Source organism: Glandiceps talaboti, chromosome 1 (genome assembly GCF_964340395.1).
Source record: "Glandiceps talaboti chromosome 1, keGlaTala1.1, whole genome shotgun sequence".
Lineage (NCBI taxonomy): Eukaryota > Metazoa > Hemichordata > Enteropneusta > Spengelidae > Glandiceps > Glandiceps talaboti.
The window spans coordinates 5,609,132-5,681,220 of record NC_135549.1 but is presented as its reverse complement, the minus strand read 5'-3'; the positions used below and the strand labels follow the sequence as shown (position 1 = coordinate 5,681,220).

The 72,089-nt window shown below is 35.3% G+C and overlaps 2 protein-coding genes across 2 annotated transcripts; one reads left to right on the top strand and one right to left on the bottom strand.

The window, feature by feature from the left end:
- The first annotated feature begins 29,788 nt into the window (after positions 1–29,788).
- LOC144433464 (kappa-type opioid receptor-like) lies at positions 29,789–30,817 on the top strand. The gene has a single exon (XM_078121815.1). It carries the CDS (start codon positions 29,789–29,791, stop codon positions 30,815–30,817), a length of 1,029 nt encoding a protein of 342 aa, XP_077977941.1.
- A 9,067-nt stretch (positions 30,818–39,884) lies between these two features.
- On the bottom strand, positions 39,885–68,553 carry LOC144436232 (plexin-B-like). Its single transcript, XM_078124974.1, has 32 exons — positions 68,501–68,553; positions 66,441–67,553; positions 65,473–65,652; positions 63,058–63,192; positions 62,225–62,325; positions 61,344–61,473; positions 60,949–61,108; positions 59,453–59,549; positions 58,629–58,749; positions 56,552–56,689; positions 56,121–56,219; positions 55,453–55,546; positions 55,074–55,267; positions 54,325–54,473; positions 53,488–53,596; positions 52,818–52,954; positions 52,139–52,315; positions 51,686–51,779; positions 50,781–51,026; positions 50,047–50,223; positions 49,099–49,342; positions 48,645–48,742; positions 48,052–48,173; positions 47,580–47,645; positions 46,074–46,148; positions 44,833–44,899; positions 44,021–44,126; positions 43,445–43,619; positions 42,558–42,702; positions 41,692–41,826; positions 41,312–41,383; positions 39,885–41,086 (listed from the first exon to the last, which is right to left on the bottom strand). The coding sequence occupies exons 2-32, from the start codon at positions 67,524–67,526 to the stop codon at positions 40,667–40,669; spliced, it is 5,349 nt and encodes a 1,782-aa protein (XP_077981100.1). The 5' UTR covers positions 67,527–67,553; positions 68,501–68,553; the 3' UTR covers positions 39,885–40,666.
- Positions 68,554–72,089: the final 3,536 nt, after the last annotated feature.

Genomic DNA, 72,089 nt, shown 5'->3' with positions numbered 1-72,089 from the left:
TATCGTGACAGGAACGACAGGAATAAAAAGCTTTGGATTAGCCACAAGATAAATGTACGTTATTATTGACCCGATTTACATTACCTCACAACAGTAGCTTCATAATGCCGTATATATTGTCACAACTTAGTAGCTAATAAATTACTTTATGATAGAGTTACAAAATTGATAGCCTGTAAAGCTGTAGTAATTATAGCCTAATTGCTTGAGTATGAAAGATGTAGAAAAACAAATACCTTAAGTGATTCACCGGTGGGCAAGCAAAGCGATTGTAACGTCAGTCATTTCGAAGACAACACTTCGATATAAAATGCATAGGGTGTTTTCAGAAGATATATACAGCACGAAAACGTCGTCAGAATGAAATGTTGAAGGTCGACCTTCTCTATTAACAAGATATCATCTAGGCTTGCGGGTGATTAATTTGAGTGATTATTCGCTTATTATCTGCTGTCAATGTATAACGAATCATTGCTACGGGTCATACGTGTGACATGTATAAAAGCTAAGATATGATGGTGTGCTAGTCTGTTGTTTTATCCATTTTTGCAACCAATTTAATTCCTTATCATCGATTAAATTGGTTTGGTTAACGTGGCAGGAAGAAACAAATGTCTAAGTTGGTATGTAACCACCAAAGTGGGTTATATCAAAACTTGCTCGTGTTAACCCCGTTTTTATTGATTAAGTAACCATTGCGATAAATATGCGTTAGCTTCTAATGCCTTCTAATCATAGAAATCTCTTGACCAGTAATTTTAAGTATTAAACTGCTATTGATCCTTTGGCAGAAATCTTTTCCAAGTCTTCGATAATAAAACTGCATTATTCATTGTCTGCTTAAGAATACTATTTGCCTTGCAGCATTCTAGATATCATCCGACTTAGATCAAAATATTAAAAACTCATCTTAAGAACTGTCGCCAACAAGCCTGATTTCCTGACCAATAAGACACTTACATCTCGTACATACCCACATAATGTGTGATACCTTGTGTTGCTCTTATGTTATGGGATATTATTCTAATTGTTCCTTGGAGGATAACGTTTAAAGATTTGTCATAACGATTTTTCGTATTTGACAACGGCCATCTAGTGTTTCAATAAATCCTACAAAACACAAGTTGCTTCTTTATTTTACACACGTATAGAGTAACATAACTTATATTAAATTTACATGTAACACTATCTACATTTATTCCTATTGTAGCGGACGTAGCGTAAACGTGCTGAATTATAGAAAGCCGATGGTATTATCCTCACAGGTAGTTAGCCCTTACAAAATTTGCATTTCCCAAACATGATATCTTTTGACTACGTGAGCAGAAATGTACATATATAATAATGTCATTGTTCCAAGTACCAAAACAAATCTTTCTCTTTTTTTGATAGTGAACTCTGCCATGCATTATTTACACAATAGTGACTTTATTTTTTTCTACTGTTTTTCTCGAGCCAGCGCCCTTGGCTAGGCAGTAGAATATACAGTTTGTACCTTATATTTGATTTTAAAGAATTCATATCTTAGATTAATATTTTGAATAATATAAACTGAGAGTGTTGAAATATTAACCAGGGACAGTTCAACAATTATTCTCACGCTATTCCCACATACTACTCTTACACCAGGCGCTTTAGTTCTAAAACGCAAGCTGCTAACGATCCTGCCTGATTGGCAATTTGTCTCCAGGGTTTATACAAATTCTGATAACGGACAATTGACGGCCATGTCTGTACGCTGGATGAATGATTTATATTCCATCATACTATCGAATCTTAATCTGGGAAAGAAATATATAGTTTGTGCGCGTACTTTACTTTGTCCCATACTGGGTTCATAGATTCTCGAAAGAATGCCTGTTTGGGCGCCTTTAAAAACAATTTTCTTCGGTAATATCATACGGATTTTCAGTTATTCGTAATCCATCATTAACAGAAGAAAAAACACCGTGTCAATTCTTAGTTTATCAATGGAAGCCAAAGTTATTGAGAAAGTCCATCCTTTATATAGCAGCTGATATGGTAAATCTTCGGTGCGTATTAATATAAAACTATTCACAACGGCATCATTAAATAGTATGGATTTTTGATAATCTATCAGTATAATATACATTAATGTAACAACGTTACTTAATGTAGAAAGCAAACAGATACCGGGTCAAATAGCTTTTACATTACCATATACAGGTACATGTAACTACATATTTGCCATAGTATCGCGGATTGAGGACATTATTAATGGCATGTTCCAATTTACCGGCTTTAAGATGAACTGGATGACAGGGCAAATGTGCGACTATATAACGAATTTAAATCCCCTATCTACAAAACTAATAGTGTTTGATGATCTGACATACGGCCCAGGTTATCATATCTTCAATCCTATGTAATCCATTTTAAGCAATATAGTAAACTACTATGACATCTATGTTCATCTTTATACTTGTTCTTCCATCTTATTGAATAAATACAATGTAACACACATTAATACTCGACATCACGCTGTTTGCACCAGAGATATAAATTATGCCTGCTTCATTTATAACCCACGCAAGATTGCTACCTACATATCTAATTATAACACCAACAGTAGGTTTTGTACATGGCACACAGTATGCCAGATTCGAAATTTGAACGGTGTATTTCGATATTGTTACAAATACTAAGCTTTTATGACAAGGATGGTGTTTCTCTCAAACAAGGATTGTGTCTCAAACACCCAAATGCTAAGCTGTTATGACAAAGTGTGAAATAACCTTGGAAAAGAAACTCACACCAATGTTATACCATTATCTTTTTTTAATCCATTTTATGAGTGAAGTTCATGTTTTAAAGCTATTTGTATCAAGACGATTCCGTGAACGTCGTCAGTAGTTTCATAGGCCACTGCCCAATCACGTTCCGCTCCACGTTTTTTTTGTTATACAACATCCGTTACTGTGTGGCTGTATGTAAGAGTTATAGTTACACTATTTCAATCAGTTACAGGCTTTGCAATAGAGACACCAATGTTTGAGATGACGCATTTAATTCACTATACAATTTACCGATTATCAATCGACCTTCAATATTAAAGCATCACGATCCTCATTTCCTGGTTTGATTACATGTATCAATTGGCTATACAATAGGAGTGTAATCTTTAAGGCATTTGACTCTCAAATAATCTTCAATAGAAAATTCTCTTCTGTTGTCTTTTTCTCTGTCACACACTTTACAGGCCCTTAAAGCTTTGCCTATACATCTGTGTCGCAATTGATATTTGGATGACTGGCAAGGATCTAACTTAGGAAATGAGTAGAATTTACATTCATAAAGGAGGAGATATCCGTATACAGCATTATGGTGATGGTGCTCCTCGTCAAGGTTGAAGGACATGACGGTACTAGCAAAGTATCTCTAATCATAGGGTACAGCTCAAACTTAATTGAGATGTCTCTCCCCATCTATTTGTAATGGAATCTGAAGACAATTGTCAGTTACTGTGATGTTAGTGTGTACCGTACAGCTCAAAAATCTCCGTGTGGAATAGCATGGTGGGGGGCTATCAAAATTCCCAAGATGATGGTTGATCTGGTTTTTAATTTTGATGAGAACATTTGCACAATTAATGGAATTTATAAATTAAGTAATAAAGCATGTATGGTAGCTCAGAATTTCAAAATCTGATATTACATGAAATCAATAATCGAAGGGCCGTATTGAAGATATTCTGTTTACATCTGGTTAAAGTGTATTTGACTTGTAGGAGGCTCCTTGGGGCGCAGCCATACGTTAGAAATTTCTACCTTTAACTAATTCGTAGATACATAAAATAGTTTCAAGCCGAGTATGCAATTTATAAATTCACACCATTTAAGATCATACTGACGCAGACCATTCATATAGATGAAATGTACAGTATTTTGGGGGAAATAGTTCACTTATGCTGTCAAACTATCAATATGCGTTCTCCGTAAAATTCTCTAACGTCATATATATAATATAACTTTATACAAAACAAATAGCTAATGTACTTCATTTTCATCAAATCCAGTTGTCGTATATGCCTATTTTATTAATTAAATGTGTTGTCCGTCGCTCACATTTCGCTGATTGTAGAATGATAACGTGTCTCTATTTGTCTTGGCTTAAACAACCGAAAAATCAACCTTCTAGTATTTCTAACGGTTCGTTAGCGACCTAGACTCAACTAAGGGTACAACATAATAAGCAACAATTTTAGGATCCGGAAGATACTGGATAAAAGTATATCTGAAACATTTTATGCAGATTGGTTATATTACCATAGTCCAGTAACATGTGTTACTTGTCTGTGATATAACAGGACCCTATGCATGACAAGTGATTGCAAGAGTGGCGTACTCGGGGTATTTGCACGAGTGCTTGCAGTGTTCACTGCGTCCGTACTTTCAAATTTCACGAGCGTAGTGAATGCAAATATCCCCGCGTACCCACACTGCAACTAACACACCAAGCTCTTATGACCATGATTCAGTGTGTCTCAAACAAGGATTGTGTGTGTCTCAAACAAGAATTGTGTGTGTCTCAAACAAAAAGTGTATTTTATTAAAAACAGAACTTAAACATGACTGTTCTATATTAATAGTTTGTTACCTCTTCGAATATCTCTGCTGTATAGGAAAACTGGTATTTTGTCATGAAAATAAATTGTATTATGTCCTGAATAAATTCCATACTTGTGGCCACATGATGTTATTTAAAAATATGATATATTGATTGAAATATCTCTTTTCGTATAAAGTCATGTAAACGTGATACAATGACGACTTTATCATGGGCTTACTGAAAATTAACAGATGATTGGTAGGTGCCATGTTTTTTTCCACTAACCAATGAATCGTATGTCAAATCAATTAATCAAGACTGGTCCCATACCATTACAGTCCCAATCCTACCGTTTGGGGCACCTTGTCACTTAGAGAGAGCATATTAAACTCAGTCTATATGCTCCTACGATCATCAACAGGCTGAGCATATTTCTTTAGCCAGTGACAAAATTTGTATCACAGTAAAAATACTTTTAGTAATTTGTTAGGTATTGAGAAAGAGGTTTTACACAGGCTGAATTTGTTTCACCTTTATTGAACTTTCTTCATTTCATTTGTTAAAAGTGACTGCTACTTTTATCAGCGTTTCATAATCATTTTGGAAATGGGCGTTAATCGTCGCAAAATAAATTTAGAATGAGATTCTCTGCAAACGTATGCATAGTTGCATTATGTTGTATCATTCATCTTTAAGGGGCAAACTTAGAAACCGAATTATTTTCCAAAGTGTTGCAGACTATAGAGCTAGAGATGAGAGGACAGATGTCGTTCCTAATTTGTAAGTGTTTCACATGTAGTAAAGTTGCCACCACACAAACCAGTCTGTACCGGCAATCTTTAAATTTGACACATGAGTTATGATAGAAAAAGTGCTGTCGTCTGGATTGAAGTGCTCAATCCGTTAAGTCCCCTGAGGAAGCATTTTCTAACTTCATAAATTAAACTGATTCCGCACTACACATTGGCATTTGACAACGAATGCGTCTTGAATAAGTAATGTAAAATATCGTTTGTCGACATAATATACAACAAAACATCTGTTCCAAACATCAGCCCTTCGTGATCGTTATTTCTAGATGTAATCTTAAGACTGAAAACATGTGCACTTATGCGTTTGACATGTTAATAACTCGCTTTACCGCAAAGAAAGACACTAACGCAAGCAAAAAATACGGTCCAACAGATTTCTAAAAGGTATTGAAGCAATTTGAAAGTTTGGTTGTCGGAAATTGAACGGCATTCTCTTTGATATGGTTTATAGACGCAACACTTTATGCCCCTGCCAGTAAGAATGTTTCGATTTTGTGAAAAGGATTTACCCTAACAATCTATTTGTATAATGTAGTTACAGAAGCAATTCCTGTTCAACACATTTTCTCATCTGCAGCACTTATATTTGCGCAAAGTGCAGTAGAATACAAAGACGATCCAGAAATTAATAGACTCTCTGAACACTACTCAAAATCCAGTTAAACGTATGACATTTCCTACTTCTAAATACTGTCGCCTAATTTGTCAGCTAGCGTGATTATTGACTGCTAAACCTTAGGTAGGTTCCCGATTGAAATTATCAAATGAAAAAATTCAAAAGCCATCATGAAAACCCCCACACTCTGACGGTACCATAATCATCTGCGTCTCCCTCATTGTCGAGCTTTTCTATGAATGTCTATTAAATTTTCCGAAGTTGAACTACATTCACCAGACCCACATCAATACAGATACACTGCTGTACATAGTACATATAATCTCCTCGTCAGATGGACACATCTGATTCCAGCTTTTGTGCCCATCACGCTTTACTGTATTCAATGCTTGTTGTCTAACTAGACGTTTTACTAAACACAGTATGCAATCTTCCGTTAGCCGTTATAAATTGCGTCAACTCTTTCTTAACCTTTCAATTAGCAATGTATGCATATGACAAAGTTTGTACAAATCCACCTAACTACTGTACACGTTCTTCTAATTGGAAGACATTTTAAATGAATATTGATATTACTTGTAATAAAATCCTGCTTTGCGAAAACAATATTTAGCTTGCTGAATGCATGATACAACAGCCAAATGCTTTCCATTGACAATAATGAATATCTACATAAAGAATGTCATAGACACATCAACATTCAAGGATTGTTTTACCTTCTATGTTAAGCATTCACAGTGCTTGTGTGTCCCAATCAATGGCTACAAACAGAAAACTTAGAGGAGTAGACCATTGTCTATATTTATGTAATATGCGTACACACTTTTGAACATTTTCAAATGACGACTTCCTTGGGATCTTTAGTCTCAAACCGACAGATAATACAGACGTAAGAAGCCGCCGAACGAAGACGATTTATCTTCAAAGTAAAGGGGCGTGTAAATGACGTAAAAGAAAACTGTTAGTGTGAAACATTTTCGATTTGCAAGTCGGCAGCTTGATTTTAACACTTTCACAAGGCTGATCCCTTTTAGTTTTAGATGTGTCGTTTGACAAGTTGTCAGAGAAAGATTCTATAATACGACATCTTTTGACAGATTTTCTTTGGCGGTATGCCTAAATCTTGTTTGCTGAGGAAAAACATGTATTTAATCTAAAGCTAGGCACCTACTGTGATGGTTATCAAAGCTCACTGTCATAATGTAAAGTGTCATTCGAGACGATTTGATATATAGCATACATAAATGATTGCGTTTTTCGTTCAAGCTTCAGTCGTTCCATTTCTGTTTGGACACTTACGTTTGTAACATGTGCGAGTTAATGAAGCTGTCATTTATTTGCAGGTTATGATATGGAATATGTAACCAACTGTAGTTGTCTCTTGGCAACATTATGTATCCAACTAATAAAGGGCACTGTATATCGATTTAAGGATGGTGAAGACTAGAGTCTTTGAGTGTGCTCTATGACACATCGAAAGATGCGTCAGTCAGAAGTAACTTTTCAAAGCATTCCACCTTGTACACTGATCATTACAACTTCGTGTGGTGTTCGAGACCACACAAACATATCGTCAGTCCACTCACTCTGTTTTGGGGTTACTTGTTGCATAACCTAGCAAATGCTAAGCATATACGACCATCAACAGATGTGGATATACATAGCAGTCTACGCAAAGGCCGTTTGGGTGACGAACATCTAGCGCCCTGGTAGTGTAATATCAGTGACGAACACCCAGAGCTCTAGTAGTGCATTTCAGCACAGACAAGGGAGAAACTTGTCTGTGATTTCAGTGACAAACATCCAGCACCTTCAGCTGGTAGTCCTGCTTGCACACGGTATAATACAGGACGCGATAATGACTATGTCTCTAAACAGAAGGCCTAGGGAGGAACAATTGTCAGAATCAAGTCCTGAATGACTCCGTCTGCAAGCAGGACTAGCATGGTGTATTTCAGTGACGAACATCCACCGTGATACGTGGATTTCAGTGACGAATGTCCAGCCAGATACGTGCACCTCTTGTGCCTATTATTTTCAACTCGATGTATAGCTTACTTTTATATTGGATTTGTATATTGGATGCAAGTATTATATAAACCCTGGCAGCCTACCTGTACACGTGAAAAACTAACGTTACTACACTATAATTCTGTGTTTATTTTTTATGTAATTTCGCTCTTCCTTTCTCGAGGAAGACGAGCGAAAATTCAAAATATCAAAGTGTTCGCATAGCGAAATAGAGTAGTAGCAGGAGTCCTTCACGTCTTCAGGTATAGGCTAGGCCGAGTTGTCAACCAGACCGAAAATTGGCAAGACAGGTGTATATGGAAAACGATATGATTAAGCGGTTGGACAAGATTTGGTGCAAGGAGTAGAAGAAAGTGGCAGAATTCGTGCGACTGCCACAGTGCCGTCAGCAATGTTTGATTGGCTCAAACGGATATGTAGGTCACATTCCTAAGAAAGAGTGGGTCATGGCTCCATATAACCAACCGAAATCAAGGGCTCTGATTGGCCAAGTCGGCTAGCCGTAGTATATAAAGAAGTGTTACCAGTCCGGCATGAGCAGTAAGTCCCACGAAAGGACGCATAGGACGTACGACGAAACTGCTCTATGGTCAATAAAAACATCAGTCGCGTACACTGACTGCTCTGTCCATCCACGTTGACGAAACTTTTTGATGTCTTCTGATTTAGAATAAATTGTTGTCAATCCTCAAATGCTCTTATGACCAGGATTCAGTGCGTCTCGAACACCTCTATTCTGGTCATAAGAACTTAGCATTTGGGGTTTTCTGCAACATTTTACTCTAAAACAGAAGACATCAAAGATTGCGTCAACGCCAGTTGATAGACCATAAGTTTGTGTGTTTACCAACATTGTTGCCTCAGACTGACGCATCTTTTGATGTGTCCTGTTTTAAAGTAAATTGTTGCATACAATCCTCAAATGCTTAGCTCTTATGACAAACACCCAAATGCTAATCTTTTATGACAAAGAGTGTAATAAATACTGATTTAAGGCAAGTTGAGAAAGTTGTAATTCTATTTTGCTGGCAGTCTTTTAATGTTGATGACTATTACAGCAGATCTTTTGTATTCTCACGCATGATTTGAAAGATGACGCACACGTCACAAGTTAAGGATGTTTGTTAAACCTGTATATATTGTATATATGAAATGAACGAAAGAAACGAGTTTCATGTTCGTTTTTTTGGATATAAACGAACATTTTAGAAACACATAACAAATTGAATGTGTAGACTGACCTTAGATTGGTTGTCTGACAGAGCATGAACTACACAAGACATATAGTAGTACACAACAGTAATCACGTTCACTGTTGCCCCCCCCCCCCCCACACACACACACAAACCTTATCATCTGACGCACGGTTACATATTGACGACTCAAGTGTAGGGGTGACGTCAGTAACTGCGACGGTTTTGATAGCTATTTATGATACATTACAGTTAAATGCTCGCTGTTAGTTATTGGAATAAGAAATTTAAACTTTATATAGCCTGAATTGTGGTTTTCATTAACATAGGCCTTAATAAGATTAGGAATGACACCAATGTATTATTTTGCCAATAATAAGTTAAAGTCTAATAATCCAAAGGGTTATTTTATCATATTACGTGAAACATAAAGTTCCCGTCAGTGTTTGTTCTTTGATTGAATTTAGGCACCTAAGGCAACTGTGTAAATAACAGCTTGAGTATTGTGTGATGCTTTATAAGGATCACAGTAAAAAGAAAATTGCAACGTACTAATGAATTGCTGGAACTCCCAATCACTGAACTACAGCCCACAGGTAATACTGTAATAACAAACTTGGTTAAGTGAAATTTGTTATTTAGTTGGCCTACATCCTAGCTAATAGAAGCGTTATGGTTAAATCGAATACGTTTCTACATGTATAACACAATGGATGCTAAAGATTCATGAACTTGTTTAAGGAGTCATGATCATCGTGTCGTAAATGCACAATTCTATTGGATTTGCTTAAGGAGATACTTTATGAAGAGATGACAGCTTTGCAAAGTGACATTCCGTGTATTTTACCATGTTAGTACCATAATCTCGTTGGCGGCCGATTAACTGGCGCCACTCCTGTGTTACAATGAGCAACTAAAGAATCTTTTAAATGTTAACAAGACGATGCCTTCAATTCATGTCTCAAACGAGTGTCTTAAAAATTAAACGAAAATTGTCACTTCAAGTCCCCTCTGTACTATGGAATTGCTGGTTCAATCTTTGTCGAAAAGTCTTCATGTTTTATCACCGTGCACCGTTACTTGTAGCTAAAATTTGTAAACTTTAGACGCAAACATTTTCTCATTTTTATTTTTTCTCCGTGTGGATATCATGTAAAACTCATGTAAATTATATCTATACGAGATCAACCCATTTTCGAATTTATCGATTCTCCTAATGCTTGAGCAATACACATTCGTAATAATCTTTATTTATACTGGATAGTTCTTTAAGCATTTAAACACTTGTCTCCCAAGAAGTCCAGTGAGGGCCATTCCTCATGGTTCAGTGTTAATGCAGGAGGAAACCGGAGTACCCGGGGAAAACCTGCGTTGTTCGGTAGAGTCAAACTGAACGACACTCTTCTTACTTACAGCGTGGTAAATTTAATCGAACCCTGAATGGTTCGAACCCCGACCGCAGTGGTAGGAGGCAAGTGGTTTAACCACTTGGCCACCGACAACCCTCGTATCAAAACTATTGTTAAACCTATTGTTAAAACATAATGCTCATAACAACGTAAAATCCTTAGTCTTTACAATCTGTAATTCAGTTTTTGTTTAATTCATCAAACAAGTAAACGTCATGATGATTACATAAATATTCATTAGTAATATAATAAATTTCCACCAAAATTCAAGGGCTTGGCTAATTGTCAAATCGCTGTAAAACAGAAAAAAAATTAAAATATTTCCAACGAGAAGAACTTCCTATACTAGAGATTTCTACGAATAAAGAGTGACGTACTGATCAACATTTTATTCACAACTCTTTCTGGTTTCTGTGCTATGACGTTCCTTATATTTTATAACTTCATAGACAAGCAAAACTTCTTAACACATTTAAAACATGACATTTATATTTCAATAATATGTTCCAAAAGTACGATTGAGAATAAAAAAAGAAAGTTGCATATTTCCATAAAAATGTACCGAAAACTAAATGAAACACATGCTTTGAATAAAACATACTTTTCAACATCAAGCATTCACAAACTTGGGTAGTCAGTCTGTATAGAGAGTTTTAATATGTAAATTTCTTTTTTGTTATACCTATTCAGAGAAATCAATATGTTTGGTGAGGTGATAACAGGTGCAATCATTCTTCTTAATTTCTTCATGCCTTTCAAGAATGTCTGTCCAAAAATGTATAAAAATGTATCTCATTCCTATTGGAACCAAGGGAAATGGGTATTCAAAAACTCGAGAGTTAGGAAAGTACAAATGACAAAAATGGTTTGGCAAAACCATATACATCTGTGAGATGTGACTGATTTGAAGAAACTTATGTGTGGGAGTGCAAATCGAGTTGTGAGTAAACTATTGTACAGTGTGACGTATTTGTAGTATATTTTGCAGTAATCCGATAACAGGACGTCCTACGTCTGCAATTCCTCATGAGGCGGTGGACTGTGAGGATTCATCAAGTGCTAACGGCAAAATACAAATGAATTGATAAACTATGTGTTGGTTTCAAATGAAATGAAATATACCGAGCACAGTGCGAGGAAATGAAATTCCCAGAGGTGTGTATTACATACATCCAATTGTGTGCGCCTATGCAAATGTGAGAAGCGTATGAAACCATGCAATGCATACCCTGAAGATCTACTTTCCTAATCGACTTGTGCTGTGATACATATATCTGTGGTGTAAGGGGATAACAAGATTGAACAGCAGTGAAGTATGTGTTTGACGAGTTCAGCTAACTTTTAGGTAACGTTTCTTTGTATTCTTGTATTTATATTGACGTCACTGTCTCACACATGGACATATCGGAAAAGAGACAAGTTTTCTGCGTTTATGGAATCCCATTACACGAATATTCATGGTCAACACTTATGTAGGAGTCACGCATTTTCATTGTTCACCTATTTCATATGCATTTCTGCTTACTCCCATGGGTTAATATAGCCCACAGCAAAAATTCCCGAATGAGGTACACATTCAAGTTGGTACCGTGCTTCACTGAAGTCGCGCATAATGTGGGCGATTTAAAAGCATGAAATGACTCTCTGGAACCTATTGTTCATGAAAATGTCTTTATTTTCAAATTTGGAGGCTCTTTGCTGCGATCAAATGTTGTAAGACGCAAACCACAGTTTCCCCATAACCAACTTCATGTTGTGACCTCTAGCCGCGTACAAGCATCCGTTCAGCCTGTCGTTTCAGGTCCTAGCTTGTTTCAAACCTAATTACTTGCTTGTTTGGCAAAATTAAGTCCCTCATCAGCAGCAACAGGAGATTCCTTGGACGTCCTACAATGTTGATTGCCTATGGACGTGGGCGGTTACTGGGGTTTCGTCGGGTTGTCAGTACCTAGGGCACAGGATTGTTCGATGAGGAAGGGCCTGGTTTAAATGCCATGCGAGGTTCATTTGTGGTCAAGGGGCTGATTTCAAGTCGTTTATCTTAAGGAATCTTTCCAATTCTTTGTCATTAATAGCTGTTGATGAGAATCTGTCGTGGACCTTACCTGGTAACTTAGAACGTAGGCCACAGTGTGGTTTCTTTCCTCCAGCACTTGGTATGGATCCAGCTGTAGAGCTTCATGATAACTGTTGTTCATTGCCTAATAGACAAAACGAATGCCATAGCTCCACTTACACTTTGGTCTCACGCATCCATGCCATAACGTTTAGCTTCATATCCCCACTGCTGCGTTCAACAGAACCTTATATTATGAACTATATATCTTCCATTACTGGAGGATATGATGTGCTGCACCAACATGGTAAGGGTTCATTGTCCCCTCCCACCCCAAAAACATATGGGGAGGCGGAATTCTACTTTTTCATTTTCTGGGGTACATTATTGCGCTTAAAGTAAGGGCTAGGGTAGTACTTATTTTAAACTTACCTGAAACCCCACCCACAAACAACAACAAACAAACAAACAAACAAACAAACAAACAAACAAACAAACAAACAAACAAACCTTATTTTTCTGAGGAGGTAGCATTTTTTTTGTCCATGTTAGGGGTACATTGTTTTGTTTAAAAGTAAAGGGCTAGTAATTATGTTACACTCACCCGACCTGGGTTAGACATTAAAATGGCATTTTGTAATTAACGCTTTGAAGATGTTTTTGTCCTTGTTCAATCTCAATTTTCTATGGTACTACTATGGTACTAGTATGTGCGTCGGCTCGGTTTCAGGATCTAAGGAGTCGTTGACAGTTAAATTCGAAAAATCTTTTTGTGCTATGTCTGCATAGGCATTCCAGCAATCAGATATGAATGTAGTTCTTCGTGCAATATGCTGTAAAATTTGAGGTAACAAGGTTTCTTTGTTTCAACATTCCAAAACATTTCTTCTGTCCAGTGTCACCCTACACACACTCCTTCGAATACCCATTGGCCTTCTGCAATTCATCCTTGATTGTACTTCCTAAAATTTGACTCGCCAATTTCAACAATTTTGCCTTTGCCGCCTATTTGAGAATTTTGCTGATGATTTTCCACCACTTGAAAACAGAGTTTGCGACAGTAATTGTAGTAATCACCGACTGTTCCTTTGCTTCTTTCATATTTCAATTCACTAATGGTACCACCATCTATTTCCTCAGCTGAAGATATTGAAGTTCCATTGATAGCTGTTAAGTGTATTTACGAAGAAAACAGTATATCAGATCAACAACATATAGGGAAATTATTTGCTATTTTCACAACCCTCCCCGTTCGTTCTGGTACTTGATTCTTCTTCTTTTCACATGCTTGTTTATTACATTGAAGTTGGAAGTATCCCCTACTTCGTTTGGTTTTATTTCATTATTATATAAACACGCATTAAATCTGCATACTATATAGGATATTCAACTTTGGTTGGTATCAAAACCAATTTCTTGGCAATATTTGAGAGCGACTTCTTCAGTTGTCAAATGCAAAGTTGGAAGAAATAAGTGGAAATTGTTTTACCTCTTGATTGTTTTGGCTGTTCTGGCACTGCTTAAGGTTCGGCCTCCACTTCCACTTCAGGTTCATGTTTAGGCTCAGCTTCTGGTTCTATAGTTTGCTCCGATTCTGCCTCAGATATCAAACCATTCAGGCTCTGGCTTGGGCCATGTTCAGACTCCAATTTGGAACTACTAGTATTAGTGTTGAAAAAAATCTAATGTTCGTTGGGGTCAAACTAACGTAGACGTTGATGTTTCCTATAACTCCTAACACTCCATAATGTACGTTTTGGAGTACCTTGAGCACAGGGTATTGAAGTGTCAAATAAATGTACGCCAAGCCATGCCATGCACTAGTCATACTCTGCATGCCAACCAACAACCTGACCATTTTCGTTAGTGTCATTGATCGAAAGAGGTATGGCAACCACTCCTGTACTTGTTTCTCTTTTACTATCTTTAGTATACAATGTACATCTCTCAGAATGAGTAATGTATTGTGTTATATTCTGTTCTTTATCGGCTCCCACTAGTGAAGTAAGAGTAAACGACTTTAATGCCCGGTACTCATCATCTTTTGGAATTTCCCTTCATGGTTGCCACGTTTAAGCATATCAATAACCGTTTATTCAAATATACTCTGCCACTCATACAACAACCCTGAATCAAGTCATCCATCGCGCATCATCAAGGCCTATCAAGTTACTACGAGCTCATACTTGATGTACATTTTGACTTTATATTCTACATACATTATAAGCACCTGAGTATCCGCCTATCATAAAACATATTCAGTTCCACAGCAATGTCTCTTGTACAATATTGATTTTTGATTTACTTATTAAGAGGTATGACCATTTTGAATATTCAAGTTACGCTCTTGAAATATGTGAATGTTTACAATATCCGACACTGTCACAGTTTAGTTTTTTGCCATCATTACTGTTAACTTATTGCAGAGTGCCTTCCAACTGTACATTGCCAGCGTGTGTGGTGTGTGTGTGTGTGTGTGTGGGGGGGGGGGTATCATACAATTGTACATTACCAGCGTGTGCGATGTGTGTGTGGGGTAGGGATGGGGTAGTAGAATTGTACATCAAAATCTCTGTGTAGTGGTTACCAGAGTGAACTTGATGAAGGTAGAGTTCATAGTAGGAATTTGAAATGATTTAGCATTGGGGGGGGGGGGGGGGCTGCGAATAAAATGTTGACCAAAATATTTTCTCCTAAGGCTCCTCCCCCTCCCCGCCACACACTCGTCTCATTCCCGTACGGTAACGTAATGCGACTGGACTTATAAGGTGTGCTTTGTGCGATAGAGTTTGATTTTGATTAAATTTACTACTAATGCAAGTTAAAGTTGTGTCGCAGACTGTGATCATGTAAGCTGCATATCGATTATAATTCTTTGCCGAAGATTAGCATCGTTAAGTATAGGAGAGTAGAGGTACGTTTAAGTTCGGTCTAATGCACGCCTGCTTAATTTGCTACTCAGTAGGTAATAAGTCCACGGCACATCCTATCCAACAAATCCTGCAGTCTATATCAGGAAAGAGACCGTACTTGCAACAGAGCCATGGCCAGGTGTCTGTAAAACATAGGTTTCTGCATATTGCTGTATATTAACGGTGTATCTGTATTCTGATATCAATTATTCTTCACGTGTGAACGTGTAATTATATATTCCCAGTACACACGTTACTTTGACACGATACATCACGTGCAAGGCCGCCTTTTGAAAAGCTTGACGATTCTGGTTCTGTGAGTATTCATTAGAAAAACATGTAAATTAGAATTGACGTTGGTCACGCTAAAAAGTTGGTCGTGCTAAGGAAATTCTATGTTATAATATAATAATATAACACAGTATGACACTATGACCCAAGTCTTAAAGGATTGAGATAATTTGATTTCAGCTGTAGTATACCTAGCGGCCATTGCTATATACATCAGTTTGTGTGGCGCAGAGCGAACCTCCGATGGCACATAATATGCATGGAACTGTTTCAAATCACAACCCTAAAGTCCATGACACAAACTCTGTCGGGAGATAAAATAGGGGACTTATTTCGATACTCTTAATATCACTGCAGGGTACTAGTCATCATTCATCATCGACCTATATAATTCAACTAGTGTGTGAAAATAAGTGGATGACTTTGTGTCTGGTACGCTGGACTCCATGGAATGCAAATATAGGCTTACATCATTACGAATTTTAACATATTTTCCCTCTCCACGTGATTTCCTCATTTATGTTGACCCCTGCGCCCACGTAAATCTTTGTTGAGACAACTTAACAGTAGAAATGTGAATATTCTGGTTTCAACGCCAGACTAGCTACGTCCACAGAGAGATTATTAGTCACTATACATTTGTAGGACTGTTCGTGTAATTCTAAAGAGCGATGAATACGAGTATTTCTTGTTAATTATTCAGTAGTCTTTGTGTTTGAATCATATTCATTCCATTTAAAATTTTCATTACTATCTATTGCATTTGACGACCGATCGTTACCTTTTTATCTGTAAAATGTCAATAGTTTGATATTATTTACGCTATGTTGTCACTAGTACTGTAATTACACCAGCTTACCAGCATGTTGTTTGGTGACCTCACCAATCTAGACACTAAGCTAGATTTATCATTTCTCCTGATGTATCCTAACACAAAGCGATCAAAATCGACGTACTTTGGTGAATTGAGTGAATTGGTAACAAGCAATGTAAATGACAGGTTATCTGCTCCTGTCACTCTCATCATTATTGCTCATATACGTATACGGTGTCAACGTTAAGGTAGGTTTTATGTCTTCTTCCTGAGTCGATGAAGATCAAGATATATTAGGCAATTCATATATTGATAGAAGGCATATCTTGCATATTGTTAAACTGTATCAGAATATCAAATAGGCAGCCGCCTGTATGTTAGCAGTGACTCATCGTCCATTGTACAGACTGTCTCACGAGGCATACTAACACACCATTGGTACATGGTGTGTAGACAAGCATTCCTTTTGCATGACTGTATGTGCACGTGTCGCATCTTTAAAGGTTGGTTGAAAAAAGTAAAATGATGAAATTTTCGTTTGGGTGAACGTATGTATTTTGTCATGTTCAGATCCTATCTTTGCGACATGTAATTAGCCGCTTTCGTTGTTTTATCGAATGATTATTACAGAATTTGAGACAGACTATGGTGTTATGCAACAAGTACAGGAGTTAGTGGTGTGTCATTATAGAACCAGCGTCGGTGCGATAATTAGTGTCATAAGAAAATCTTATGGACAGGGGTCGTGGGAATGTCAAGGTAATGACACCAACGGCAAATCACAACCTTCATAGGGTTAATGGTATGTACAAGTAGTCGAGTTAGTTTTCTTTCGCTAGTTGTATTACACTTTCCTTATACATGTGTAGTTATTAAATCTAATGTGTTAATTCTACGATTGGGATACTTGTACAGTAGGTTGTAGTAGTAGATATCTTCTAGTTTTGCGCACTCGAGGTGACAAAGTCACACAAGGTGTCTTGCAGGAGTCGAATACATATAATTGCAAATGAGTTGTATCAGGGGTAGGTAACAAATATTAGTTAAGAGCACGATTGATATAGTGACAAGTACAAAAATACAAGTTGCGAGCAAATTCTACATACATGTAGTACCTGGTACAAGTCGTTTAGGTATGAGCAAAGTCTATATTGCGACGAACACGGAAGTCCTGATGTGTATGGTTAGTCGAGCTCCTATAAAATACATGAAATGTCAATTCCGCATTGAATAGTTATCTACAAGTACAATTTAGAGATGCACAATCTTATTATTTAATGCAAGCAATGTGGTATATAGGAAGCCGTTCATATTTTACGGCAATTGGCGAGATGTGATTTTTTTAGTCTGTTTAGTTGTCTGTTTGTTTGTTTGTTTGTTTGTTTGGTCACCTTGTTATTTCGTTGTTGCGAGGAGTCATTTCATTGTGGAACACGTCATTTAAAGGTGATTGTCACTATGACAAAGATACTTGAATTGCATCTCAGACTGTATTATTGATTAATTGGTCAAATGAATAATTAAGAGTTTGACGAGGTGTCTATGAATAGCCACTGTAATTCATTCTAGGCTAAAATGTTATCACATTTCCTTGTAGTTGTCTACATTCATAATGTGACCCATGGCTGGTTAAATTATCAGTGTTTGTCTTATTTCCAACTACTTAACTCAGAAGAAAACATTATTTCGTTAAAATTCCAAAATGATACTAGTTTTCTTGTGTAATACATTTGATTATCTGAACAGCTTTCACTTGGACTACCCATATAGTGAAAGCTATACATGTAGCTGTATGCGTGTGTACAAGCAGTTGTATATTTTTTATGACCCAGTCTGTTGCAATTTACACTAATCAATCAAACGTGATGATCACTGCAGATAAAAGTTCCATACGTTTATGATTACATCTCGTGAAATGCTTTATTTGCACCGACCGATGGAATAGTCATCATTATATTTCAAGTATATCAGCTTAGATATTATAAACGTGGATTAAGGTAATGGAACATGCAAATACTTTTGCGCTAATGTGATGGAACGTCGATTGTAAATACAACATTAAGGTTTTTTTTCTAGGTTTAAAGAAAGTGTTATTTGACGATCTCTGACCTAGAGATCTATTTCAGCTAACGAGTTTGTGAATGAGAATGGAGAAAATCATTGTTGAATGGAGAGGCCCGAACTAAAGACTGTAATATTCTATATTGCAGCTTGAGGGGAATGAGTCGGCATGTCCAGTAACACAAGCAACATTCTATCATGTGTGCTCTTCAGCAGAATGAGTTTATTCAAAAAGCTCACAATCAACATTGTGATATATCTTAGAAAATCAGAACCATGAGACAATGAACATCGCTATAAAATTCTATGACGTCAGTGTATCTGAAATGTGGATTTTGCAGCCCTTTCGCAAATCATGTGAACTTTATTATTATCACTCTGTCAAGGCATGAAGGTAAATGTAACTTTTCCAAAACGTATCATAAAGTGAAATTGTAAACCGTTCCTCTCTTGCTAGTCAAAGAAAATGAGTTCCAGCAAAGGTATTATTGAAATGCAACCTATCTCAATCAACTATGACGCCCACACTTTACGGTACGGTACATAAGAATCACACATTTTCATCTGTACCACTGAGAACTGTTGTCGTCAACATACAATGTATCAAATTTGACGGCAAATCTTGCGCTTTGCTCCATTAGTGTCTTGGGTAACATCTTTTACGACACCTGACCTTTAGCTTTACTGAATCCCCGGCAACATTCCGCTTCATCAGTGACATTGGTTCTGCTTTTTTTGTCAGATTAGAGAGGTTATATTACTGGTTTTTGTTTGTTGGTTCTTTGACAGAAATGAGGTCAACATGTCATGTAAATTTTCTCCATAAAGGCTGTGATATTTTTGTATCAAACTTTCATCATATATACGTACACAAAAATTCATATATTCAACGATAAACATACAAAACTCTACCCGCCGCCACCAACAATCAATCTCGACGTGTGTTCATGAATAGAGGTATTGACATGACAACTGGTATGTATTGTGCAGTTTTCTGTAAAAGTTGTTCAAGGAGATTAACCGTAAAGCTGTGTGTGGCGTTACTTGGAAATCCTATTATATTTTGACGAGTACAGATTTTAATAAGGTTTTAGTACGTATTAAAAATGCAAATATATCACCATTTGTGGAAATTCGGTAACTCAACTAGATAATCCCGCAGAACATTACTGGTAAATATCAATAGGGAATAGACAATGTATTAAACATGAATAGAAGATAAACAATGTATCAACTATGAATGGGGATAGACAATGTATCAACTATAAAAAAGATAGACAATGTATCAACTACGCATAGGAGATACACTGTATCAAAAAAGAATGGGGATAGACAATGTATTAGGAGATAAAAAATGTATCAACTATGCATAGGAGATATGCAATGTATCAAATATGAATAGAAGATAGACAATGCATCACTACATCAATATGCATATGGGATATATAATGTATTACCTACTCGTTGAAACTAGACAGTGTGCTAATAGTATTTTTGTTTAAAATCATTGTTTAGGTTTTGAGTAACGAACTTATTGGAGTACCTTCTCGGAGTATCCAAAGGCAAAAAATAATGGAACCAATCGCGCTGAAAATCGATTATATTTAGTTTTCCCACATATTTTCTCGGGATATCATTCAAATCTGTTGATTTACAGTGTTCGTGTGTAATCCAGACATTGAGTTGATCTATCTGAAAAGTGAAATTTCTAAATCGAGCAACATGCATTTATGCATGATTTAATGATTTATTGAATTCAATGACTGATTTACATGCTTGGGTTTATATTAGTCTTAAAGCCATAATCAATGGACAGTACAATATAGTCAAAAATCAAAACATTCAAAGCTCACTTAGCAAGCTGACACGTTCGTAGTTACAAATGATTCAATCTGATATGATTAACATGTGATTTGATAATCGGCTATGTTTGAATAGATTTGCTAGCTCTTATTAGGTGACAAACCAAAAGTAAACAACAATATATGACGGAAAGATAAATACACATCTTGATATGAAGGCTATCTAAGAAACGTTATAACGGTTTAGAAATATCGATTAAATTGTCCTCATGTGTAATATCTGATCACTGAAGAGTGATTCCAGGGATAAAATATTCCTCAAGTTACTATGGCGATATTAGAATGCCTGCAATGCTTGCAAACGCTGCACAATGCCTCCCTCTGTTCTTGAGATGAACTTAAATGACCGTTTACTATCTTAACTTACAGAACTCTTTGCCGTCATACAGCAGATAAGGCAAGTCTCAAAACAAAATAAAATCGTACGTGACAAAGTAAAGGTTGCCAGAGTAATTTCTTATACAGCGACGTATCCACACGTATACCTGCAAGTCTTCATCTTAACATTTACCTGTTTCAAGAGACGTGAAATATCAGAGATCTCTCCGTACTCGAGGGAATGCTTTAATTGTAGACTGGGTACTATTTTTATCTTATACAAGATAATACCTCAGAGGATAATGAACTTTGATTCATTGATTCATTGATCCATTGATTCATTGATACATTTATTCTTTCATTCATCCATCCATTCATTCATTCATTCATTCATTCATTCATTCCAAGGCTATAACATTCCAAAATTGCCTTTCTGTTTTCAAGACTTTTTTTCATATAAAACACTTTGTAAAGAACACGCTCATATCCAAACTCCTTCTTTGTAATCAATTTCTTTTGCTTAGTAAATGATCAAATGAGTGTATTTACATTTTATTTGAAATTTCGTAGTCATTAGGTGCGCTAGACACTTTCATTATTTTCACCCTGATTATGGGTAACTCAATACCTGACAAGATAACACAAAGTTAAGGCAATCTTATTTGTTGCCAAGAGTGAAATGTCTTCGAAGATTTCCATAAAAGATGGATTTTGCAGCATTGTAAAGTGTTACTAATAGCGGAATGTCAGATACAATTAACATCCTACGTCACCATTATGTCAATTATGTACTTCATGAATTGGATCCTTTCGATCAATATTCATAAAAGAAAGTAAAAATTCATGCTGTGCAAATAGAATCAGTATCGCCTGTGATATATAAACATGTACATGTAACCTGTCCTATTAGTGCATATAGAGTTGTAACATAACATTCATAGAGGATCAGCGATTCAAAAATGTTCCACACGTTCATTCTACTACAAAAATTACGGAGGAGACAGTTTATTATAGGTAATCCTAAATTTTTGAAGACATGACATATATCTTCGAAGACTTGACATGCACGTGTCAAAATCACATGTATATCCAAATACTGAGCGTATCCATGGTGATCAGACGTAGATAAGTTGACTGATTCAACAGGATTGAAAACGTCGTGTTTGTGATGAGAACTTGTAAACTTAATAGACACACAATGAATGTGTCTTGTGTACCAATTATCTGACATCACACATTATGACGAAACGACAGCATTTCTGTGTCATGTTGTTAGAGGAGATTTAGTGAAATGTCGATGTGGCATGGAGATTTAATGGCGCAAAGTTAGTAAATCATTAAACGCCAGGTAAAATTTGTAGTTCATAAGAATTGGTTGGATATTGTAGTAAGCTTACAGCATTACATAAGCGATTCCTATGTCGTCGACACTGTTCTATGCACAGAAAAAAAGGAGTGAGTGAGTTTCGCTTGCAACTTCTTTATCTTCAAATTCTATGTCATGAGACTCATTATCGTTTATGGTGCTTCGTACTGACTCAGGTGATAGTCGAACTCTAATGGACTTTTACGGAATAGATTAGTTTGTAGCTCAGAGTGTCCAGAAATAGCACTGAAGCGCTCTTCATGAAAAAGAAAACCATTTCATTACTGATACTTGATGCCGAGATCTTAAGAAATATGAAACTGTAGTGGTTACGCCATATAATGTTCATAATGTCCTCTCCTCACTTGTAGAGGTTTCATTGGCGTCAGAATATAAGACATTTTCGTTGTGACGCCATACAGAAGACCTCTCAATATTGGGAGTTTTTGCCAAGCACAATATTGTACTTGATCATGGTCGTCTTGAAGAAGTCAATGACCTGTGTATTGCAATCCCTCAAGATATTAATAACAGGTCCATGAATGACGTTTACAGTAATAAGGATTCCATCTAATATCTTTTCTGTATGATGTATTACTAAGAGTTTTCAGTCTCTACAGGTAAATATTTCTGACTTCGTATAAATTTCGATTGATATATCATTTCGTAGACATTCATCAACATCACGCGTTATATTTTCTATTATCTAAGGGGTCTTTACCCGTCAATCATACCCTAATATCAATGCAACTGTTCCTAGGGCTTTTGAGAAGCATTGGTAGATAGTAAACCCCTCCCCCTTCCGCCATATGAATATACCTCCTGTAGGTTTCTTAGGGAAATTAAATAGCAACCTACCTCGGCTGCCCACAAAGCTTCTTTTATTCCAATTAATTGAATGGGGTGGATTATTGAGCACTACATGATTGCAACTATGCGTCTTTATTATAAAGAAAGTCTTGAAAATTACGATTTCGCAATTTAACAACCCCTCTTTCTCCGGAGTCATGAATTAATGGTTTCAGAAATCATTTTGTATCGTGGGTATTTTCTTTCCATATCGTCAAAACATTTAGCCCCAAGATAGGTTTGCATATATGAAATGTTTACTACAAATCAGAATTGGTTGATCTTTTACGAACTGTACAGGTTCCGTTGAAGACATAGTTTTAAATTGACAATAATAACTTTGTCTGTAATTAGTGACGTTCCGTTTACAGCGAAACGCGAATATATATCAGCTAGCGCGGTCGTTCCCATCAAGTAAAAAGACAGCAGAGACAATCTTAAATGACATTACTTAATTTTCTTACGAAAAGTTATTTGTACAGCGCAATGAACAAAACATGTAGGGAATGCTCTCGGGGGTGTAGTAGACATATATCAACAAAAAATACTTTGTATGATGTCAAATCAAACTAATTGCGCTCGGCAAGAGTAATCACTCCAAACGTAAAAGAAGCCAGTGAGGATTCCGAAATGTCAATATACACATCACGTAATTGCCTACATGAACATAAATCATACCAAAATCCGTCGAATATAGGAATAATGTCAGCTTTCCGTCACAATATAAAATACATGTATTTTCTACGAATAATTTGAGATACCCAATTTGTGAATGGTTAAACTTAAAAAGAGCCTAACCAAACGTTGTCATATTTAATGGGGAAATGATTAATGGCCCGTATATTAAAAGCAGCTTGCTACACTAAAACGAAGAAGGTTAGTGATGGCTATAATGTAATACGTACAAGCTTTCACGCACGCTACTATTTATCTCCCACTCAAGAGAGCTAACAAAAGACCGTCCGTAAAATAGACTGCTTTGATAGTTCGACAGAGGTGTGTTGCAACAATGCTCCTGCGTGTAATTACGTTTTCTATGGTGGTATTGTTCTCACTCTGTTTCCCGGCATGGATGTTCAGGCTATTATTTCACTTGGGAAACATTGTTATTTTTGGACGGCGTGTGAAAATATGTGAAGATACTAATTTTCTTCTATTTCTTTGCTATTTCAAATATTTACTGTACTTTCCCTACCTGACAATTACAGCCTGCTTCTACATATGACACGTTTTACTTAAACCTTACTTCCCTTGTACAAATGATATATCATATATTTGGAGACGTGTATGTTCTTTTTCCATTTCAAGAACTTCAAGTTAAATCAGACTATTTGCCAAGTGGCATACGTATTACGTACGCATGGAAAGTTTTAAGTCTTACTTTTCAATCACGTACCGTGGTTCAGTACAAATGACACGCAAACTGTAAGTAACATGGAAGTAACTGGAACAAATCTGTTCAAGAAGTGAAGATCACAGGAGACGGATTACTTTGTTGAATTGAAACCAGATTGCTTACATTCTGATCCAAGGTTTTGTCGAATAGAAACCGTTATTACATGTATTAAGTAATTGTATTGTTTGCTGTGAATTCGATTTCTAAACAAGCCTTCTACAATTTGTTATGCTGAATTGTATTAGCTGAATCATGAGATACAATCGTACTTGTCCCGATAATGTAATCACTACATTTTAATGTCTTAATAATAGTTGATCATTTGGAGAAAAAAAATCTCGTATACGTGTGCATGTGTATTTGTCCGTCTGCCTACCCATCCACCCACCCACCCACCCATCCATCCATTCATCCATCCATTTATCCATTTATCTATTTATTCATTTATCCGTTGAATTGTTCGCGATCCTCACTTTATTTCCTTAACAACAGCAAACCATAAATTTATGGTTATGGTTAGACGGACCGACCGACAGACAGACAGACATTCTACACATCGCTAGGCTTGTTTTACAGAATAACACAAGTAAAATGTATGATCATACATTTGTATGCATGTACTGTACACAATGTGCCCATCATATATGTGTATGCATGTACTGTACACAATGTGCCCATCATACATTTGTATACATGTACTGTACACAATGTGCCCATCATATTTGTTATCGTTCTAGAACGATTTATCAGTGTTTCATTTCGAAAAATGTGGTGTCTTTCTGACAATCAGAGATGAACTGAAAATGTTCCCGTTCAGAGATATATATATACCTTATTGTAAAAGTTCATCAAATTATGAGTTGATACCAGCATATTTTTGCTCGGTCAATATCTTTAGCAAGTTTCATCAAATTTGGTGCAGTCTTTCTTGGTATAGGCACTGGTTCAGGTCACTCTTGTCAAACTTAGCGTCAAAATCCCATTACGGTGCGTCTTTTCAAAATTTGCATGCACACTACATGTATTTCAGATGTATACTAAATATGTTACAAATGCACCGTATACACGTACATATAGTTTGCACTTCGAAAATGTCACAAGAAAACATGTATATGCAACAATACTCTTCCTAGACTTTCGATTTTATATGATAGTTACTCTCTAGAAATATGTGCTCCGAGAACGAACTCCGGATGAATCTCTGTTAGGACAGTTGAGCTTGGAGTCGAACCGTACAAAGTACATACAACTCTACACTATGATACGATACAATATTCAATACTGCAGTGCATAAACTAAATTCCATGATATGAACGACACCGTGAACTTTCAATTTGACAGATACACAGTTGTAAAAGCATTTGATACAAATTTTGTGTCGCTGAGGAGAACTGTTAATTCGGTATACATCAAGATATTCATTTATTCTTGAAAGATGCCTTAACATAACGTGTGAACCATGTGCACCTCAGGCGAAGAGCATGTAATGAACGGTAATTTCAAGTAATGTATTCGATATAGTAACGAAGCTCAAAAAGAAAACGTTTCAGTTTTAGTGAGATTGAAATTGTGACGTAGCAGTATGAAGTTATCTAAGTGAAGTTTTCAGCATAGACTGTCCGCCGATGTGGTCTATTTGATCATCGCTTCGTCCATGGAGGGAAGATGCTTCGCCATAATGGTGGTGCTTTCCATGGAAACCCTAACCACGTCTGATGCAGTGATGTCTCTGTTTATAAGTAACCAATCACATGGATAAGTAATGATAATATCACGTAGTTGACAGCACTACATTGGATTATTAAGGAACTACCATATCTCTGTATGATCAATATGTGTGACAAGTTTCATCAAATTGTATAATGATCTTCTAGATGCATAACCCGAGTTACAAACATTCATTCATTTTGCAAATTAGCCCTTAATCGACTTGACACAAGTTAACAACTTTTAGTGCTTTTATATATTTGTATGATCCGTAAATGTAGCAAGTTTCATTGAATTTGGTGCAGCCGTTGTGCATGTATAGGTCCATTCATAAAATCATTAATTATACAAATTAGCATTAACTATGCAAGCCACTCCCACCAAAAACTGATAAGCGCTAAGTTACAGCCTGGCAATGTCACATAGTAAATTGCAGAACATTTGCTTCAGTACTTTTTGAGATATAAGTGGAACAAAATTTCTGCACAGACAGACAGACATCGCCACGATATCACCTCCCATACGGGAGCTAAAAACAGTTTTTCTGTGTAGTATAGATTTTCCAAATTCCTAATCTGTATTCTCCTATGATCCTCAAAGTCAAAATGACAATAGTATCGTAATTAATATGTGTGAAAGAGCAGCGTACTGGTACGGGTATTATAGTGTAAGATACTAGATGATGTATGGTGTAACTTTATTTCGTAGTAGCCCTGGATTTGGCCTCACGATCTCAGCACTCAAAGCCGGAGCCAGGTGAAAGAGATGCTTACAGTTCCAAAATCTAACACCATCCGTCTCGAGTTTCCGAGGCTTAGGTACAAATGTATGACAGTATGTATATATTAAATACTCTTAGTGGAATGAGTCCTCTCTCTCAAACTTACTTGCTGAAAGTATTGTTACCATTAAGAGAAACGTAATATTGACATTACAACTGTAATTTTCAATTTATGTTGATGGCATCAACTTCATTCCCATTTCTGAGATGGATAAGAGTGGCTACGAGGAGTATATAGAGAATTGAGCTAAACAGCTCCAGACGATAATAGATGACGACAACACAGCCTAATCATTGTGCATTCTAAATGTAATGCACTTCTTATGCAAAGGCTTAGATAATGTTGGTTAAATTTAGGTTAACGTATCAAACCCCATGGGGAAGTTAAACTAGTCGATAGTTTTCCTCAGCGGATACTAGATACAATCAATTATAGTGCGACAAACTATGACATTGCCAACGAACTAGGTGTAGTGGGAATTGTTCAAAGTAGGTAACAAAAGATAAAGTGACATCTTTACATGAATTCAGCTAATGTTTTCATTTTGCCCAGTGGCTTAGGAAACGAAGCACGTTTCTTTGGGCAGCTTTTTGCGCTAAAAGTGTACGATCGATAAGATCAACTAACACTCCCATCAGAGAACGAGTATACGTTCTGAATGATAAAACACTCTGTTATCAGTCATATGAACAATCTATAGTGAGATTCGATCAGCGTCGACGCGTCTGCTCGATTGATAATCAGAATGTTGAATTCAATATATACATGCAAATTAATCACGGACATAAAGGTCTTTTGTTATCTTCACTTTTGAATTGATTTCGATATTGTATACGTTAATATATTGTACATTATTATTTTTCTATTAAAACGGTGCTTTTGTTGCATTTTAACTCTGTATCTTCTTACGACTCCATATATCATACACATGTAGGTTGTCTCCATCCCTAAAACAATCGTGTTGGCTAACTAAGGACACCTATATATAATGTAGGTACTGCAATTACTCAAGAGCTGTATGGTTTATTTTCACTTACATATGCAGACGATTTAACAATTTTCAGTGATTTCCCTGTTTAATTATTAAAGTTATATGCTGTGATTTTGTCTTGAGTGGAAAATGTCTTAACTTGAGTAAATCACGAATCATTGTCATTTATAGATGTAGGTGATGAGGTGGGGGTGGGGGTGGGGGTGGGGGTGGGGGGGGTAAACTTGTCCTCAATTGGGAAAGAAGGTTAATTGTGACAACACTTGCTGACCATGCAAAAAAGTTATATATGGATGTATTTTCCTTTCATATGATTATGTATACACGACTGGTGGGTTGCCTTACAAATACGATTTTAAACTAGCCTTTATTATGCATTCATGGTATCAGTTCTTTACCACAGTGCACAAGCGGGTAGCTCAACGTGTGCAATCATTAAAGTTCAGAGGAATATTTCTTGGTGCTAGGCCACCAACGTCGGAAGTATTTACCTGATTTACCATAAAGAGAAGTGACACTCGCAAAAGTGTATTACAATGTATATTCAGTTATGTCCCGTTGTAGATACGCTGTGATATTCAACTGTAATGTATACAAAATAGAATATCCAGAATGAATGTTCTTGATTTTACATTTTCTTCAACTCCTTGTTATTCATGTTTAGCTACAAATTAAATGTAGGCCATAAAGAACACAATATAAATGACAATTTAATATAAATTATGCGTTGATATATGTGTGTTTTGGAAACTAAAATTCGTAAATCATACTCTAGTGTGATTACATTGCAAACAATTTCCATTTATACATCATGTTTTATAGCTATCAAGAAGCTTAGAAATATGCTGGTATAGAGACTATAAAATACACATGAATAATTCGTTGCATAGTAAGTACTAGTACACCTAAAACATTACTATAACATCATTTATTTTGTAGTGACAGACTAAAAAAAAATTGGCAACATACACAACTTTACATTTCCGAATCGTTCGATAGTTTCAAAGTCATATACCTAACCAGTTATATGTAATGTCATTTTAAGGGAGAATAACACATACAGATGCGAATTCCTTGTTCAAACCTACTATTTCAAACACCTCAAGACTATAGTCTACTTTATATTCTCTAGCATATCGTCAGAAAGTATTAGTGGAAATGAAGGTAAAATACTGGTATTCGTAAATGATGAATCCCTAGTTTATTTTTTTTATTTAATGCAAGTGGTTGTTAAAATCCAAACAACTAAGCGTTGACCAACAGAACGAATACCATTATTTTACCTTCATTTCCACTAATGTCGCCTTTCTGACGATGTGCTAGAGAATAAAATATTAGGATTATTACAAACAGTGCAACGTGCACGTGACTAAGGCGAAATGTGCATACGGTTATATATGTGCGTGTTTGATGACTACTATTGCAACGCGAAAATTGATCAAAAATAGAAAGAAAGCACGAAATTCATGATTTGTTATCTTTCGCAATAGTACAGACACGGAGAATGACAGCAGGCATCTTTAATTAATGTAAAACAGTGAACGCTTTGTCAAACTACATGATACGCGACAAAAGAAGATCTATGAAGTTCGTTGACATACATCATGAAAAATGTGTCAAGCTTACCTATGTTTTATGTAGATGATTATATGTAATATCATGATTTGCATCTAATTTTAATTTCGTCATCATAATGAGTTTATGTGAAATGACGCAATTTCTCGTCTTTATTTTTGTTCTAGGTATCACAATAATGGACAGCCAACAAGACGAAGAAAACTACTTGTCAGAGTTCGATTATGAACAGTATAGAAACAACACGAATACCACGAGTTTTGACTACCACTATACATGTTTTATCATACCCGGGCCAATATTGATACCTATTTTACTCCTGGGAATAATCGGCAACGCGACATTTTTATTCGTTGTCACTCGTATAAAAAGTATGAGAACATTGCCAAATTTATATTTCGTTAATTTGGCGTTAGCTGATTTCGGAGTTCTTCTCTCCTATTTGATCACGGAATACCGTGGGCCGTTGCAGTTGACTCCCCCAATTGTAATTAGAATGACAAACGTCTTGACCGTCTTTCTACTTGTTACATGTCTATGCGTCTCGTTGATATCCGTGTCCATGATAAGTTTGGAGCGCTATCTTGCGATCTGCCACCCTTACAAGGCCATACAACTAAGACAGAAGTTCCGCGTCATGGTCCTATTGGTTTTGAGCTGGGTTGTCGGCGCTATTCCTGGAACAGTTGTAGCAGTATGCTTACATACCTCTGCTTCAAGTGCTGTATACGTGGTATGCATTATGATGGTCACTTGTGTTGCATTGGTTGCGCTGTTTCTCGTTGTCATATTTTACATGTTCATTGCTCGTGAAATATCCCAGCTACGGCGAACGAGAGTTCTACCAGATGCCTTGGTGAAGGAAGAAAAACGAGTGGTAGCCTTATGTATGGTGATAGCGGCGCTATTCTTCATACTGATATCGCCGAAAGTAGTGGTTCTGGTCTTGAGAGCTGTCGACATTCTCAACAATGTGCACGATGTTGATTATTGTTTGATACGTGTAACATGGTACCTAATCATTCTACATTTTACGCTGAATCCGATTCTATACAACGCTGGCAGCCAAAATCATCGACGGGCTTTCCAGTTGGCTTTCTCTGGTCAATCAGAACGTTCCCGACGTGCTAGCACCACTCGAACCACGGGAATCAACGGAACGGAAAACAAGCAACATAACGTACAAGTTGAAGAGAACTTGATGTAAACTTGGCGCTAAGGCAACGAGTAGAATTTACGGTGGGGTGAGGGGGGGGGGCTGAGGAGACAATATTTTCTTGGTCACAAAAGTTTTCGCAGCTCCCCCTTTGCGCTCTCAAAAATGCCATGCCCATCCCCCAAGAAATGACCCAATATTGTTTGTATCCCCCGGGCTAGACGGAGATTTGTATGTGTACAATTATACGTTAACCCCACTCCCTTACGTGTATTCTTGAAATGTACAATTATATGGTACATTATTACATTTAATAAGAGTGGCAATCAACTTCAGCGTCCATGAATAATAAGACATTTAATAGATGTGGGTGTGCAAGAAGAGATCTTACAATGGGTGGTAACCTACACTTGGTAGACATTAGCGCTTCTCCTCCTCTTGATATTGGGCCTAAACAGCATCACTATGATTGCTGGGGGTGGAGGGTGTGTCCCCCTCCCATGGTGAGAGCCTTTTTTTTAAAATAAGAACTTGTAGTAGGCCATTTAATGGCATAAAATTTAAATTGTTCTGGTTCAAAATCCTACTGTTACATGTCACATATAATTAATATATATTTTCACATATCAGTGAAATGTAGCGAATTAACTCTTACATATGATGTGTGAGGAGAGGAGCGGGTCTTACAGTAGTAAAGAGGAAACAGCGTGACAAGATAATGGAGATAATGACCTCTGTCTTGAGGTTGTCGTTTGTGCATGCATCTAGTCTTCGGGACTTCTGGCCTTCAGCTCAGCCAATTAGATCCAAACACAGGCATTCATGCAATACGAACACAAATTTAAAACCCAATGTGGTGGTAATTGTGGGAAACGACAAATAGCTTTAAAAACTATCAATGTGGTGGGATCATATTATAGAAAAATTACATTGTCTCTAGTTGGATTCGAACTCAGGACCTCCTAACTACTAATCTTGGGCTCTAACAGTATATGTGGTGCTAAACATGTTTTTCACTGAAATATTTGAAGAGGGTAAGTTTCATAGAAAGGACATTAAAGGAGGGTCACCTTTTAGTACAACATACTAGGGGGGGGGGGCTTACTGTATGTCAGAAAACCGGTCTTAATTTAACCCCCCCCCCCCACCCTGTAATTACAAAAGGCTGTCTTAAGGCATACACAAACACATCCTGATGGTAGTCACCACCTCGTTTAAGACCTTATTACAGCGTTGTCGCAAGAAAATTGCAAATGTATTTGGTAAACGACTGCTACTGAGGTTTAATATGGTTCAATTAATGAACATATGATTCGTGCTCCCCCCCCCCTTCAGATCATCAGAATTTTCGTGCCTCCCCTTTGCACCTCCTTGAGCCATGTGTTGTGGTGCCCCTATTTTATTCTCACCCCCTGCTGTAAATTCTGCTCGTTTCGTAGTGATTTGAACAAATATTCGGTTTTAGTTCTGATGCCAAATGTACATGATACTCCTGTGACTTGCTGTTACAAAGACCAAAAAATAACGAATACATAAGAAATATTGTGCTCAGGTAGGAGATATAAAGTTCAATTGATAACATCTTCAAGTATTTAGCATGTGGTATGAGGAAAGTCGGGGAAATGAAAACTAGGCAATGAAATGGCAGATAATCGATGTATAGTTATAATGAAATGACATACTGTAGAACACGGAACTCAAAAATGGACAAATATGGAAAGGTAACAGTCATGGCAGCCGAGTGTTCAGATGATGTTCTCTTCAATGGTCGTTTTTGTTGAGCTCTGACAAAAGCCAAATCGTATAGGGCATGTGAGAACAACCCAAATCTCTATGTATAAACACAACAATTAGAGCTGTTGTCTCATTATGTCATAGCACAAAGCATATCAGTCATTAAGGTTTGGTACAGAGTATCTCTATCTGATAGGATGAGTGGGGAATGAGGTTGTGTGTACCACTAGAAGAATTGCTGGAAAAGTGCGTTGCACATGGATATAGTAATTGTCCATAGAGATGGTGTCTAATATGTGGTTGTTGTTGTTGTTGTGGTGGTGGTGGTTGTTGTTGTTGTTGTTGTTTTTGTAGTGGCTGAGGCGTGGATTGTGCTATTGGTTTTACTTTGTTAGATATGCCAGATACTGTGTTGGCTGAATAATTTCAGTTTTTTATAAGTGCGACTTAGTACTTTTCTGATTTATCCTGTGATCTTTTGTTATACATATAATGTGCTGTGCTTTGGCCGTAGTCTTGTCAGTTTTGTTTTGTAATAATGTTGAATTATATTCAGATTGTTTCATAAGTTCTGGTTTCTTCCAAGTTTGTTCTATTACGGGAAGATTTTACAATAGTTTAGGCTGTTAGCATGTTTTAATCACTGTTTATACGAAGAATTGGTTGACGCTAAAACCGATACACCACTGTGGATGTATTCCTGTGCGTGCATATTGTATGAGGTGTATTAAATATATTTATATATAAAAGTAATTGAAAAAAGAATGTTTATCTACGAAAAGGGCAGTAATCACATGTACACACAAACATCTTCCCGGAGTGTTTGCTTATTTCGGACGGACGACAGAGTTACGATGCAAATCGGTTTATCTATCTTGTTTCTTGTCTTTTAAAAACATTTTTTACATTCATTATATTTAGTATGGTTTTAAAACTTTGTAAAGTTACTAGTGAATTTACATTTCCACTTCTCAGTAACTACAAATTACAACGCTTTCCTATAATGAATTAACAATAACATGTATATTTACAACACACATACATACATACATACATACATACATACATACATACATACATACATACATACATACATACATACATACATACATACATAAATACATACATACATACACTAAGATGTATGCGTTCAAGGGTGTATTGAATTGTATTTTAAGTGTTTTAAGGTTGTACACAAAATCTAAATATATTATATATAGCTCGATATATTTTCGTGAAATCGATGTAAATAGACTGGTTTAATAAATTGAACAAATTGTAAATCTTATACCTCAGTAACTGATAGACGTAAGGTTGGCGTCTTCTACAGCATTGGTTAGGCTGGTGACTATCTTGGTATATTTGAATATAATGGAACTAATTATGAAATTGTTCGATTGAAGCTGAAAATGGCATTTTGTTCATTTAATCAGATTCATTTTCTAATTTCTATCTATATCAAAACAATGTTATTATAAGCACCATAACAAAATGTCCAGGGGTTGTCTTGAGTTATAGTGGTAGAAAGTTTTGTCTTTTAGAAGCAGCTTGTCTCAGATTTTACAAAAAAGTTAGTGCGTAATTAAACATATTGAATGTCCCTAAATATTTGATCATCTTGTTACAAGTGTTCATATTTGAATGTTATTTATCAGCCAAATTTGTCTATCTTCAGTATCTTTTATAAATGTATAAGTATAACTCTAAGTGTTAAAGCCTTTCAGTGAATATTTATAGTTAACTACACAAAGACATTCACAAGCTTAAACTTAGCGTTCATAGTAGTTCAGTTTGTAAAGACAATATATACATGTCTTTGTTGGTGTTATTTGGTAGCTCTTTAGGCTTTAATTGAACGTTAAATCTTACACTTTGGGTCTTTACATGTACATTTGCAATGCTAATATATATTACTTATATATTAATATAGGTTTGATTGTCTTCAACGTGTGGACTTAACCAAGGTATTATATATACATAAGGTATATACTTTGATATGTAATATGTGACTCATTATATTATAGTGTCGATATATCAGTTGCGCATATTGAGTTCTTTGTAATGTACTTTAGGATGGACCCCAACTTATTGTAAAGTTGGGTACTGATGTTCACATTGGGTAGCTAACGGTATGATTGCATTATGTAATGTAATGATGGGTAGGAAGCGAGATAGTCAAATGAAAAGAGATGAGTCTTGGACTCTTAGCATTGGTTATCTTACACTATGTCCGTCTGGAAGTATGTATTTTATCAAAGATTAAATGTGCTTTGAAAATACTTTTATACAAATCTGAATACCATTGAACATATTCAGTAAGCAGAATGATAGCAAAATCGATTTTCAAATTATGTACTATTTCAACAAGTAATGTAGTGTTATTTTGCCTTGGCTAGTAAACTGTTACGTTGCGTGTTCAAATACTGTCAATACAACGAAGCCAAGTTAATGTCTACACCAATACTTGTAGATTTGTGGGAAGCCAGTTCTTTTTCTTAAACCGTTTATAATAGAGAGTTTCCTCTAAAACGTCATTAACAGTATTACACATATTATTCACTATATGTTATATTATATTAAATTATATCATATTATATTATATTTGTGAAATGTTATGTTATATCATAATTATATATTATATTATATTATATTATATTATATTATATTATATTATATTATATTATATTAAGCTGATATTATATTATATTATATTACTTACAGGGTAAAATGTATTTGTACCTTTCAAAAGTTGGTTTCATGCACTATCTTGGACTTTCATACGGAATTGGGTGGCACAAAAACATAAATAGTGGCGACCCATGTCTGTTACTATGTAAACTTGAAATTTGATATTATTAATTTACAAGTGTTGTCTTATATATGTGGACATTGAAACCACAATTTTAATCCTCCACAATACAAAATCAAGATGTAAGCCCTTATTATAAGTCTGTAGGGAGTTTTCAACGTCAAGTTGTTTCTTCAAATGTGCCACTTTTCACAGTTGACTTTTTATGAAGTTTGTCATCTGCTCTCTATTAGTGGTAATAACCAATGATTATGATTTATGGGATAACAATATATTTTACAGTCCAATATCCAAGATAGTTAGAATTGTGCGATATTGTTGATTTTAAGATGTTGATATTTTTGTTCGGTGTTTTATTTATAAAAGAAAACTGTTTTCACACAAGTTTTTACGAGATTGTGTTTTAAGCAAATGATTACATATTGGAAAGATATCATTATTTTGATGTTTCGCTTAGACATTTACATTCACTAACTGCCCTATCAGAAAGGCAACTAAATATAACAACCGGTACATGGATACGCTCACATTCTGAGGTCAGCTCATTAGAGTCCTTTACGTGCAATCCATATGTCTAGTAATTGAAATCGTATAAATGAGACTCCACTTGTCACTTCACGGCTTCTTTGACTTAGTATAGTTAAACACAGAACGGACTAAGAAATTGGTACCAACGTTAACGCCTACGAAAATCTTTCTTCCAAAATGTCACAATGAAAGATTAGTACGCACAGTCAACTTCGTATAAAGACAGCGAATGAACGGCAGCCTTAAACTGGTAGTAGGACTTTTGTTTTAAAGACCAAAATTAACAAACTGTACACTGTTCTAGTAACGCTTAAAAGTTATTGGGGCTTTTACCAAATATTCGATTTGACGTATTGGATTGCAGATTGGATTATGATAACATGACACTCTCTTTACTTTTTTGGAACGTTTGTACTACGCATGGCGATATGGCTGGGTGTAGTGTGTAAGTCATTCGCATTAAGCAGTTTAAGAGTACTCATTTTCAGCACTTATATATGAAGACAATACTCAAGCTTAATTTGAGAACGCTGTAAAACTGTTACTCCTCTACAAAGTTGGCTACAGTCTGTTACATTTTCACAATAAAACTGATCGCCATCTCCACTAAAGCTAAGGCCGAAACAAAATAATTGTTTGGTTCCGGTTACCCGGCCCCACCTAGTTTTTCACTGCGGACCCTTAACTGTTTTCGAGAAAAAAAATAAAATCGTGAAAATTGTGAAGTCTCGCAAGAAATAGTGAATGCGGAAACTGACATCAACTTAAAAAGACAATATAAAACTGTTCTTCCAATCTGTAATGGCTGTACATCTGATGAGAAGAAGCCAAAAACACAGATACCATATAGAAATCAACAGAAAACATAACTACCTGAACTAGACACTCACATATGTATTAAATATATATAGAAAAATATAAAATAACAAATCTACCTACCCCACCTATTCTTAAATTAAGCGTAATCGGAACCACACATTTTTTTGTTAGCCCTAAGCACACACCTGTTTGCTGTTTTCGAGGTTCAAACCCACCATAATTACTTGCCAATATATCGCACTCTTAAATGTGTCACACTTTTATTGCTGTATTCGAACAAACTATTATGTCAGGTTTCATCGACTGATTTTTAACTTGAATGACTCTGTATACAGATACATTGTATAATGTGTCGTGATGATCGATATCTACAGGTAAACAGGGTACATTCTACAGATCTTTTGGGCGAAGAAAAAACAAACACAATCATAGAAACGTTGTAACACTCAATAGTTATCAAATTGAATTTATCTCGCATCTTGACAATGTGAGTTATAATACATCTAATTTGTAGACATTGCGCAAATTACAAATATAAGGCTCTACACCATTATTTCTTGTGCGTTACACGAGAAATAACTGTATTACTAAATGTTTTATCTTCAATTGATATTTCCCTCAACCTAACACTTTTTCTAGAAATCTAAATGACTGGAGTTCTACTTATCAACATTGTCTATACCTTCCCCATCTATACAAAGTGATACTACTTATATGTTCTAGTGCCACAAAATGTTTAATATATCTACTGTTGCCCAACCTACAAATTGAATAAATTATTGATTAAATTTTAAAGTCGCTTTGTACTTTTGACTGCTACGCCATATTAGTATAGTATAAAGTAGCAGGTAAACCATTTGGGTTTGTTGGTTTTAGTCCTTTAATATCAGTTGAATCCTACCCTTTTTACGTATGTACACACACTTATATGACTTCTTTCAAGTAAAGTTGGCAGTCTTACTATTCTGGCATTGTATGTATCTTGTATTTGTGATTTGAAATTATGTACGATTTTAAAGTGCATAAACCCTCCGTGTGTTTGGTCAGTTTTACTGAAATGTAAAGGTATATTTTAGTCACTCAATTAAAGATGGAAAGCTTGCACAATCTCTGTAAATTAAGTGTGTAGTCTTATATTTGGTATGTTCCCCGCCAAGTGGCATTCTAGGAATCTCATGATGGCTCAGAAATGAGGCTCCTTTCGTCATGTTGAACGTTCTCGTCAAACACCAAGTACAGAACGTAACCAAAGGATCCCACACACCGAATGGTGTAGACCTTTGGAAAAACTATTACTCGTAAAGCTGTGTTAGTGCTGATGACTGTGTTATAGTCCAATTCTTTATGCCATTAGACACAAAGTTGGCGACGAATCTGGATACCCAATTAAAGTTCTTTCATTCTAACCAGAGATTACAATTACAAACGAAACGTTGAGTGCATATAGAATATAACGCAATGAATTCAATTGTGAAAAGCTAGAAATCGTCAAAAATGGGTAAACCATCAAAATCTAAAATTTCCTAAAATGCACACACTTTGAAATTCATGCATATATTTTTTTTTTAATCAGGTTACAGTTTATTCAAACTGGCGGGTCTGGCGTCAATGCGATTGCTGAACTTCATCTTTGCACTTCTAACCACATTTCGACGGAAAACGTTCACTCCTTCAACGATAACAGCTTTTGTACTTACTATTGAGATAAGTTGATAAAAATTTACTTCTGATGTGAGATATGGTACAGGATTTCTGGCAGTATTTTGATGTGTTTACAATCATGTTTTTACATTACATCGATCGTAGTGGTGTGACCGCTATAGTCGTCATCACTGATTACATATACGAACATTTGATGTCGAACTTGTGAACGTTAGTTTAGGGGAGGAGAGGGGGTTTTGACCTAAACGATGTTCATTTGTTGAGCTTGAATTGTGTGACAATGTTCGATCACCCTATGAAATGTGTTGCTTTGGCGCGTGCGGATGGAAATCATTTTTTATAACCAACTTTGAACTCTAGTGAGAGACAGCAATCGCTAGCAATAACTGGGCGTTCTCCATCCAATAGCGTTGATATACCGAAACCCATCGCAAAAACATCGACTTCATATTCTCAAAATATTGTTGGCGGTTTACCTTCGCAAATACAGGTTATCTACTATATAAAAAAAGGATGGCCGTGCCGAGAATTTAAGGAGTAAGATTAATTGAATGTAATGCATGTACTGAAAATGATGCATAGGGGTGGCAGTACCCACATTTTCGGATAGGATTTGGAGGCCTACCTTCAACAGATACGTATACGCTCGCCCTTTGTAATGAGTTTCTGCTAAACAAGGACCCGCGGTAAGCGGTTATGGGGTAATTCATCAAATATAACCATGGCGCGAGACAGATGTGCTATCATAATTTGCGAGATTGATGAGAAAGGGATGCGACTTGGATTCCTTTGTACCATAGCGAATTTACCTTTCACTTCAAGGTTTAAATTCTATCTATATATCTGGTAGCCTATGAATTCCTAGAACCTCAAAGGACATCGAAAGACCCCCACCCCCCGATTCTCAGTGGAAATGTTTAAATAAACGGATGGCAATATTTTCACATGTATATTATCATGGTATATAAATGTATATTATCATGGTATAGTAATCTAGGAAGTGATATTGAGCACGGTACATTTGCCTGGAGAGACGACCAAAGGCCATCCCCAAATTGATATATAGCAAGTCACAGTAAACGCTATTTGGGATGATTGGTAAACTTGACCATAAAATTGAACGAGAATTTTAGCTACATATCATATGTAGTTGGTTGGGTAAGAGTATGACCGAACGACTACTTACTCATGATCAACGGTCGAGTAAGCACATCGGTTATTAACGTGTAATCAGATTGAATTCCGATACATATCTACCCCTAGCGGATAACACATGCCATATGTATGATAAGGAACATTTGGTAGGATACCAATTAATTTAACCTTGCCTGTAGAATTTTATATACTGTCTTTTCAATTCTGCTTGTTAATCTTTCATACTTAGGGCTAGACAAAGTGCATTCAGTAGGAGATAACGATTTACTCCTCATGCCTATGGTCAAAATTTGTCGATATGCAAATAATGCTAATAGATGTAAAAAGATATACATACATCCATCCATCCATACATATATACATACATACATAGAGACATACTAATTTAAAAAATAACTCCCTTTCTCTTTTTTCATAGATCATATGTTGTTTCAGATAAAAAATTATGTTTTAATAGGAGAGCTCTCCCAAAAAACAAACAAACAAAGCCAATATTATTAATGATTTATATACTCACTCCCCACCAGGAAAACGTTTGTGCTTTCCACTATACCAACAATTCATTTAGGCGTACACAATGTGCGTTACCTTACAGATATCATCAGGGTTTCCCCTCTCACTTCATGAAAATCAAGACTTTCCCGCCTCCATTCTTCTTTGTTTTTCCCCTCCCACTACTGATAGGAAAAAATTCCCACCCACTGAAAAGGTACGTAAAACAGTATTAGTACACATTGGGTTAAAAATTATTAGTACAGTTTGGGGTTATAGACTAATCACTTACTCGCATGCAAAATCAAAAAAGTCTCGAATCGTGTAAATTCATTACTTAAGAAGATAAAATGTTAGATAACTAAACGACAAATGGATACTTTGGGTTTAAGTTGACTTGATTAAAATAACCTATGATATATAATACAAAGACCTTTACCGAGTAGTTTATTGATACTCTTAATTTTTCTGAATATTGTAAAACTGTATATCCTTGAAACAACCAAAAATACAAACAAACAACTTATACTAAGTTGCAGCACTTACATATCTTAATATTAAAAGCAATATTCTTTAAACTATGGCTTCATGTATATGAAGTTGTGGTTGTGGTTGTTGTTGCTAAGCACTGTACTTAAATCTAATCTATCTGGTTATGCATATCAGGGTGGTTGAGAAGCTTGTGGTATCTCTTTCATTTGTTATTTGCTTGTGGTAAGTTTCTCATAATCCGATGGAATGGGTTTAGGGTAAAGCTCCTCATAATCGGACTGCTTTGGTTTTGTGGGCACTTCGTATTGAGATGGTTTAGGTTTAGGGTACAGTTCTTCATACTGCGATTTCTTTGAATTCGTTTGTTCTTCATGTGATGGCTCTGGATGGCTCTGGAGTTGTTCATACTGATGTGCACTATCTAATAGTTCTGGTGACAGCGCTTGATAATGCTGCTTCGATGGCTCATTACACTGAACTACATATGGTGATGTCAGAGCTTGTGATGTTGGGACATTCTCATGTCTGTCTCTACCTTCATTCTCAACCATAGTGGAAACTACTTCTCTCCATTTGAGTGATAAACACTGCTGTTGACACTTCTCATCTTTTTCTAAAGCATTTGCAATCTATTGATATTAGAAATAAAATCAAGAAATGCAATATAAGTTCATGTAAGTGATGTGATGCACAAATTAATTTGCAGTTCAAGTTAAGTGTCACATTGGAGTAATTTTAATAAAAAGATTATATAAGAGGAAAGGAAATCTAGTTACACACGAACCACGATATCTCTTTCTCTAAAGATTTTCCATAACATCAAGCTTTAATGGTGAATTGTTTGCCTTTCTTACCATGTCAGTGTTTCTTTCAAAGAACTTGTAGAGCTCATACAAGACAGTCGTTCCATTCAATACTTCTAGTTCCTGTGATAAAAGGTACAAGAGTCAATTATTACGTGCACCCTTTCTTCCTTAGCTATCAAATAGTCAAAAGTAAACAATATTTGACGAGACTTGAACTTGCTGAATATACCTGTACATGTATATTTGTCAGGTTTTGGGGTGACAAGTTAATGACAAATTTTGATGATGAATATTTGACATACGGGGACACTAATTCTTAATATAGTCGTCCTCCCCTTTTACACTTTAAAGAAACTTTTCGTTAAATATTGATATCATACACTTTATTATGATGGTCTAATGATACTATCTGATATACCATAACCTACCGTGAATGTTTGATCTAAATAAAAAGCTAACTCTCTGTCGCCAACACCTGGTAATTCCTGTATGTCTTCACAATACTTGTCTACCATGCCCTTGTAGACTGCAATGTCCTTGGTAAAACCCGTCACTGCATATTCCTTCAAAAGGGTGATCGACAGAAAAGATGGTGTGATTCACTTGATCAAAAGCTTCTTATAGTTATATCTCCCAATTAGCCTTCACGTGATTGTTTCAGTGATATACCGCAAGATATTGGTAGCATAAAACAAAGTCAATCACTGACAGCATCTTTGTAACAATGTTTAAAGTATATAGAACTTCAGCTTGATACTTATGTAAAGGGCAAGATCAATAGTCCAATGTAAGATAAAAAAATAATTATTTTAATTGGGGGGGGGGGGGGTGTTAACCATTTCAGTTCACATCCTACAAAGAAGATTGTTTTTGATTTTAAATGATCTGTTTTGTACCCTTACATACAAATACTTCTATAAAATTGTCGTCAAATTGAGAAATGGTAGAATTTTCACCATAGGTGACACTGAAAGACAGGTTTTGTATTCATAGCACTATATACTACCACACACATTTGAACTGACTGGTGTCTGAAAGAATTTTCAGTTTTGGCCAAATTAGTTAGAAGTGGTGGGGGGGGGGGGGCTAACTAAAGGAATTTAGTTTTTATCCTACATTGAACTAGTAATATCAACCCTAAACAACATTTGGAATCAAACACAGCTGGTACGGGATTTTACATACATTTGTTGGTTCATTTCAGAACTTTTTGACAACAATTACGAAAACATACCAATAATTTTACACACACACACACACACACACACAGTCAGGCATATCAATGTACATGTACCTTTGTCTGTCCTTGTTTACTGGAGCAGGAATTCATAAATGTCTCTGCCATCATCTGAAGGCTTGTCATCACAGCAGGAGAAACATTAATGTCAAGAACAGACTGAGGACTCTTTAATATATTTGCCCAGATTCTCAATAGCAAACTGAAATACAATATTGATATAAACTGACGAACAGGTTTGTCAAGCATAAGTCCTGGACAATAATAAATTAGTGATTTCTTCTTCCATTTGTTTGATACTAGTACATGTTTACATGATTACATTTATACATAAGTTTATGTACTAAAACCTTTAATTACTGTCGTGATGGAAATGGAAAATGGAAATGTTATTTTGCTTTTGACTTCAACACAGATTATTTGGTACTTCAATCCATCACAAAATGAAACATCACTATTATGAGACATGTTGTTATATAATTATAGCCAAGTATAATGTACTTATAGAAACCATGGCAATGGTGATTCTGATCGACCATTTAATTTTGATATTCTTAAGTATGTTAATCAAAGACACTTGTCTTGCAGTCTAAATTGTGTTTCACTGCGTGTAGCACTACATATATAGTATAAGATTATAATGTGTGAAAGTAGTACAAAGTAAGTGGCAGTAAGATCGATAGATAGAGGAGGCCTCTGAATAAGGAAATCCCCCCAATGATGAACACGGTGGGGTTTTGTGTAGGCTCAATCACATCTGGACAATGTGTTCACTACATCATTATCTAGTGGTGAACAGTAATCATAATCAGTTAATCAGCTTGACCATCAGTCATGTTGCCAAAATGTAAAATGTAAAATGTAACGAGGTTCTGTATCAAGGAACATTATTCTAATTATTTGAAGTTCCAACCTTATGAACCTGTTTACTGAGTGTTATTTACCTACTATTCTTCAATGTATTTTCCATGAGTCCTGTGTCACTGTGATGAGAATTGACCACACTGTCAAGATAATCAAACATGTACTTGACAGGAAGTAGGGGTTTTCCAGTCTTTACCTTATCCATTGTCAGTAGTGTTTTGAAGACATCCTGAGCTCGCTCATTTACTGTTCCTTGTACACATGCAAACAAAATTAAATCTCCTCTCCTTAAAATCTCAAAATCATAAAATTCTGAAGTATTACATTGCAAGCAGACTAACCACAATATTATTCAAATTGTATACATTAACTGCACTTGTCCGTCAACTAGCAATGATATTACTATTAAAATATAGAATCTTAAGTTTGAAGTTGCGTCGTAAGCCCAAGTGGTTCATATCTGACGTATGCACTTATCACTGATCCAATAAACATCAAAAGATACACTGGTGATGCTATTTATTCACAGAGATTGCCGACTTCTGAAAGCATCGTCCACTTGTCTTTATATTTAATTCATAGGAACATATACAACTGCATCAGATACTTTTTTACACATTTGATTTCTCAAGCATAAACATTTAACATGTACTTATCACTGAGGTTGACAGCTCCAGTGTAGCCAACACCACTCACAGCTTCTTTGTTGACTTTGTCATCAATAGATTTGAACAGTAGATAGATGGGTTCTCCTCCTGAAGTCTACTTAATTTACATAAAAATAGCACATCACAGATTGTCTTACATCTGATTTCATTAACCATTTTAGCAATCAAGAATTAAATTTGGAATATTAATTAACAAAGTACCATATACCACAATAGTTATATCCATTGATATGAGAGGAAATGTTCTCGCCAAAGTCAAAGTTCTAGCAAGTGTTTGATGACTGCATGGATTAAAAATTTTATAATTATATTTCATCTCAAATATTAAGAATTAGGAAATGTGCATATAACCACACATTCCTGAAATGAGTGGGGCAAATGCCAGTTGTGTTAATGCTAATTATGACAAATTGATTTTAATGTCATAAAAAAACATAGTGAACAATAGTGTTGTTTTGGCATTACAATGGGAAAATAAACGTTCATTGACCCTGGGTTCATAGTTTCAAATGAAAAGCTATACTCAAACTCAAAATATTTTTGTAAGCAAGTCCCAAATACTTGCTGATGCCTTGATGATGATCTATCATGGTTGCACTACAATGAAACACAATAAATGCCTACAGTAGTACAACCCTACCAATGCTAATGAGGTGTTGGCAAAAAATTGTGATTCGCTTCCACAACATTTTTTGACCGAGTAGAAAATTTTATTTCAAAAGATGGAAGTAGTACTTGTATTATTTCTGAACTGGCTTTTGAAATATGTCATTCAAAAGATTGATTGGAATTAGTTTTACCTTAATGAATGGATACAGCGCCAAGACAAACCAGTTGTATAGTAAAGTTTCAGTGATAGATTCAGTTCTATAGAAAGAAATGACAAGTCTTAGTAGTACACACAGTCCTCTCTCAAATACTTTACTTCTATGTGACTGAATGGACATTTGATTTCAAAGTAATTGGTGACAATGAATTAAATAACAACTACAAAGTATCTGCAGGAAATTGCTGAATTTCAATAATAGAACCTGTAGATCCAGGTCAAGGCGACAAGTCAATGTCTCAAAAGAAAGTTTAATCTAGGCAATATGGGGTAAACAATTGAATGTACACTGTACTCTCTACGTATCAACGTTTTTTGAGTTATGTGGTAAATTATGATTGTCCACTACACATATGGCTGCCATTGAGTGGAAAGTGCTATGAACACCAAAAGTATTGCATCCATATATTTATCTTGTTCAGTATTACCTTTAGACATTCTCTAAAAGAAATTAGCCACACACACAAATATTACTATGCAAGTAATGGGCTTAATTTTGATGGTCTACCCTGGAGGTCCTGGTAAAGGTTAAAGGTCATACAAAAGAGTCTGCTTATGATTATATGGGTTTAGACACTTGAAAGGAGTCTCTATGACTTAAAGTGTTGAGTTGTGCAGTAATATAGTGATTGGCTGCCATTCAGTAAAAGTGATGAGCACCAAAAATGATATCCATTTTCCTTTCTTCAAAATTACTTGACAACTTGATTTAAAAGAAATTGGCTATAAAAATAAATACTACAATATGTCTGTGATAGGCAGGAATTGGCTTGATTTTGATAATTGACACTAAAGGTCAAGGTCAAGGTCTCAAAAGATAGCTTGCATCTGATAATATAGGGTTAAGATACTTCAATGGAGTACCTGTGTTACAGTTTTTAAGTTATGCAGTAAATATTGATTTTAACCACAAATACAATGTATGGCTGCCTGGAAAGGTGACATATCATGTGGGAGATATGCACGTCAATTTGTTTGGCAGTGCCATTTGGTCAAATTCCATATACTAAAAACAAATTGACGTGCATATCTCCCACATGATATGTCACCTTTCCAGGATTAAAAGAAGTCAGATATTGCATGTCTGAGAAATGACGTATTACAGATACACCGACGAACAGACAGAGCCCATTGCAATAGTCCCCATTCAGGGGACTAAAATGTGAACAGTTTTAGAAGGGGAAACTGTCTATGGTTAAAGTATATGTAGCTTACCTTTGTGACATAAATTCTTGGACATTTGCGTAGTCAGATCTGAAGGAAGGGTCAGCCAAGAGTTCTTTCAATACCCTAGAAAATGAATGTCATAATTGTAAATACATTTCAGTTCTACATGCAATTCTATTACTCGTTAAATAAGTTTGTTTCCACTGACTTCAAAATGTTTAACAAATAGCAGTTCAATAATAAGTAGGACACTCAAGAAATAAAACCATAGACACTTTGTCAAAGTACTTTGTCTAAAAATATTATAATTATTTCTCTAAATGTTTATTATACATTGGTTTGCTACATGTACTTAATAATAAGTATGAATTTGGTAAAAAAAAATTAAAATATGGAAAAATGAGTTCTGGATAAAAATTAATTTCATTATACTCTTATTAGTCACACAGACACACACACAGACACACACAGAAGAATGATGCTTAAACACACACACACACACACATACACACACACAGAGGACTGATGCTTCCACACTAACTTACTGCATTAATTTAAGGGTGTTCAAAAGCAGCGTAAATGAAATACAAACCAGTTAGTACTCAGCAGCAAGCGTACAAACGCAAATAGGGGGAGAGACCAGGAAGCTGAAGCAGCATTAAATCAAAGCATTACTATAGTAAACCAACTGAGAGACAAAGAAACAACATAAACATGTCGAAAGATAATTCAGGAACTTTTAAGTCTGTAGTTTAAAATATGTACATGTACAAGAACAGCATTATACATTTTTAAATGTGGTGTCAAAAATAACATTGTATGACCAAATCTGTTTTTAATTGAAATTCAGGAGTCATAAACTGTGGAAGTGTATGAAATTTATAATTGTCATGACTGCATGATGTTCAACATGCAGCTAAAATTGTTAACATTTCTTTCTCTTTCAAATGAGTTAGCTCTCATGATAAATATGACAGTCTACTAATAAATATTATATGAATAGTTTTAATCATATAAATGGAAAATTATAATGAGGTATGGTTGCCTTCCACTTGTCCAGGCACTGGCTACTACGTGTCATTCACATTTTCCTTGGCTGAATAAAAAAAAGATGCATGGATGATGGCTAAAAGGACAAGTGTAAATCTGGTTATAACTTCTGCCCCAATGTTTCAACTGTGCACAAATAGCCTTTTTCAAGTGCTAAAAAAACAAGCGAGCATTGTAAGGCTACTTGAGATCTGAATTATTTATTGTATACTGTTTGCAAGCTTGCAAGTCAAGGCCGTTTTAGCCTATCATTACGAAAGCTTTATTGTGACGGTTAACTACATGTACAGTTGTATGTTTAATACAAAACTATGCAAATGCATGAAGGGATAATTTGTCCATTTTTTGCATCTGCCAACCAATCTTGCCAATGTAAACAATACCCATTGTGTATATAATTTAAGCTTGCAAGTTTGTGTCTTACATGCAAGGAGTAAGATTATAATGCAGGGATATAGTTTTGCACATACATGTATGTTTGATGTTTAAAAAAACAATTCTTACTCAGTGAGGTACATCATCTTCCTTTCCTTATGAAGGGCTACAACCAGTAGGGCACAAATGTATTCTCTGAAATGGAAATTGCTATATTAATGCTTGAAATAACAGTATAATTTTAATATAGAAATTTCCTGTATTTGCATAGACAGAATATTATATACATGTATATGTTATATAGCCAGATGTTGCTCCGCGTCTATAACGTATAGCTATCTATCTACCTATCTTTAATACATACCTATACATACACATAATATACATATATATGCACATACAAATATCTACATACATACATTCATATGTGTGTGTGGTGTACACATTTAGGGCATCAATATATGGTTGGAAGCCTTTGTATTCAAAGACACATCTAAAGATATTCTAGTGACTTTGAGCAATATCAAATATGTTATGAATTAATGTTTCTTTTTACCCAACTGTAACCTCTGATTACTTATTGTGGCAAAGGAATACTTGCCTGTCTTTGACACTCATAAGTCTCGACTCTTGGAAAGTATGAACCACCATGCAGCAGAAGTCTTTACTGACAAGGAGAGAGTAGAAATCATCCAGAGCCTTGCCAACGTCATGACTTGTAATCTAAATCAAGATTTATTTTTCATCAGTCAGGAAAAGCAAAAAGTGTTTGCATGTGAAGAAAACAAAATATTGCAAATTGTTGATTTCAGAAAATAGAATTTTGTAATGTAGCAATTCAAGATATTATGGTATGATACTTTGAATTATGGAAAACAGTGAGAAGTATATATACATACACAGGCAATATAAACATTCATCCGAAAACAACCATGTTGATAGATCTATTCAAATTATTTATTACACACGTTTATTTTCTTTAGATGGCAAAAAATGCAATAACATCATTGAAAGGTGCATTATACAATGTGAACGGGTGAAAGTGTTCTCTGTTTATCATATCAAAATATATCATTTCATTTGTATGAGAATATCATATCAACAATTACCAATCATGTTGATTTAAAATTCGTTGTTAAATACACGTTTAAATACATTGCAAAAGTTTTGTGAAAAGTATGAATTATTACAAACCTTATCCCTCATTTGGAATATTGGTTGATGAGACTTGTCTCTATCAAATAACATGTTGGCAACATAATCATTGAAATTCAGGAAAGGTACATCGGTACCTATAAAACAATGTAAGCTGTTATATTTTTACCATTAATGGCAGCTTAAAACATTGGCTGAAGATGTATTTTTCATAAGTTTATTTACAGTATTTTTTTTCTTTGAAAAGTTATTATTTCATTATTATTGATACTATTAAAACTTCTTGGCCCTATTTGTCAAATTCAAAAGATATACAACTTCATTTTTTTTTCTTGTAATGTTGACATTTTTAATGTTTTGAAAGAATTTATTTTTTATCATTTACCCTTGTACTTCTTATGAATGAAATTTCCCTATGTCATGTGAAACTGAAACATACAACACATTAGGTAATGCAGCACAGAAAATTTGTGGTGTCATAATTGTAACTTACTATTCTTGTTTCTCACATCCACATTGACATCCAATACTTTCATCATAGTCTGCCTTGTGTAATCTTCCATTCGTCTATCTAATTTGTTCATTCGTCTTTTGAATACGATCAACAGCACGACTATAACAGTAATCAGGACACAAAAACCAACCACACTGCCAGAAATAATTGCAGGAATAAATTCTATGCTGTCTCTCTGGTATCGCAGATAGCCAATGAAGAATTGTAAGTTTCCAACAGCAACCTGCACAAAGAAAATTGATCTAGTTACTTTGGATAATGAAAGCCATATTTTCTATGCAAATTCTTTTAGCTGTGATCTTTCCTACATTTACATCGAATTTCTACCATACCATTCAGCTTTTATGTTTGATACAATCACGCAGAAACCAACAAGAATCTCCATATACAACAATTAACACTGAAGTAAATCACTTTTCCTATGTGCTCCACTCGTTTTATATAGTATTCATATCAAGTATAAAAGTACTGTTTCAATTGCTTTACTTACAAGCCTGGCATGTGACCTTTCTAATGTGGTCAATTAGCAAATGAAACATCATACTGTACACTTGATATTGATGCTGTAAACTACTATGGTGTATACAGAAAATGCTTTCAATTTTACTTTGGTGTTATGGGTTTTACCACACTTCAATAAGTGTATTAGTCTATTAAATGAAATAACATGAAATAACATGAAATATATGGAATATGAAAAAACAGGTGTGATGATAGAATAAATCATTTAAATATGACAGTTCATGTAATGACTGCTGCATTTCTGGAGATAATTGTTATACTTACTTCCATATATACAAGTAGCTTAGATTTATTGACACAGATTCAAGTTACATGTATATTCAAATTTCGTTATAATGTTTTTCTTCCGTTAATTGCTACTACTCTTTTTATCATACTTTTTTATGTTGTATGGTGTCAACTTACTGTAACTTCTGGAAGATTATTTTCTGTAGGATAGCCATCTTTGTTAACCCCTGAAGGTTCATTCTGTGGTGGTATGCAACTCAACTGGTTTGGTGAAAGACTAGTAACATTACAATTTTCATCACCAACAGTGACAGTAACTTCCTTACGAGTACAGGCAGAATTCAAATTTTTACCCTGAGAAGAAAGTCATATACTTTAATTAATTATAGGAAACTGACTCTAATTCTAAGGAAACCATTCCACAATCATTTACATTAATACAGTACATGATTATAGTATGGCACAACACAATGTATTCAAAGCTGTGCAACACTGCCAGTTGACATCTTAGTGATTAAAAGTTACCCTGTAGATGCATGTACACCTTCCCATACAACAGTTATTATAATATTCTCTGTATGCATCTAAGCAGATGCTGTAACATGTTACCCAAGTGGATTTTACATGTAACAGTGTTTGTTTTTTGTCTGATTCTTCTTTGCTCATAATCTATGTTATATATATATATATATATATATGTATATATATATATATATATATATATATATATATATATATATATATATATATATATATATATATTTATCTGCCTATCTATCTATCAATATATCTATCATCCACTGAAAAACAATGACACAGTGTTCAAATCAGTCTTGAAATGGAGAAATAACTGCTATTAAGCATATTTCTCAGAAATGAAGCAGTCAGTGTATATATAGAAGGGATACTACCTTAATTGGAAGTTGGACTCCTAGGTTTTCCATGATGTATCCATCATCTTCAAACTGGTAATACACTGGATCCTCATACACCTTGAATTGATATTCCAAGATAAACTCATGGCCATCCATTCTAAATCCAATTTGATATGTACACTGATCACCAGTGCATGTTTGTCGTTTGCGTCGTGATGTGGGAGATGTAACATTTGGAGTCACACATTGCATTAACTTTGACGATAAAACCACACAAGGATCCTGAGGATAAAAATGGTAATAATATGGTAATTAGCAATATAGCATAATTAGGTTAATCAGATGAGTGAATAAAGTGGAATACATGACAGGATTATACTGCATACAAAATAGTTTTGATCAAAGTCACATGACAGATTACATAGATATGACTCAATCATGAATTTACTTAACTTTGTGCATGTATAATCTTATGATGAACTTACTCTTTCATGCCCAATAGCTACCATGTACACACATAGTTACTAACTATCTACATTTGAATTGATGTCTTTATTGATCTCTTAATTAGAGAGAAATACAGTGACATGGATGAAGCCTAGAATGTATTTAGTATTTACAAGTAATAATTTCACAGGTTGGAATAAATATATTCCTTTTCATACAATGTCTTTCTTTATTGCTATAACTAATATCCCATTTGTGTGTGTGTGTGTGCCTGGCTTTTATTGTTTCCTTGTAACTGACTTTTTAATATAACTCACTGTACTTTGCATTTTATAGGAACTTTTATGAATCTTTAGGACCTGTTCGATATATCTTTTTGTGTGTCTAAATATTTTAACTGATATGTGAACTCAAGCAATTTGACCATTGACTTGTGGTCATAATTTTGATTTAATAAACCACCTATTACTATTATTATCATTATTGTGACTTACAGATATGAAAATACCAGTATCACTTGTAATCGTCATCAATGGTTCCCTTACAGATATGAAATGTATACCTGTGACATTAAGTTTCCGACCACCACTGAAAAAATGAGAAAATCTGATGTTAATAATCACAAAATTCATAAATTGATCAAACTTAGTTTTGAGCAATCAACACTTTAAAGCTCACAAAAAATATCACCTTTTCAGACCATACACATCTATAAATTTGGTTGTAAAAAATTTATCTTGAAGCATTATTGGGATATTTGCAATTATATGTTTCACAGTTCAAGCTGAAAGCAATGTCAGGGAATATTCACAATGGATTGATAATGTATCTTTGTAGCATTGTAACCATTCTAAACATAAGTTATGTCTGAAGTGGTAGAAATAATAATTCAAGAACTAGTATTCATGCATCTGTTCTCACTCAACATTAGACATTTCACTACTCACCTCTTTATACTTTCCAGTGGGTAAACAGATGTGACATTTGGGTTCTCTGTATACTCAAACAATTTATCATCTGGTGCGAAGCGTACAGCTCCATCAAAGGACACTAACAATTTCAAGTCACTTTGTATAGGATGGTCAGAAGTCATACAAATCAAAACTGTCTCATTCACTTCATCTCTACAAAGAATAGAACAACAAGGAGAATCTTTGAAAACTTCCATTTCTAAATAAGACATAAGAATATTTCATGTTTACGTTATCTTGTAACTTGCATTTAGATTTGCATAAATGAATGAATGAATGAACAAATGAATAAATAACTTAAATAAGTAAATGAATTAATGAATGAGTAATTATCAAATTAAAGTAAATCAGTAAGTAAAGTGAGCATTAAGTAAATAAATAAATAAATAAATAAGCTGAATGAAACTCTCTACCTAGATTCATATGGTCCTATTTTGGTTATTTACTAATGGGAAAACACCAGTAATTAATTGAGATAAGAAATGCTTTTATATTAACTTTTCAGAAAGATGTGGAAGGTATCAATTTGTTAATTATGCATAAGTACATGAGGTAGATTAATAACAGTATTGTTATATCTATGATGATCTGAATGTATTACAGGTATAAGCATACAGTCACAGCATGTACCATGATGTAGTTCATATTCATTTACCTATCCACCTCACAAGGTGAGCCATCAATATCAACAGTGATATGTCTTCCTGCATCCATGTATTCCCCAGTGATAACCAATCTAGTACCACCTGCTTCAGGACCAATTTTAGGATTAAAGTCCACCACATTTGGATTCTGTTGGACAGAATAAAATAAACTGAGAACATGCATGTGCATCAATTTAATATCATAATATCTTTGTAAGTATTACAAACATTATGAAGAGAATTATCTACCCTCCCAATAAGTAAGTAACTGTAACATACTGAAGCAAATTGCACATAGCCAAATTGTTTTTCTCTGTAATTTGTTAGGCTGTTGGCTTACGCCATAACGTGACATCCTCATGCATCAGTCAACCCCGACAACTTTCTCCTAAACATTTAGTTCTTAATAACAACCTCATTTTATAAACTTCCCATATTCAAACATGTGGCACCTTGTTTATTATAGGTAGCCAGTTCTATCACTGAACCAAGTTGCTGCCCTGTCAAAGTATGGTAAAATGTGAAATGTACAAAAATGTGAATTTTGTGAGACTTCAATCTCTCACAGTTAGAAATTTTGAAAACTTTTCAAAAAACATTGCCAGTATACTGTTAGGAAAATGATAAGCTGTTTCGATTATAGAAAATTGAAGTTATCTATCAAAATGGTGTTTCTCTTACCCTGTAGTAGAAGTCATCTTCTGACTCACCGTTACCATTGCTGAGTTGTACCATCACCTTGCCAGATCCACAGCTGTTGTCTCCACATGGAGCAGTTGTACACTCAAGCCTTGGGATGTAAATAATAACACAATGGCATTGTTACAAGAACAACTGTTGAGTTTGGGCAATGATTACGGATGTCATTTTCAAAGGGTTTGATTGATAGGACATCATTCTGTCTTGGCAAGTTGATTCATAACAGTTCAATAGAAACACTACATCAAATTTGATTCCAATTAGTCCTGTAGTAGTTTTGTAAGGTTTTTAAAACCAAAAATGTGGCACATCCATTTTCATTTGAGCAATCTCACATCTACATGTGCACATCCTAAGTAATGTTCCATAAAATACGAAGGCAATTGGTCTAGTGGTTTTGACTTTGTCCTTCACATACATATGCATACATAGAGGTAAAAATATCATATTTCTAATACAATATTGTAATCACAATGCATATATCTAAAGATACATAATCAGGTTGGTTTTATGAAAATGACAGTGATGTCCTTGTTCCACAATGGCACATATCTGGCTTGCTTTCTCTACTACTTCAAAAATTCTTAGGCAATCAAGGAGTTAATTTAGTTTTACAAATGAATGACAAAGTAAAAAGTACCTTCATTTGTAGCACAGGTACAGAACACAGCAAGATAATGTTTTAAGAGAGAAAACACTTTATATAACCATTTTAAAAAATACTAAATTGTAAATCAGCAGTCTAAGAATATGTTTATATGTAGTATGACCTGATCATATACAAGCCCACTTTGATCAATATAGAGTAGACTTCCATACCCTTTAGCAACTTTGTATCTACTGGGAATGACTTCACATGGTAAACCAGCTACAGTCACACTCTTAATTGCTGATACTGCTTTCCCAAGGTTACTTCCATTGACAACTAATTCTGTGTTTCCTTCAATTGGACCAGATAAGGGCCATATCTACGGAAAAGAGAAACATTATTTAAAGCATAACTGTCACACATTTTTTTCAGACATAAAATTTACAATGAATGTTATTTCATTTGACAAAAGAGATGTCATGGCATTTAAATATACTTTTGCCTGTGGTGAAGATGTACTTGAATTTCAATGTTGGAAAACCTTTACATAAATTCCAATCTATGTTTAGTATAGCTACAGCAATTAATGCTAATGACTTTGAATGTCATAGCTAGTGATGTGAAAATTTGACCCAGTAACAGCATTTGTTTTGATTTGGGTAATCAATGACGTAATTGTCTTGCAAAACTCTCTCTGCACTTTTCCTCTTTAGCTGACCTGGTGGAGGTTAATGAATTCTTTTGCATCTACTGCAATTTTAATGCTTAGGAAACCTAGTGTCTAAATTCTTTAGGGTGCTATATTGAATCTATCTTTCATTTTTCTTGATTCAGAGTCTTTACTATTTCAAGCTGATAAATCTATATGTTTGAACCTTTATTTGTAGATGTATGTAACATAATGTCATCAATTGTTGTTGCTATACTTAAACCATGTACATGTATATCACACTTAACATGATTTTACTACTCTGCTTACCTCAGTAATGATTGGAGCACCACAAACATCATCAGCAGAATCTTGTGGTAACCAACTCCCACCAGTACAGAATTCTTCAATTTGACAGCTGTCTGATTTTGAACACCAACCACAGTTGAGTATTTCTTTAGTTGTGATGTTTGACAAACACTCACTGCAGTCACTTCGGTCAACAGAACAATCATACAAAGTTACTGCAACAAGAGAAATGCAATCCGAGACATGAAACTTTAACAATAAAAAAAATACAGACTTACTGCAACAAAAAGGTAGCAGAGTGTATTGAAATGAAATTCAGTCACTCTGCAGAGAAAATATGTTATCTGGGAGTACAATATACTACACAGACAGCAATCACTACTGTTAACAAATGTCTCACCTTGGTTACCATAGATGTCATCTATTTCAAAGTCTGCCTTCCATTCAACAGTCACATCCACAACTAATTCTTGCGTTGAAGTCTTGTAAGTGTACTGTAGAGAGAATATATTACACAAATAGTTAAACGTAACTTTGCTTTTTAAGTTTTTCATAATTGTCACTGTGAAGTTTATAACTAAACACTTTATTTGAAATTAGTTAATTTTATGTTAAACTATGTGTTTATGCTGTTGTATATTATGGCCCAGAAACACAACATAAATAAATAAATAAATAAATAAATAAATAAATAAATAAAATATACACACATATTTTCACTGGCAGTGCAAACCAAACAAATCATTGCATTACCTGGTGCATGCAAATGATATGCAAATGATAACACAAACAATATTTGCTGTACGTGAAAGCATTTGATTACACAATATAATTTGATGTTCCAGATAAACATTTCTAATTATAACAGAATGATATCGTACTTATGCTCAGGGAAGCACGGCTGCAGAGAACACAGCAAGTCCTCATGAAATAATTCGAGTACATGTATACATGTACACCACACATACAACTTGCGTGTCATAGGGTTTTGTCATATTACAATTTTAAATAGTTACTTTCAAAATATGTTTTCTATATTTGACCCTGCACATTCAATGGAATACTTACAGATCTTGGAACACATGTTATTGTATTGTCGTCATTTAGTGTTGCTGGTGTGTCTTGTTTCTCACCCTCAACATTTAAGATACACTTATAATTGGCATCCTAAAAAAAACGGAAACAGTAAAGACATGAATATCAATTAATTATACTAAATCAGGGCTTCTGGATCATTTCCTATATTGGGATTTGTCAGCATAATATGCTACCAGTCCAGTTAAATCAATGGATGATAGATTGTTTTTTGTGACTCACTATCCTTTTTTGGATAGCCAGCCGATGTCCTCATAAATTTCACCGTCTATATAATTATCATTGATATCATGCCAAATTAAATCAAATTTTCATTTCAATTAATCAATTCTCTTGGCTGAATGTAGTCAATACACATAATATTTTTTTTTATAAAGATATGGTATTCAAACCCACAGTCATACCTGTTTTGGCAGATTTGATACATTTGCATTTAAAAGGAATTCTCTGGGTGTACCAACTGGTATAAAAATCTTGTCATCTTGTTCCATTAGCTGAGGGCAGAACTCTTGACCTTTTCTGTCTGAGGATGAAAATATGTTCTGAAGGAGAAAATGTATTTGTTATACTCTTTGGCAAGTGACTCAAGCTGTATATAAGCATTGCACTTAGGCGATTGATCGATCTATTCCATTTTAATGGTAGTTTCAATGTATATATACCTTAATATATAGTTTCAATGTATTACCTTTAACTTAATTATGCTAATGATCTATTTACAATAACGTGAAGTCACGATTAAAAATACTTCAGTAAGTGTAAAGTAACACATGCTTTTACAATTGCAGCTACACAATTTATAACCAACAAGTCATTGAGAATGACATAGTCCCCGCTATAATTGGGTTTTAAGGAATTATCACTACTCTGATCACGCAACAACATTTGTGAACCTAAAACAAACAGACTTAGATATGTTGTGTGTGCTTGTTGGACATGGAATATGCCTCCAACAATAAAGGATTGGTTGGGTATGGGGGGATCATATCACGATGAAAATGGAGTCTGAGTTATGGCTTTGGACATGGAAAATTCACAAAACAAAATGTCTGCCAGGCAGCCATATTGGATCGTATCACGACGAAAATGGATATGCACATTTATGTCATAGAACACTGTCCTAATACCAACTTTGAATGAGATCTGTTTAAGTATGTCTGAATTATGGCTTTGGACATGGAAAATTCACAAACAAAATGGCTGCCAGGCAGCCATATTGGATCGTATCACGACGAAAATGGATATGCACATGTATGTCATAGAACACTGTCCTAATACCAACTTTGAATGAGATCTGTTCAAGCATGTCTGAGTTATGGCTTTGGACATGGAAAATTCATAAACAAAATGGCTGCCAGACATGAAAATTCGCAAACAAAATGGCTACCAGGCAGCCATATTGGATCGTATCACAATGAAAATGGATATGCACGTGTATGTCATAGAACACTGTCCTAATACCAACTTTGAATGAGATCTGATCAAGCATGTCTGTGTTATGGCTTTGGACATGAAAATTCACAAACAAAATGGCTGCTATGCGGCCATAATGGATCGTATCATGACAACAATGAATATGCACATGTATGTCATAGAACACTGTCCTAATACCAACTTTGAATGAGATCTGTTAAAGCATGTCTGAGTTATGGCTTTAGACAGGGAAAATTCGCAAACAAAATGGTTGCTAGGCGGCCATATTGGATCGTATCATAAAACAAATTGACGTGCATATGTATGCCATAGCATGTTGCCCCTGTACCAAGTTTGAAAAAAATCGGTCCAGGCATCTCCAAGAAACATCTGCGGACGGACGGACGGACGGACGGACGGACGCACAGACAGACGGAACCCAATCCATAAGTCCCCGTTCCGGACTTCGTCCGCGGGGACTAAAAACTGTATTATTAAGTCATCTTTAAAGTGACCATATAGATGAGGATTTGATAAATTGGATTTTTAATTTATAAAATAATTTTATCACGGCCTTATACTTGAAGAATCAAAGTGAAACAACATTGACAAAGTCTATGATTCTAACTTAATATACAGCAAAATGCGCTATATATATGTGTGTAAAATATTTTTTATTGCACGTACAATAACAAACATTTTAAAACATGTCATTTATTACTATTTTGCAATTTTTTGAGTTATAAAATAGGACTTGGCATATGTTTCACATTGGTTTTTCAGGTAGGATTTGTCCTGATGACATTTCTACAACAAGTACATGACTATAGCTAAGCCCAACTTGAAAAGATAGCTCTACATCTTTGTTTCTGATCAGCATCTTATTTATTTCATGTCCACACCAAACAGAATATTAACTTAATTGTTTACAACTCATTAGCTAGGTATTCACTAAAGCTAACCATTAACTTCAGGCAACACAGAGTAATGTTGGTTTTTTATTGATGTCATTGTTACATGCTTATTTTATAAGAAATTATCTAAAAATATACTATTATACTAACTTACATTTTCTCCAGCAACAATTAATTCATAATCATATAGTGAACATGAATTACTATTGTGTGTACATTGGTTGCCATAGGTACACCAATCACACGCCCAAGCACGAGTCACACAATCTGTACAGCTAGAACAAATAAAAGGGGGTGCATATACTTGTATTTGTCAGGATCACAAGACCTAAACAAACATGCATTTATACTTTGTTTTTCAAATTGACATCAGAATACCTGTCTGGTTGTGTATGAGCATAATGTACATTAGACATGAATACAGTTAATTTGCATAAAATGACTTTGCAAAGGAAATCTATTTTTAAACATATACAATAGGAGTCTAGGTCATTAAGGTCACAATCCTATTCACAATGTCTGACAGACCTTTGCACATAACTTGATAAAATGAATGTGTATATTTACAAAGCAATATGCACTGTGATTTATTTTATTGCTGGCTCAAAGAATTATTTTTGCTTGTGAAATTGAAAGGGCCTCAGCCTGTTCACGTCTTTGTCATTGGTTCTGCAGTTCTCAAAATAAGGCAAAACACTCCAAATCCACCCCACCCCCCACCCCACGGAGTTTTAAGCATGAAAATACTTTTAATCCTACTTATGGTTTATTCACTACATGGCTAGTAACTTGTCGTGCCCATTAGGTTACTAATACATGTTTTCTGATATACATTTCCTGAAGAAATGCTGTTGATTCAAAATGTGTACAAATGAGTTTATATGCATAGTGTCTGTAGACAATTAGTGTAAATCAGTTACTATAAACAAAATCAGACTTGCACTGCAGCTTATTTACATCTTGTGATACTTTACTTACATTTTGTGTGTAGAGCACTTATAGAAATGGAAATTTGTGTCAACAAAGTTGATATTTGTCTCTGTACTTCTGATGGCAAGTTGAACTGTCACATGATCTGAAATGAGGGCAGTGACTCAATCAATCAGTTTATTTCATAACAATAAGGCCACAGGCCCAAAGAGCAAACAGTAATACAAACGTTTCAGTTCATAGAGGGAGATTCCTCTCTATTTTTCATTGCAAAATAAATAAATGAAGCTAAATTATTTAGATAAGTTATATTATCTGAATTCAAAAGTGAAATAAACTTATCATAGGAAGGGTTTAAACAAAACCACCTTGGTAACATTTCTTTACGAAGGTCCTTGTAAAGCGGACAAATTGCTGAGAAATGGTACTCGTCCTCAATACAGTACAAATTATGTGTAATACAGTATTTGCAAAATCTTTGGTCAGCAGGAATGTTTTCATGTCGTCCCCTCTCAATTTGCAAAGGATGCGAGGAGCAGCGAAATCTTGACAGTGCTGTTCTAAATTTACACATTTTAACACAACTTAAATATCTCTCTGGTTCAAGCATTGATTTGAAAGTGTGGTAGGAACGAAGCCTAGGAGATGATTCGATATCTTCGTGCCAGATCTGACTAGCACAGTCTTTTAATCTTTGGGTGAATTCAGACAAAAACAAACTAGTGGAGCCTACACCCTGGTTCAACCATGCATGGCCGAATCCAAGGCGGCAAATTAAAGATTTGACGTTAAAAGCCCAGTTGACTGATTTTATACTCCTTACTTCTTCTAATCTTTTCAACATAATGTAGCATTTATAGGGGTATCTATCAGTGTCCATTTCTAATATTTTCAACCAATAGCTCACACACCTTTTAAAATACATGACACAGATGGGAAATCTACCACACTCTCCTATTGCTGCTAAATCATTTGTTTTCCCACTAACATTCAAAAGAAATTTACAGAACTGATAATGAACTTGTTCAACCTGGGGGGAATTTTCATAACCCCAAATTTCACTACCATACAGCAAAATAGGTGTAACATAAGTATCAAAAAGTTTGAAAGAGTCGGACATGGACATTCCACCCAGCTTCCTTAGCAAAGTCTTAAGTTGAAACAGTGAGGGCAGTGACTACATAGCATAAGGTCATGACCTATGAAATCAATTCATAGCGTCAGTGCAGTAAGGTCGTATTAGCCTATACAATTGCATAGCACATCTGCACTGACACGATGAAGTATGGTCACATACTAAGTGTTATTGTATGCACAATAGGTTTTCATATGTTCAATGTTACAATACTATTTTAAGAAATTTGTGTTCATAACTAAGCACCTAGCTTAATAGATTTGTTAAAACTGCAACATGCAAATAGAAAGAAATATATCACTGATCATATTATACTCTGGGTCTGATCTCTCAGACTTACAAATTGTTGAAAATACTACACATAGAAATAACAATAGAATCAGATCTGAACTGTACAATTGATATTTACCTTGTTTAGCTGGAATAGGTGGTCTTTGGTTGACTGGTGGTGTATCACAAGTCAGTTGATTTTCTGTCTTCATAGCATTATAATAGTATTGACCATCATATACACACTGGTATGTATTCTCTGATGTTTCATATGGAAGTTCTGTCACTGTTATATTAATCTGTAAGTTGGTAATTCATGGTGACACATGAAGAAAAAAAACATTTAACGTGAATAATTGTTTTTGAGTATGGGATGCACATCTCTTTTGCAGGGGGGGGGGAGACTACACCCTCCTCATCCAATCCTATAAAACATATAATACTCCTCATCCAAACCTATAAAACATATAATACTAGGGTAAAAAAGGTCCAGAGTAAAAATGTGTAATGACTACAGTTACAAGATATACATACCTTTTCTCTTGTATTAACTGGCATGCTGGCTGTGGGTACTATGGTAATGTCAACACATTCTGAATTTGAGAATACATCCAGCCATCTTGATTGGGAAATTGCATTTTGGCACTCACTAAACAGAGAACATCTATTTGATGAAAAAAAGCGTGCAGATGTTGATGAAACACAACTGATAGTACAAACCTTAAGGTTATAAGGTCATATGTAGGTCATACTTGTAAGACTGATTTATGTCTTACAATTAACATAGCCTGCATTTGCTGATATGGGGCTAGACTCTTGATGGTGTCTGAGTGTGTTAAAGTGTACGACATATGCAGTAATACATACAATGTAATATAAATATATTGGTGGTATACTACAAATGCGGCCACAATTTAGTAAAAAGTGACATGAGCATCAGAATCGATGCTTAATGTTTCCTTCTATACTACCAATGAACATGATAACAAATTAAAATGTCTGTGACATTCAATAACTGTCTTGATTTTGATTGATCCTGAACGTCAAGGTCAAGATCTTAGAAGTGAGCTTGCACATGAAAATATGGGCAGACTCTTGATTGGAGTCTCCATGTATTAGTACAGCTTTTGAGTTATACAGTAAATATTGATAAATATTTTTAACGATAAATTATATGGCTGTCATTGAGTGAAATTTGCAATTGTCACAAAACAAAGTGGCACACATATAACCGATTAAAATTGGAATTGACTTATCTGAGAAATGACATATATTATAGATGGTTGGAAGGACACATTCACATGTATAATTGTTACTATAATAGTTCCCCTTTTGGGGAGCCAATTACATATCACTGAATTAGTTGAATAATCAAAAAGGTTTTTGCCTAATAAAACAAGGACACAGTGGACTACCTTCTCTCCAAGGTACACCAGCCACAATATGGATCCCGAGATGAAAAGCAACTTTCACATGTGATATATTGACTGCACTTCTGTACCTTCAGTTTGTGAACCTAAGACAGTCAAATAACAGACAGATTGAGTAAACTAGTCTATATATCTGTGATGTCATATCATACAAGTGTTCCTCATTAAATTCCACTACTGTCTTACTTGTTGTTTATTTTATCAGGTGATTATACATTGGCAGGTGTTAATATAAAGCAGTATGGATTATTAAATAGCCATTCACAAATGTGGTGTTTTGAGTTTGTATGAAGCAATATGCCTTTTTGTTGAATTAAGCTGTCTAATAGGTATAGTTGGTAGTTTATTTGTATAATCATGTACATGTAATACATGTATGTGCCAGGTTACATCTTTTGTTCATATTTATGAGCTTTCATTCATTAACATGTTTTTCTTTTGGCAATAGGTAGTTTTCAAACTTTGCTTTAACTATCCTTGACTGTATAAAAGATGGAATAAATCCTGACTTTTGGCAGATATGAGTATCATCAAAATTTCATCTCTACATGATTGACACTATATTAACTCTTTCAAACAAAAGATCCCCCATTAGTGAGGACTTTTATTGTTTTCTTTCAAACTTATGTTTTCACTGAAAAAGCTATTAGCCTTATCTGCCCTTTACAGGAAACACATTAATATTAAAACATATTCTACACTGACTGTGGGTCTTTGAAAATCTCAGTTTACATGGCATATTAATTATATTAATCTCTGTTTGGCTGCACAAGTGCATCCAAGATTTCATTGTGCACTAGTCAGCACTGTTACTTCACCTGTTGTTCAGTTAGCACATACACATGGTCCTGTACTGGTTGAGAAAACATCATATCAGGAAGAACAGCTGAAGAATCATCCAGTAGTGTTATGTTTTCATAAACATTAGCTGTTGATGCTGATAAAAAGTGTACCTAAATAGGAAGGAAATTATACTGACTGATGTTAAACATCTGAAAAATACAAGATATACATGTAATATTGAAAACACTTTAAAGCATACCTTCACTAGCTATAGTTTTGTACATGAAATTGAGTACTGAGATGGGCCTAATAACCTTGACAGGACCCATGATGAAGTTTTTTACCATTATGTCACAATCGTCACATTAACCATAAATCTCACTGATCTTTCTATACTTGACATATATCTATACTTATCCACCGGACAAGTAGTTTTGGAGTTTTGGTTTTTTTACCAAAAAGTTGTCAAGACAGGGACAGACAAACATAAACCATTTGATTTCAGGGAAGGGGGGTGGGGGGGTGGATTTTAGGGAAAAAGTTGTCACAGGCCAAAAGTAGGGCAAAAAATAATATGCTGACCAACTCAAAACATAAAAAATTAGTTTCCAGGGTATGAGCTAAAAGACATTGTTGTGCTGCAAGTGCAGAAACTGACTACAATTGCCAAATTTCCAGGTACATGTGTTTCTGGCACCTACACTTTTAATTAAAGTTTCTTCTCAAATTTTTCTTCTCACTATTGGCAAATGCTGAAACAAACTGAAACACTACTGAATCAAATTACTAGAATACTGACCTATGAAAAAATACTTGCAAAATATGCAGATGTACAGTTTCATATTGCGGTTAGAAAAAGTAAATTAAATGCATACATAATAAGAAATGGGGACAGTTTTTGATATAATATACCCCTAATATCACTGAACCTGTAATATTCCAATGGCCGGACAGTGCACCCTGCATTAATGGTATTTTACTACTATCCTACCACAATTTCATGCAGTCATATAGAATGTAAAAGATGATTTCTAACTTCTGTTAAAAAATGATTTGATTTTCAGTATAGCTTCCTGAGGCACAATGCTCGACATCCATGGTCAGAAGTCAAGATATTTTGCACAAAATATATTTTTTACGTTTAACTCATGCACGTTTTTCTTCAAATCCAAACTTTAATTGCCATATTTATGATGGCTTGTTTCTGCATTACAGCAGGTCCTTTTGAAAGGATGAAAAGAATTTGGGGATGCTCCATCTTGAATGGTTTTCAAAGAAATTGGCAATTTTGTGTTTAATTCCCATAGTATTAACACAATATCCGGCAGCTTAATTTGGATATCATGCGACCTCAAAATTAGTCCAGTACATGTGCAGCTTCTTTTATTGATTTTAACTGAGAATAGATTTGACGTTTTTTTTAACCAAATTAATGTCGAAAATGTCAGATTTTTATTTTTAAGGTGCATGTTAATTGATATGATTTCATGAATGGGTCAGGGTGCATGTACTTTAGGGAGCTGGAGCCTTCAGTATTTACAAGTGGTGGGGGGGGGGGAATCACCTCCCCCCCCCCATTCTCCATTTGTAAAAACTGACCCTCTCCTTTGTCCCATTTTGTAAAACATGACCCTCCCCATGACAATTGCATATACTGAATGTTAATCAATATTCCCATTAAAAGTATACATACAAATTAAATGATTTTGACTCTGTATTAAAAAGCAATATTTCTACATATAAAGTGACAAACAGTAAAAGACTGGCTAGTTACCTTTCTCTTATAATCATACACAATCTAGTTAGTATCTAAAATGTGCTTTCCATGTTGTGCATGTAACTCTGCCTGATCTGGTCACTTGTAAAAGTTCCCTGATATCATTGTCATCACATCACTCTAATTTACTCACTGGTACTACTTTGAGTCAGTACAAGTACATTTGTATCACTGTCCGTGTTCTCTATGACATTCAAAACTAAATCATTATCATCATCATCATCATCAATGCTACCATCACCATCATATTTTAACAACAAGATTCACATACAGTGTGAGCGATAAGGTGAGATGGGTACACTCAACAAAATGCATTGTTTTATCAAACAATTTCCTTACAATATAATTATGTATTTTAATTTGTAATTTTGCATGTAAAGTACTCGTATAAATAAATGTGGAGAGCTCATCTCACTTTTACATCTCAAAACACACAAAACAAATTGACAATAATTGAATATTCAATTTGGTCACAAAACTACGGATTGTAAAATGTAACCCTCCCCCAAACATTGACAAATGCAATATATGACCCTCCCCCAAGGACAGGTTTGTAAAATGTGAGCCCCCCCCCCCCCGATTCCTCCTGCCCTCCCCCCTTGTAAATACTGAAGGCTCCCTTATAGAAACAAACAACTTACACAAGCTAGTATACATGAAATCAAGAGGTTACCTTCTGCATCTGTCCAGTTGAGGTTCCAATAATTCCAATGGTATGCTGTTCCACTGTTGTCATGGTAATAGATGATGTTAATATGTCACTGTACTCAAAAACAGCTTCATTTACTACTGGATCTACACCATTGGCATATCTGTATTGTTCATGGGTATAACACTCATATGGAGTAGGATCCTGTAAAATTGACAAACACTTTGAACTCGATCACCTTATAGTCCCTCTACAATTTTTATGCTCTTGAAAATACATGTATGAGGAGACGAGAGGCTCACATGGCAACTCTAGTATTAATGTCTGGAAAATAAATTGCTAAATTGGTTATCCTACCAAAGGGCCTAAATAACTGTATACATTGTAGATGCTGTTTACATAACCATAATTATTTTCATTGTTTATAAGTTTATTGCAATCTTTATGTAACTTAAACTTATTGATGTATCACAACTATTTAATGTTAACAGTAACAGAAACATAGTAAATGTGCTCTATTTGTACATTTGCAGTGTGTAGTGACAATTGAATAATTATGACCCTCCTCTTTTTTGTTGTCACAATACAATCATGCTTAGCAAGCACCTGAACTGTAATTATAATAATGATTACAACAAGCAAGTACCCCCCCCCCCTTTCCATCAAACGGTGCTACACTATCATTAATACATGTACATGAATAACTTACAATTATTGGTAGTTTTAGATCACAAGTAGCTCTATTGTAATTTTGGGCATCAAACACACTCATCGACTAGCACTTGTACTTACTGTTATTGGTAATGATAAACAAGTAACCCCCCCCCCCCATCATCAGTTTCAATCCATAGTTTTGTCCTTCAGTCATACATCCTTTAATGCAAATTTATCATATTGCATGTAACTTTACATATTCAACTCCTTTATTTTTGATGGTGATCTGTACATCTCTGTCAAAGGTGCTAAACTACATTAATAAATGAATAACTTACAGTTATTGTTGTTGGTCGTTGGTTACAAGTAGCTCCTGTCATTATTTCCAATGTATAGGAGGGATTTCCTCTGATACATCCTAGAATAGCATCACTGAATTCTTGTTCTATGTCAGTCATTCTGTACATACACACTGCTGACTGATGACTTGGTACTGGTTTATTGTTGGTGACTGTCTCTTGTTTAGCAAATACTGCAAACAATACTTCTTCTCTATCAGACAATCCTAGTTCTCTGGTTATATCAGTTGCTGGTCTGATGACATGAGCTGCTTGTATCAGGTTGTATAGGCTGCCATCATTGCCATGACACTCTAGTGTTACTTCAGTGTATGATTCGAATGTGTTAACATTCTCCTCTTGGCAAACTCTACTTATTCTTGATATGTAGTGTGAGGAGTTCACATCATCTGGATCTTGTCTTTGTGTGATTAGAAAGTAGCTGTAACCATGATAACTGAATCCTGACACATAATGAGTGATAAATGTACGATAAATACTTTGTATTGTTATCAATACAGGCTTTGTTCCAACAGTGGGTATAATAAATGGATTGGAATCTGTTATTTGTCTTAAACTTACAGCTGGGTCACCATGTGTTTCTTGAGTCCTTGTTACTCCCACATACATCATACGTTCATCACCATAACCAGGTGCTACAAACCCTACAGTACTGTCTTCAGCTCTCGGTGATGCTACATACACACCATTATCATCCACATCTATGGACAAGTCTTCAAGATTCCGTAGTTGACAGTAACCTCTGTAACTACCACAAGTCACTATGTTGTTATCATCTCTGTTGATAGACAGTATCTTGTTGTAATTATCAATCCATCCTTCATCTGGATCCTCTACTGGTCCTGTAGATACATTGTGTTCTAACTTCAAATCACTTGTCAGTTTATAGATATTATTTACACCTCCAATGTACACATCACCAGAGTGAATTACTGTCAGGTGATTGAAACCAATGGAATTGATGTCAGCAAATTTGGCTACTTCATAGATGTTGGCATGACAACAAGCTGTCAGACAGGTAAATATCAAGGTAATTTTGATTTTAACAGGGTTTTGTAATACCATTGTGTATTTTGAAGTAACCAGTAACACCTGTAAGGAAAAGTGAATAAAAATTGTCAAAGAAAATGTTATATAATAATAGCACAAAGGTACTTAAATTAGTAAACTGAATAAACTGGAGTTAATGTACTAGCTAGCTCGCAAGTGCTTGCACCCACAGCAATACCCTAATCCCACCAATTCAATTTCTAATCACACTTTGAACACGTTGGAATAGGTTAAAATAGGGTACTGATTCGTAAGAGTGGGGTCGGCCAGGGCACTTTATATACAACAATATGAAATTATGATTATACTAAGGTTTTTTCTGGATCATGGAGGTAGGAATTGGGTGGGCTATGATTCGCTAAATTAATATTAGCGCGCCTAATGACTAACTTCATTCAACATATGCATACATTGTTCAACTTCAAGGGTCCATGTCCATGACGATTGAATAAAATAGAAATCCGACTTTCTAATCCCTCTGATTCAAATCACGGAAAATTAATCTCGACCACGGACTGTGACACTAGCCCCGCCTACACGGCACTAAAAATCCTACCCGAGGTAGGATTCGGGATAGTTTAAAGCCCGTGTAGACGCAAGTTTCGCGTCCTGAACCTGTCCTGAAACCGTCCTGACTTTTAGGACACCTTTGAGAGGTTCCTGAAACCCTCCTGACTTCGTCCTATGACTATGTACTGTCGAGACGGAACGCGAGACATCTACGCCGCAACCTTCCTACGTGTAGACACAAATCTATCCTACCTCAGGTAGGACTTGGGACAGCCTCAGGTAGGACGACCTATGTGTAGATGGGGCTATTGTGACAGCATCATGTATACATTGATACATTGTATGCTTCGATCCCTGAGTCGATCCCTAGCGTTACGTCTTGACCACATACCCACAGCCCAGGTGAAGTATCTACTTTAGCTACGTCATGGCGATTTGACTCTTTTATCCAAAATATACACGAAAGCTGACATACTTACGATCAGAGAACCTTTTTCTTCAAAAAATGCATGGATGTAAGTATAGAACCAGTCCTGCTTGCAGATGGTGGTGCAAGGGTCGAATGACCCTCGGACTATACTAGTATAGTAGTATATAGCATGGATGTAATTACATGACGCACACCATGTGGTATTTATAAATTATAAGTGTAGATTGCTAATCCGAACACGCTTATAGCCTGAACAAGGAAGTGGGGGGGGGGGGGGGGGACACGACCAGTCTCTCCATTGGTAACTATTTGCTTGTTTGTTTGTTTGTTCATGTATTTATCTACTCATTTATAGGTTTATTTGGTTATGTGTTTGTTTGTTTGTTTGTTTGTTTGTTTAGTTGTATGTCGCGCGCTGTCCTCACCAGTCTTCCATTTGTACTCACTTGGACTGACAGATCAGCCGTGGTGGTCCGCGGTCCAATCTTCCGTTCTGATAAGCCCAGACTGAAGTTACAGTCTAGTAAGTACTCACACTGCCAATTCGCCACTCGCAAATGCGAAATGAACGAAAATATTTTTAAAACTTCTAAAAACCACAGAATGATCGTTTCCACCACAGGCAGTGTTTGGACGAAGCATGGGGTGTCGACCAGTTTTTTTTTACAATCCGTGGCTAATTCAATGTGACTATTGCAACTGTACAAACAACATTCATAAGATCGTGATTTGATTTTACCACAGGGAACAGGAAGAATAAATAATCTTGTTCGCAAGGATTTCTAATATTAAAGAGATATATATTAAATGCTGGCACTTGCCTACTATAATTATGCCATATGGTGACAGCAATGTACCTCCCTGGTTTATATATATATATATATATATATATATATATATATATATATATATATATATATATATATATATATATATATATATATATATATATATATATATATATATATATATATATATGTGTGTGTGTGTGTGTGTGTGTGCGTGCGTGCGTGCGTGCGTGCGTGTGTGTAATTTATATATGATTGGGAAGTCAACGCGCCCGCGCCATAGTCGCATTTAATTGAAAATTGGCACATTGAAATCGACTTCTTGGCGCCCACAAAGGCGCATTGTGGCTAACAGTGAAATTTAGACACTTCAGTGCTGGAGTGCCGATTCGGTAGAGGCGTAGTACGGAAGTACATTGTAAACCCAACTCACGTCAGTTGTTTGAAATGATGCCCCCACACGTCGTCTTTTGCAAAGCAAATCAGAATACTTTATACTGTTTCATGTCCCTCTATCCATGTTTGACTATTTGAATACACGATACAAGCGTGACCATTCCCCGGGTATAGTGACACAGATCAAACCAATACGATTCAAGATATTCAAATTAGTATGCCCTTTGATGACCTCGCCTGACCGTCACTGCGTTCATCATGCATGAGAAAAGACATCAACTCCTTGAATGAATGTTACGATCCATGATCACCGATGTTTTAGAATAAATACTTGAAGTATAAATTTATCAACACAATTACTAATCTTGTAGGTAACAACTCAAATCCCTACCACAGAAAACTACCGTCGCGATGTCCACTTTTCCGTGTCAGGCTTACAACGGTTGCATGGCTTCGTACGGTACGGACTTACGGTTCGCGACTTGAACATGCTTCCCTACTGTACAAACAATAACAAGCAGAAATATTACTTTACTTATTTATGTATTTAATTTTCATGTGACTACATAAGAACACTTTTATTTTCGCCCATTGAAATTGAAAATGGCCCATTCATTTTTGCTGGAATGGGGCCATTGTCACATTGGTGTTTTGAGACTTCCCAATCACTGAATTATATATATATATATATATATATATATATATATATATATATATATATATATATATATATATATATATATATATATATATATATATAGGAAGTCAGTGGTAAGATTTGTCCGTAGTACAGTGCTCGATACGTCTGCACGCAGAGCGGAGTATATGTTGCAACATCTCCTGACGAGTGATTTACTCACGAAACAGGCTTGTAGAGACGAAAAACCCGACTTGATTTTCTTCTACCCTCAACATATATATATATATATATATATATATATATATATATATATATATATATATATATATATATATATATATATATATATATATATATATATATATATAGTGTGTGTGTGTGTGTGTGCGCGCGCGCTATGGTCTTTTGGGGTTCCAGATCGTCAACTGGCTTATCTAGAACAATTATTGGGGTTATAAACTATATGTATACTAGGCTGGAACCGTTACATAATCACTACTTTAGCATTGTTTACTCGCCTATTGTAATGTGTTGGGATGGGGTGTTACAACCCATTTATACTACATAAGGGTCATAAATCAAATAATAATAAAAAACTGAGAACATACAGATTGTTCAAGACTCATTTCAAACTTGAAAAAAGAATAGTTAACAAAGTTGAATAACAGTAAACTACGTAATACTGTAAAACGGGATTTTTTCACGTCGGGAAATTTTCGCGTTTTGTTAAGGCTTTGTAAGTATTTAGCGACGGGAAATGTTTGCGTTTTGGTCAAAGCATAGACAATGGAGGATTATCGGTCATGATAAAGGAAAAAGTATAAACCCCACTTCCATGGTTAATGTGACAGTGTATTCACCAGTCTAATGACATACTAGTACTAGTAAACTGAGGATAATTAACACTCACTAATTAGTCTAATTTATAGTGTTATAAATGTGTAAGCCTAGTCAGCATTGTGCGCGATCGGTTGCTTTGAGTTGACACATGATTACTATTTTCCACAGTCGGCACGCGATCGTATTTGTTTAGGGACCGGACAGAATTTACGGCGGGGGGGGGGGGGGCTGGGGAGAAATTATCTCTGACTTGTTTTTTTCCTGGCCCCCCCCATCCACTGTGACCAAAATTTCACAGCCCCCTCCTCCTTTCAAAAGTATAAAAATTTCATGGCCCCCCCCAAAAAAAAAGAAAATAAAAGAAAAAAAGTGCACAATATCCTGCCCCTACAATAACTAAAAAGAGTACAATTTTTTTGTTACTGTAGCACAACTGTAATATTTCTTTTGGTACTACTATTATGTTACTATTTCAGCCCAAACAACTTAGTAGTTGTAGAGGAAGTTTTTTAGAAAACAAAACAAAATAAAACATTTTGACCATACATGTAATCATACACATGTGGTATAATCTTGTTTATTTCCCAACTAGACACCATAAGTAGTCATCACTTAATACCAAGGCATTTGATGTGGTGGTTTTAACTGTCATTCACTGATACATACACAGAAACACAGAGTAAACACACATTCACATGCGTGATTTGTGAAAAACTGTAGTGGGGACATTTGTGGGGAGTATCTAAGGACATCACATCACCTACATAGTGTATTCAAATATCTATTTATACTCATAACACAATAACTATCTAATGTCTGACATTTGTGATGTCATGAAGTGCTAGCAAACTAAGGATTTTATGCACACTGAGGTCTGACAAATATAGCTTTCACTTTCCTACACCAAATGCATTACCAATACACATGTAAATGTAAGACATTTGTGACTTCATGAAAGTGCAAAGAAATTCAGA

Excerpts from the sequence above, each read along its gene's own strand:
- LOC144436232 (XM_078124974.1), bottom strand. The coding sequence starts at position 67,526 with ATGGTATTACAAAACCCTGTTAAAATCAAAATTACCTTGATATTTACC. Across the intron at positions 53,597-54,324 it reads AGATACAAAGTTGCTAAAGG|GCTTGAGTGTACAACTGCTC; the intron begins GTATGGAAGTCT and ends TTACATCCCAAG. Across the intron at positions 49,343-50,046 it reads ATAATCTTCCAGAAGTTACA|GTTGCTGTTGGAAACTTACA; the intron begins GTAAGTTGACAC and ends TTCTTTGTGCAG.
- LOC144433464 (XM_078121815.1), top strand. The coding sequence starts at position 29,789 with ATGGACAGCCAACAAGACGAAGAAAACTACTTGTCAGAGTTCGATTAT.